At 50.8% G+C, this 67,805-nt stretch overlaps 5 protein-coding genes across 7 annotated transcripts; 3 read left to right on the top strand and 2 right to left on the bottom strand.

Annotated features, from left to right (window-relative positions):
* Nucleotides 1-30,267: 30,267 nt before the first annotated feature.
* On the top strand, nucleotides 30,268-34,536 carry LOC309602749 (dual specificity protein phosphatase 26-like). The gene is made up of 4 exons (XM_082336622.1): nucleotides 30,268-30,327; nucleotides 32,418-32,690; nucleotides 33,078-33,286; nucleotides 33,752-34,536. Exons 2-4 carry the CDS (start codon nucleotides 32,512-32,514, stop codon nucleotides 33,949-33,951), a joined length of 588 nt encoding a protein of 195 aa, XP_082192748.1. The 5' UTR covers nucleotides 30,268-30,327; nucleotides 32,418-32,511; the 3' UTR covers nucleotides 33,952-34,536.
* Nucleotides 34,537-36,698: 2,162 nt separating this feature from the next.
* On the top strand, nucleotides 36,699-44,087 carry LOC309602755 (RING finger protein 122-like). The gene is made up of 6 exons (XM_082336628.1): nucleotides 36,699-36,780; nucleotides 41,971-42,127; nucleotides 43,046-43,091; nucleotides 43,332-43,373; nucleotides 43,710-43,792; nucleotides 43,884-44,087. Exons 1-6 carry the CDS (start codon nucleotides 36,756-36,758, stop codon nucleotides 43,996-43,998), a joined length of 468 nt encoding a protein of 155 aa, XP_082192754.1. The 5' UTR covers nucleotides 36,699-36,755; the 3' UTR covers nucleotides 43,999-44,087.
* A 990-nt stretch (nucleotides 44,088-45,077) lies between these two features.
* LOC309602660 (TELO2-interacting protein 2-like) lies at nucleotides 45,078-49,814 on the top strand. 3 transcript variants are annotated; one of them, XM_082336421.1, is made up of 8 exons: nucleotides 45,078-45,909; nucleotides 46,178-46,364; nucleotides 46,880-46,972; nucleotides 47,358-47,542; nucleotides 47,631-47,774; nucleotides 48,345-48,507; nucleotides 48,788-48,905; nucleotides 49,742-49,814. In XM_082336421.1, the coding sequence occupies exons 1-7, from the start codon at nucleotides 45,275-45,277 to the stop codon at nucleotides 48,866-48,868; spliced, it is 1,488 nt and encodes a 495-aa protein (XP_082192547.1). In that variant the 5' UTR covers nucleotides 45,078-45,274; the 3' UTR covers nucleotides 48,869-48,905; nucleotides 49,742-49,814. The 3 variants fall into 3 exon arrangements, with proteins under 3 accessions (XP_082192547.1, XP_082192548.1, XP_082192549.1); XM_082336422.1 differs by having other exon boundaries at nucleotides 48,788-48,900; nucleotides 49,742-49,762; XM_082336423.1 differs by lacking the exons at nucleotides 48,788-48,905; nucleotides 49,742-49,814 and adding an exon at nucleotides 48,711-48,756.
* On the bottom strand, nucleotides 48,977-52,455 carry LOC309602662 (protein MAK16 homolog). Its single transcript, XM_082336425.1, has 10 exons — nucleotides 52,371-52,455; nucleotides 51,928-51,977; nucleotides 51,582-51,691; nucleotides 51,400-51,464; nucleotides 51,101-51,252; nucleotides 50,742-50,796; nucleotides 50,576-50,650; nucleotides 50,096-50,206; nucleotides 49,812-49,868; nucleotides 48,977-49,530 (listed from the first exon to the last, which is right to left on the bottom strand). Exons 1-10 carry the CDS (start codon nucleotides 52,383-52,385, stop codon nucleotides 49,342-49,344), a joined length of 879 nt encoding a protein of 292 aa, XP_082192551.1. The 5' UTR covers nucleotides 52,386-52,455; the 3' UTR covers nucleotides 48,977-49,341.
* A 1,935-nt stretch (nucleotides 52,456-54,390) lies between these two features.
* On the bottom strand, nucleotides 54,391-62,168 carry LOC309602589 (chromaffin granule amine transporter-like; the record flags this gene model as incomplete). Its single annotated transcript, XM_082336250.1, has 15 exons — nucleotides 54,391-54,947; nucleotides 55,260-55,393; nucleotides 55,601-55,720; nucleotides 55,824-55,887; nucleotides 56,072-56,123; nucleotides 56,248-56,326; nucleotides 58,138-58,233; nucleotides 58,372-58,432; nucleotides 58,579-58,622; nucleotides 59,583-59,672; nucleotides 59,992-60,084; nucleotides 60,364-60,447; nucleotides 60,714-60,772; nucleotides 61,449-61,809; nucleotides 62,045-62,168. 15 exons carry the CDS (start codon nucleotides 62,166-62,168, stop codon nucleotides 54,834-54,836), a joined length of 1,575 nt encoding a protein of 524 aa, XP_082192376.1. The 3' UTR covers nucleotides 54,391-54,833.
* Nucleotides 62,169-67,805: the final 5,637 nt, after the last annotated feature.

Genomic DNA, 67,805 nt, shown 5'->3' with positions numbered 1-67,805 from the left:
TATCATACCATATATACTAATCGGGTTGTGTCTCCTCTTTAAAGCATTCAGTGTTGAAGGCGGTTAGAGACTGCCAGAGCCACAGCCCAGACAGCGGCCTAATCCAGCCTCTGAATTGCAGCGGGTCCTGCATTAGCATGCATCAGACCTGATTTTCCTCTCAGATCACTGTATATCAGAAGTATTTACGACTGTGTATTCCCACCTTGTAACCAGCAAAAGAGTTGTACTTTCTTTTCGTAGCTTCAGTAGCTGAAAGGTTAGAAAGTGAAGAGGATATTTTATTCCTAGAACTCGAAGCGTTGACCATTTTCCTCATTATACAGATGGAGGTGGGGACACATGGAGGGGCTTGACTGCATATATTAAGGATGTCTTATCTGAAGTCAGTGGCAAACCAGGAAAAAGTCTCATAAGTCCCAAGACCAAACAGTATTAGAGAGACCAGAGAAAACACCTTGCAGAAAACTACAAACGCTTCCTTTCCAGGGAGCCAGAATCCCATCTAACTCAAACAGCCACCAGTACTGTTCTTGGCACCATAGTGTCGAGTCTCCCAAAATTGCCCTGCTGCTTAATCCTTCATGCCTAGCATAACATGATGCTTAATTAAATGTACCGTTTCCTCTTCCAAGTAACATTTCAGGAGTAAATGGAACCCTTGGCCTCAATGAACAGGCCATTTTGTGTGTAGTTATTAGAGTCAGTTTGCGAAATGAGCTTGCTGTGCTGCAGAGATGGTTATTATAATACAGCTGTCAAAGGCAGAAGCTGCTCGGATCGCAGAGGGCGAAGGTAAGGCTGCCGACCCAGGGCAGCCTCCCTGCTCTAACGAGGCGCAGCCTGGAAGACCTCCAGCCCCGGGATGCAACACAACATCCCAGTCCAGCCCCAGTTGCTCAGGTTGGAGCATGACAAAGCAGGACTTCGTTCCTAATGAGAGCAGTAACAGGCCGTGTTACGCCAGTGTGCAGGGTTGCGTGAGCCCACCCAGGCTGTGCTGTTATCAGCCTCCTTTAAATTAACTTTTCTTCTTTATGTGGCATAGCATCAAGCTCCTGAACTTATGAGCCTGGTGATACCTGGCTCCTTAGTGCGAGATACCTGTTTTTAGAGCACTGCTAGCATAGGAAAAGTCTGCAGTTGGTGAAACCTAAACCCATATGGAGGAACAACAACAAATTTCTGCATGGCGCAGAGCTATCGGGTTATGTCTACAGCTGTAAGCGTGCTTTGCCCACGCTCGGGGCCAGCTGGATGTCAGCCAGGCCTGAAGTGGAAGCCGTATAGAGGTATTAGTGCAGTGCCAGCACCAGGCTGGTAAACTCTCCTGAGAGACTGGGCATATTACACTGGGCTCAGCATTGCTCTAAAACTGGTCCACCTCTTTTGGACTGGAGCTGGCTCACATCTGCCCATAGCTGACCCTGTAGATATTCCCTTAAATCCATCATTTGCATGCTAGTTCTCTGCATAATGATGAATCTCACCCAATATAATTACTGTCCAACTCCAGTCCCTAAGGTCAGAAGCTGGTTCCAAGGAGGTAAAAGCGTATCCAGGAAACTTTGGGTGATCTAGTATGCACAGGCTTGCGCTATCTGGAATAGTTCAGTTCAGGAGGCTGCACTTAATTAAAACTGCAAAATGGAACAATTAGCTGAGGCTGAAAATTTCCTACAGCCTCAGCTGAGTGTAACGGGTGTTTTCTAATCTCTCTATTTATCTTATTGTTCATCTGTAGCTATCAATTAAAATAATTCTCCAAACTTTGATGGGTCCATTTGGAAACTACTCAGATAACAATAGAATCATTTAACTTTTTGTCTGTGAAGTATAATTTGCCTTCACTTTCTTTTCAGTGCTTGCCATTATTAAAGGGAGTTCGTGCTCTGATCTCAGACCTGGTATGTTACAGAGGATGCAGTTGGGGTACCAACGCTGGCAGAAAGGGCAGAAGTATCATTTGTGGCAGTTTTCAGACGCTGTAGTAACTCCCAGTTGTGCTGATAGTTTTTGTCAGTTGGTGAAAAACATGCAGCAGTCTTGGGCCAGGAAAAAGCAGTTGAGGTATGGAGCCTTTGAAGTCTGAAAATTGATTTTCTTCAAAAGGAAAAAAGCTTCCGATCAGCTCACAGCTACAGTCATGGGCAGCGGTGGCTTTTTCCTGTAGTCACAGTTCAAATCCAGGCTAAGAGTTAAAGAATAAATAGCGTGTAATGCTTCGTCAGTCACAAGGCATTACTTTAGGTCCATTTTCTGCTACTCAGGCTGGGGGCATCTAATTGAATTGGCACTGGTGAGAAACTATTGCCCGTTCAGGGTGTCACAAACTTCTGCTGATGCAAGGAGGCACAGCGCAGTAATTTCGTATGAGCCACACAGCTTCTGCTAACGTGTCACCCTGTCAGTGTGTTCCAGGCCACCTTGCAGGGAGCCTCTCTGGGCTCGGGGAAGATTTAAGTCACGCCATTCTGTCCTGGATCGCTCTGTTTGCATTGTAACAAGGCTGGCAGTTTTGGTGCATGTGCTTTTTTTTTTTTTTTTTCCTTTTTAATCCAATGTAGATGCTGTTCTTTCAGGCCATTTCACACAAGTTGCTGGGCAGGCAGAAATAACCTGTATTGTCTGCTGGCCTCAGGCAGTGCTCAGAGCTGTAGCGCAGGGACAACAGCTCTCCCTCCTTGCCCCCTCTCACCGGAGCCCTCCAGTTCCACCTTAGCATTTGATTCAATAATCATGAATAAACTGTGGGAAGAGCTGACCTTTGCAGTGACCCTTCCCGCACAAAGCTCATGTTCTAGCTGAGAGCTGCATTTTTGTTTTTAGCGTGAGTTTTAAGCACTCTAATTAAATCAGGGACCTGGTTTAATAATCCTGGTTGGCTCAGGCAGCTGAGACAATTCGTTCACAGTTGCTTTATTAATGCAGCAGTAATCTCCAGGTTGGGAGTTCACCTCTTTATTCATTCATCCAATTCTTTGGGAATGGGGAATGATTTTTAAAACAGAACAGGCTCTGGCTGGGAAGGCCCAGCCTGCAGCCCAGTGCACAGAATTAAAGCACTTGCCCAAAGAGGGCAGAGAAGGATGGAGCAAGGAAACCGCACTGACAATTTTCCATCAGGCTTTCACATTATGCCATTTTGTATTTCCACAGCACCTGGCATAGTTCAGGTCCATTAAGTCTCACATCTAAGCTCCTGGGCACCCACTACAATTAATAAATCTGTTGTCACCTGTCCATGGTTTAGAGCAAGCCTAGCAAAACCCTGACCAGGTTTGGAGCTGAAAATGTATTGTTCTGTAAGTTATAAGTATGTGGCTTTGACTGTAGAGCTTCCTGTATGTGACTTGGATTAGAATTTATTCTAGTATCCTCCCTGTAAAACTGATATATTCATCCGATGTCTGATGCTGTTTGCACTCACTAGGGTGTAAACCAGCAGCCGCTCGATTCAAATTGACAGCTACACCATATAAAAATTGGCATGAGCAAGAGGAGAATCAGTCCCCTATGTATTTTCAAGGTGTAGAATGAAATGCCTTTCAAAATGCTGCATAATATACAACCTAGCGAGTATACAGGATGGTTTGATTTTTCTTGGTTCTCCAAAATATATAAGAGGATAGAGATATAAAAAGAAAAAATATGCATTGCTCAATACATGGAAACTATATCACAAAGTGACTCTAAGGCAGATATATTTTCTTAGATGACACCGGTTTCTTAGTAAAATATCTGACATCTCAGCTGTTGTAAATCACAATTGCTGTGTTGACACAAGTGAAGCTGCTTTGATTTACACCAACCAATGATCTGGCCTTTATTCATTATTATGGCCTCAAATTAATCCCTCAGGAGAAAATCAGAGAAGTTTGGAAAGTTGGGCTAGTTTGTTGTGCATGTGTATTCAGTCAAGACAACTTCCAGAAACTCAGATAAAGAAAAACATTCAAATGAATCAAAGATGAGTAATTGACGATCACAACTGTGATTATAAGGTATAATTACAATTAGCTGCACAAGAGTGTTAATCATGAAAATAATTACATGTCAGCTGTTTCCAAAAGAAAAGGGAATGTAATTAAGTGGCCCAAATGGGTGACAAAAACATAGCATAGGAGTGACAGAGATGGTGTTGGCAGAAGGGGAACAGGAGTGTGCTTAGAGGCAAAGTCCACTGGATATTTGCTATTGCCTCAAGACGTTCCGAAGAAAAGCAGGGAGTCAAGCTCTTAGCTCTAATAATGGGCTGTTAAGGTTGATTGAGCCAATTTTAACACCACTAGAAAATGGGGAGAAAAGGAATCTCAGGGATACAGCTACTGGATTTCTAATCTTTGTTAGGTTAGGGCTGTCTTTATTTCTTTTGCAATGGGATTAAGATCAGGCCAGTCCTCAAGCCACCTCTCCTCTACTAGACTCCACTACCAAATGAAGCTTCTTGTTTTGTCCCACAAAATAAGGCTTGAGGCAGCCACCCAATTTTTAGAAGATACTTATACAGCAAGGCTCTTTTATTTCTCATAGCTGGCTGTACTGGGAGCTTGCTTTTGGTCCTTTCTCTCTTTTTGCTTAGACAGCTACTTCTTGTTCCAGCTGGTGTTGGGTGAATCAAATATTGCAGCCTCCAGAGCAGGTCATTGTGCCACAGGATATCTGTCAGAAAACCCAACCGTCCATTCCCTTACACACACATCGTGAATTATAAAAAGCTCTCTTCAGGGAGTGAGGGTGGCAGGGTCCTGTAATTTATCTTGCATGAAATGAGCTTGTTTGAATGGACTGGAAAAGCCAAGCCATTAATTTAGAATAACTTCTGGACTCTGCAGAGCTGCTATTCCATTCTACATATCCACTGCCGTAAAAGATATGGGATTTTAATACCCTTTCCTTTTTTTTTTTTATTTTGCCCTGCTGCAGACTCCACGCTGGCTGCTCCGGTTGCACGGTTCTGCATGCTTCTTCACCTCACCAGTCGCGTGTGAACAACTGAGTAAGTTTGCTCAGTGTAAATCCTCTTCTTTAAACTCATTAAAGTGTGCCAAGCCTCTCCAAGAGCCATTTGACAAACTTCTCTGAGTAGCAAAGTAGTGTTTATTATGATTATTATTACTATTATTATTTTTCTCTCAGCTCCATCTGTAATGTAAACACCATTATGTTTTAATTATCTGTTTGAAAAAGAGATTTAAAAGTGAATCCTGCAGGAACCTGGCCAGCATACACAACAGAAATCCCCTTGAGAGTCACTCCAGGAGGTGAAATCTGACATGGGAGGCATCAAAGATGCGCTGGAAGGAACAGGGATGAATGTCACAGCCATCCCGTACCCACAAAGTCTTTTGTCCCATGGAAGTGGGACTGAAAGCTGATGGATCACCCCCTCCAAGAGGGTGTTTTTCCAGGTCTATTCTCAGCTATGTGTTAGGGGAAGGAGGGTGCTGGCAAAAGGATGTTTCTTTATCTTTGGTGAAGGGATTGTCACCCATTCAGCAGAGAAGGGACTCGGGAACTAAAGGAGCATCATCCTAAAGACGAGGGAATGAAAATGCATTGGTTGCCATGGTGCCTTGTCTCAGGCACGACGATAATAACAAGTATGAGATCACGCAGACAGCGTACCTCTGCAGACCCCGTACAGATCACCAGCTGGAGATCTGGTATTCTTGGCCAGCTTTTCAGATCCCTTTTTTTCTCCCTTGCTCCTAAGCCAGCTCTGTCCTCTCCCCTGTCATGTCCTGCAAAGGGAACTAGGAGTCTCTGCTCTTTGCTGGTTTTCCTCCCCGTTCTCATGCTTAGGACCATGTTTTAATGCGCAGGATTTGGTGGGGAACACTTGGACTCACCCAAGTAAAGGAAATAGGAAAGATAAGTCGTTAGGACAGGTGACCAAAGGGCATGCAAACGCATTCATGAATTAAAAATGCTGCCAAAAGGAAAGGCACACTGAGAGTGCGAAGTCAGATCAAAAACAAGACAGGAATGAATTGTTGCAAAACCTGAAAAACATCTCTCTCTTACTTCTTAAGCTTGAAGTAAACTCAGCTTTGTGACCCCTTTTTCACACCCTTGCATTGGGACAAATCTATCTGCCAGTCCTCCTCCGCAATGTAATCACTCCACTGTTTAATGTTCTGCATTTTCCATTATCGCTAATCTCCTCAAATGAAAGGCAGGAACCCGGGCTGCTCCTCTGCCTGTGCCAGAGCCAGCGTGTTGATCGCAGCCCTCCTGCCTGCCAGGACTGTGGGAGGTGGATTCCCTCCCGCACAGCAATCTCTTCCTGACCATCGCCTGTGCTGACCGCAGTGAAATCACCTGTAGGGTGGATGGACAGCAATGCACAACAGTCTCCTGGACTGCAAAAGTCTTTTTCCCCTTCCTGCGCTCCAGAGAGGTCAGCAGCCCCCCAGGAGAAGGTGCCGTAACATCATGACTTACATGTGACCGTAACACCTTAAAACTAAAAGGTTCCCAAAAACTTGGAAGAGGGCCTCCTGCGTCTTGTGAATCCACAAAGCTTAGAATTCCTCTGGGAGGAATGACACTGTGAAGATGTGAGATGAGAATATTAACACCCCCAGGGTTACCAAGTGTGCTGGTTTTGGCTGGGGTAGAGTTAATTTCCTTCAGAGTAGCTAGTAGGGGGGGCTATGTTTTGGATTTGTGCTGGAAACAGTGTTGATAACACAGGGATGTTTTGGTTGTTGCTCAGCAGTGCTTACACAGAGTCAAGGCCTTTTCTGCTTCTCCCGCCACCCCACCAGCGAGGAGGCTGGGGGCACAAGCAGCTGGGAGGGGGCACAGCCAGGACAGCTGACCCAGACTGGCCAAAGGGCTATTCCGTACCGTATAACATCATGCTCAGCATATAAAGCTGGGGGAAAAAGAAGGAAGGGGGGATGTTCGGAGTGACAGCGTTTGTCTTCCCAAGTCACCGTTACGCACGATGGAGCCCTGCTTTCCTGGAGATGGCTGAACACGTGCCTGCCGACGGGAAGTACTGAATGAATTCCTTGCTTTGCTTGTCTTTATCTCCACCCACGAGTTTTCTCACTTTTACTCTTCCGATTCTCTCCCCCATCCCACCCCGGGGGAGTGAGTGAGTGGCTGCGTGGGGCTTTGTTGCCAGCTGGGGTTAAACCACAACACCACATAAAAAAAATTTATTTTTAATAACTCTAACCATCTCTTCAGCTTTCATTAGTCTCCTCTTTGGCTTTATAGTGCTGGGCATGAAGAATATGAGAATTTGAAGAATTAACTGAATTAATGAGGGCTGATTATTAATGTTCAGAGCTCAATAAAAAAGGGAGAGAGAGAAATAAAATACAAAGAAATGAGCTGAAAATAAGGGTAATCTTTCATTCCCCCAAAATGAGATACATTGAATTATTGCTATACTTAAAATTGAAGCACCAAAGGAATGGAAATAAATACCTCCCATTAGCTATTGGAGGATCTGTGAAATTTGCTGCAAGGAAATGTCCAAGTCAGGGGAAGAGGATGATAATGAGGAAACGGTACCAAAGACTGCTGCTGGGGCTCTGGGCAACTCCTTCTGGGCCAGACTTTGAAAAACACTCAGCCTCTGCATTGCGGCCAGATCACCAAAAACCCAGTGCCACTTCTGCCCTGCCTGAGGATCCTGGAGTCAGGAGAACCTGGTCCATAATCAGGAGTTCTTTAGGGGTTCAACTCCTCTAAAGGTTTTAGCATTCAGTCTCGTAAAAGGCCTGCTCCTTTGCACCTTTGAATATCTGACCGTTAATTCCACATCTCCAACGAGAGTTGTACAGACAGAACCGTTAGTGCTCCCATGCCTTTAGGTTGCAAAATCTTCAGGAGAGGGCTTGTCTGTGGAAGTCTGAACTTAGTCCAGGCCTACAGTCACGACTGTAGCACAGGTATCACTGACAGTAATCCCTGCCTCCCCTCCATCCCAAAGTCCTAACCAGTTTTGCCCTTACAAGAAAAGCAAAGCACTTAATTATCTGCATAGAAAGAAATACAGAATTGACTGCCATTGCTCCTTCTCCACGGGTGGGATCGTCCAGGATTGTCAGGGCTAATGGTAATTGATGTTTCCTTTCACACCTGCTCTCTTTCCTGCTTTATTAAGCCTCTGCAAACACTGCTGTCTCTGGGGAAACAGTGGGAGTGGAGGAGGAAGCCTGTGGAAGAGAACAATTCCGGTTGTTCAGCACAGCGCTTTGCTAAATTGCATTCGGCCTCTTTTGCAGAGTAATAAAGTGTTGTCTGAAAGGCAGCATGGAGTTTTAATTTTCTCATTGTCAATGGATGCTGTAATCACGTAATTAACAAAGTGCGGGAGATAGTCATTTAAAGCAAGCCGAGAAAGCCAGGACATGAAGCAGATGCTTGGGGGAGTGGAACAACTTTTATTTCAGCTCTTCTAGACCCAAAGACCTTTTTAGTACTTGAAAGATGGAGGAATATCGTTTGGATAACAGGAGTAGTTAAAAGAAGGAATGCGCTTTGGTTTGCTATTTTATCCCTGTACTAACTTAAAAATTCAAGGGTTCAGTTTTCCCCTGCACTGCCCCAATCTGAGAGTCTGGGTGCTCAATGAGGGGTAAATCCGAGCATCCCATCCACTGGCTTCAGGGGACACGGATCTCTATGGTCTTACGGCCTCAAATCTCACACTGCTTTTTTCTCCTGCAACTTTAAGATTTCTCCCTACCCCAGCAGTCTTCACTATATCTATTTTTCACAGCCACTGCACTTCTACCAAAGTTTATTACTGGTTGGACAGAGCCCTGACTGCTTTCTATTACAATGACACCAGCGTTCCTTCTGCTATGGTTTTGTGTTTTTCGCAGAAGCCGGCAAAGGGCTTTTTGGACCAAACAGCAGCAGTGCCTCCCCCTCCTGATGGAGCTGTGAGGGTGTTGGGGTTGTCATGGCAGCCGCACAGCCATAGCCTACGTGTGTCATATCGGAGTAATCAGCAATCTTGGGAGAGACAGCAGGCGGTGATACGTAACCAATAACTTCTCATACTCTGCGATCAGCAATGGGCAGCTGATGACTTTTTCAAACTAACTCTAATAACCCAGCGCACGGACCGTAGGCACAAACGCAGCAGCTGCGCCCAGGCCCCGAAGCCCGTTTTACTGAGAGGGCAATGGCCCCTGTGCCTTAGCCCTGGCCTGGAGTCGGATTTGGTTGACAGCCACCTGAACATGAGCCAGCAATGTGCTCAGGTGGCCAAGAGGGCCAATGGCATCCTGGCTTGTATCAGGAATAGTGTGGCCAGCAGGAGCAGGGAGGTGATAGTGCCCCTGTGCTGGGCACTGGTGAGGCCACACCTCGAGTCCTGTGTTCAGTTTTGGGCTCCTCACTACAAGAAGGACATGGAGGTGCTGGAGCGTGGCCAGAGAAGGGCAACGAAGCTGGTGAAGGGTCTGGAGCACAAGTCTTATGAGGAGCAGCTGAGGGAGCTGGGGTGGTTTAGTTTGGGGAAGAGGAGGCTGAGGGGAGACCTTATCGCTCTCTACAGCTGCCTGAAAGGAGGTTGTAGCGAGGTGGGGGTCGGTCTCTTCTCCCCAGTAACAAGTGATAGGATGAGAGGGAACGGCCTCAAGCTGCGCCAGGGCAGGTTTAGGTTGGATATTGGGAAAAACTTCTTCACCGAAAGGGCTGTCAGGCCCTGGCACAGGCTGCCCAGGGCAGTGGTTGAGTCTCCATCCCTGGAGGTATTTAAAAGATGGGTAGACGTGGTGCTTGAGGACGTGGTTTAGTGGTGGACTTGGCAGTGCTGGGTTAACGATTCTATGATTCTAAAGCTGAAGAGACTAGTGAGCGCGGTGGTCTCTCCTCCATTCTGCACCAGCTCACCTCATGGCTTTGGCAAGTGCCGAGACCACTTGAATATTTCACCGCAAATGCTGCCTGCCTGCTACATAAACACCCTTGGGCTACTCCAGCGCTGTGGGGATGCTGAGTGTGGACCAGGTCTTGCAGCTGCTGAGAACAAGACCAGATCTGTTACTGCATCTCTTCTCCGCAGTGCCTTTCCTCAGTGTGGGCCGAGAGCTGGAGAAGGTCAGACCACGGTGTGCCCAGCAGCCTCCATAAAGCATCCTTTTCTTACCCTCCTTCTTTCTATTCATTTGTAGATATTTTAGGGTGAGGAAATGTAATCTATCTGCAGGGAAAACTTTCTTCCTCAGTGGCTATTGACCAAAGAAAGGGACTGTCTGAAGGAAGGAGAAGAGAGGTACTATTTTTTATGCAGGAAATGCCTCCCTAAGTCTGAGAACCCAGTAAACAATTACAGCAGTGGAAGGATCCTGGAGATTTAGAGATGCAAGAGTGCTGACAAAGGCTAAGCTTGACCCATTTATCTCTCAGCCCCTCTCAGCATATTTAGCAGCAGCTAAGAAGCACCTTGCAAAATTGAAACCAGTGAATTTAAATGATAGCCTCTTCTGTTCTGGCTTTTTAATTTCACATCCCTTGGATACTCCCCTCCTCACTTTGAAACGTGGAGTCCTCTTCGCCTCCAGTGATATATGGCGTGTCTGACCCCACCTCCACACCGCTGAACTGCAAATTGTTTACCAAATGGACATTACAGGTCTGCTGACTTTAATTAGGAGGAGATACCAGCTTACAGGTTGCCGGCAGGGAGTGCAGACTTTGGGAGGAGGTGGGGCTTGAGGGGTTGGTTTGTGGACCAAAATGAGCTCAAGGAAATGTTGCAGATAATCCAAGGTCACAGTGTTCCTCCAGATGTTTGCTGCTGTGAAGCTCCTTTAACTATCCGACCCCTTTTAAAGTACTTGTTTACTCTATACCTCATTAACTGAGAAAGAAATCACCCAACAGAGCCCATAATTTTGTGCGCCTGACCTGTGGATGCTCTGTACTTATATGGCTTTGAAGAAACCATCAAGATTTGTAGTAGTATTTATAGTATGACAGTGTTTACAGGTCCCAGCTGAGAACAAGACCTACGGTATGAGTTCTCATACGTACATAGTGAAAAATGTGTGAGGTACGAGCTTATGGGCTTAAAAGCTGAGGGAGCAAGCGGGCTGCAGGGTTGTGCAGGAGGGCAATGCTGGAGGAGGGTTGAGGTTTGACACCCTGCTAACAGAGGGCCATGTGTGTGACTGTCCATAAGCATCAAAGTAGAACTGAATGGAGCTGTGCTGAAATTCAGTATCTTATCAAGGCCTCAATACGTACTGGGATTTAATGGGGAACAGCATCCAGATTATATAAAGGTTTGAGCTAATTATATATAATTATATAAAGGTTTGAGCTAATGGAACTGTCCCTACAGTCAGTGGGGGGAAGTAGTTGCAATTCTTGCACAAATCGTCTCTAGGAGACAACGTTACTACTTGATCTTGCACCGCTAAATGGTGTGTGATGTGCATCCCTCACTGCTGTTTTGAACTTAGGCATCAGTTGGTGGTTTACCTCTCGGTGCCTCATTTAGCGTTTTGGGTGTAGGGCCAGGAACCAGACAAAGACCTCCAACATCTCATTTTTACCCATAACGTCACCGCATCTGTGCAAAATTGATGCCAGATTTATACATAAGCACAAATACACTGACTCGGTGGAGTGACTCCCAGTTTGCATGGGAGTAAATAAAAGGAACGTTATTTTTCTGCGTGCTGCATGCTGTCCCTGTTAAGATTTCCTCTGGGACTGTCACTGTCTGCAGTCACCCTTCCAGACGGGAGAAGAGGAAACCTCGCTGGTAGCTACAGTGCTAGCAGCAGTGCAGAGCTTGTCTCATCTGCAGGTCACTGCTTGCACAGCCCGCAGCCACCCACAACAGTAATTATTCACAGCTCTTTAAATTCCTTTTGTACTGCTCCACTGCAATTTTAAATCATTCCATCAGTTGTGACAGTTTATGAGAGTTGATGTGGCTCATCCTCTGCAACAGACAAGCAGGCATAGGAGCGATTATTCCATAAACTCCATTTTCTTTTTCACCCTGTGTCTTCCCTGATCCTTCAGCCATTAAATATCAACTGCTTTCCCTTTTTTTTTTTTTTTCCCTTGAGCAACTCTTGTCAGCAGGGCTGGAGCCCAAGTTATTTTTTTCATAGCGCCCCACCGTGTTCACAGCTCCACCACTCGCCCACAAATGACAGGCTCCATATTGTGCCAGGGAAAGGTAAATTGTTAAGTGCATTTACTTCTGTTAACACAATAGTCGACACGGTGCAGTCTCCTGTTTGAGCTGCCAAGCATCTGTATGATTTTTAGGCAGCTGTCACTGAGGTACCTTGGAAGGATAAACTGCACTCTGAAAACTCAAAGATGCGGGGAAAGGTATTTGCTTACGTAGCTCCTGTAAAATGATGAGCCCTATTAATTAATCACTCCCTTTCCAGAATAGGTGTCAGAATCAGACAAGAGCCAATCAGTAAACATGGGATCACGAGTATCGTGCAGAAGCGGTGTTGGCAGCAGCAGCAGGAAACGGGACGAGGCGAAGAAGGAGCCGTGCCAGGGGATGACAGCATGACCTCCGCTGGTGTGTTAGACCACAGGATAAGCTGTCCCAGAGCTGACCAAGGCCTTACAGGTAAACTATTAATGACTCTGCTTAGCTTACCCACAGCAACGTATAACAGGAATAGCCCTACTGAAAGTTAACAGGCTACGCCAATGTAAAAATCACTGAAGCCTAGAATTTTAAAATTCGTTTAGGTGCCTAACAGCCATTGAAATCAATGCCAGTTAGATACTTAAAATCCTTTAAATACAGCAAATCTTACTGAAAGCCAGTGAAGTCAGTGGAAAGATTCCTGTTGATTGCAGCAGATATTTGTCTGAGATGGCAACGTAAGACAGAATCAGGGAATGGTTTGATGTGGCCTTGTTGGTGTCTTCTAATGTTACCCTACAGGTGGTCCCAGTCTCACTGCACGTCTGCACTAGCCAGGGTTCTTCTTCAGACAAAGGGGCATGTTCAGATGTAAAACTCAAGCAATAAATTGTTCCCAAATGCACAGCTAGGTCAAGGGAAGGAGTCAGCAATCCCTGGGCAGTTTTATGATCTAATTTAATTTCTCAAGTGTATCAGTCTGTGGTTCATATAGTCCCTGACATATATACTTGGCCAAAACCTAGGAATAGGAGTATGTGGGTGGCAGAATAACTCTGGACGAGACAGGAATATAGACTCTTATCAGCAGAATGAAATCATCAACCCTTTAGTGGTTTGAATTGCTTACCTTCACTCTCCTACAGAGTCAGATCTCAAGCTGATATATAGCAGCTGAGGATCTTCCTCATGGCAGGATTATCAACAGAGAATGAAGTCCTTAGAAATGTGCATTAATCATCTAGGAGGAAGCATTTGCATCTACGCACACAGTTGAATTTTGCCTTGAGCTGTGTCAGTTTTGTCTCCATTTAAAATGGTAGCTGTATCAGCACAGACAAAGGCAGGATTCCTGCCAGCGTGGTTTGGAGCAGCAAACCCGACCAAGGTGTAAATGTGGCCAGGACGTTCCCTTCTCACATTCATTTACAAAACTGGCCAAGGTGAGCCTGCATTTTGTTTGATATCCTCACTGCATTCAGAAGCATAGAGAATTATTTCAGGCTTTGTGTTGAGGGTTATAGTCCCCTTCTACTCCAGAAAACAGCTGTATGAGGCCACCCAAGTGTCTGAGGAGAGGCATTAAGCTGCAAGATGGCTGGTGAGGTCATGTAACGCCATGAAAGCTGTAATTTTCCTGCAATTGATTTCCTAAAGACAACTTGTGGTCTGTGTGCAGTGAAAGCTAATTTAAACAAGAAAGATGAGTCTTTCCAACACACCTTGATTGGCAATTGTGATAAATTCCTATAATTACTATTGACTCCGCAGAGTGTTTTCGTTTGTTAAAGATGTTGCTGAAATGACAGCCCAGCAATGGAATAAAACAGGCGAAGGGAAAAGTTGCATGAAATGCCTGTCTTTGCAGAGTTCCCTGAGTAGATCTGTGATGAACCACCAGTTTTCCTTCTCTCTCCCACCAGCATCTCACTTCTCATAGTCAGATAATGCACACTGAAGTTGTTTTGTTCTGTTTTCTGGCCAGGTAGTTTCCAACATGGTCATTTATTATTCAGTCCTTGTACTAGAACATGGAGCAATGTGTGCTTGAATCACATGGGTTTTAGTCATAGGAATAAAATATTTACAAATGTGAACTATTTCACAAGTCTCTATGGTCTCTACCAAGCATTGAGAAATTAGCAGTATCATCCAGAAATATTTTGATCTCTTTTTAAGAAGTCACAAGTTTAACAATGCTATAATACATGTGGCATCTTCGTCTTCTGATTTCTGATTCTTCAAGTTGCTCTTGCTTCATGTTTTCAAGCTTTTGCCATTCCCCCTCTCCTTTTTTAAGAAAAATGGAAATTGTGATGTTTTTGCCATGATTCAGCCGCTGGAATTGTAAGAAAAAATCAGAGCCAAGACCCATGATAAAATAGCAAAAACAGGCAACATTACTACACCCCCCCAAAATTAATCAGGCGGTTTGCAAAGCCCTAATGTCTAAGGAGTCTTTCCAGATCTGTTTGAAAGTTGTTCTTGCCTCAAAGCTTCCAGAACAAGAAGAACAAGGAAAAATGAAAACTGCAGATGGACTCTGTGTTAAATCAGAAGTGGCTGTGAGGAGTCCTGGGCTCTGATGCGTTGACTTCAGCAGGATTTGGAAGGAGCTCCAGAGCTGTTTTGCTTCCATTAAGGAACGAAAGCATGAGGCCAGGTCACTCAAGAGCTCATGTTGGATACTGAGCTCTTTTAACAAGCAGACCACACATCTGCTAAGTTCATTATTCCCTTCCCTGCTCTTTGGAGACAGCCCATGCTGTTTTGTAACCTCACAGATTAAGAAACACAGGCCTGGAGTTGCAAAGAATGCCAGTCTGCATGACCAAACTCAAAAGGGGTCAGACATTTTCCCTCTGAAAAGAAAACTACATGTTTACATCTGCTATTTGTTTCCAAAAGAAAAACAGTTTTTGAGTGACAGACATACAGAGACCGCGTCTTCTATGTGAAACACTCAAAAGCAAGCGGGAATCGTATTGGCCACACATGAACCTCACTCTCTGCATTATAAATTTTCATACCTTAAATTTGGCCAATTGTGTGGGTGTGGAAAGCTCAGCCAGAAGCCGTGTTTCTTGCAGTGAAGAAGAGAGTGAACACAAAGCAGCAGAAAGGGAAAAGAACAGCAGGTGAAATGAGTGCCTTGTAGGAGTCCTCCGCTCATTACTGCAATGATGATTTGACTCGTGCACTTTTGCTTTTGGACTTTTTCCCTCCTTGGAGACAGAACACTTAATGATAAAATACCACCTTTGTTAAAGCAGAACTAATATTTAACAGCTGCAAAACAACCAGTTCACACTGGAGTCAGCTTCGTCAGCGGAGAAGGAAGGGGGAAATGTCAAGGGCACAGCAGGTGCTGCAGTTTCCTCCCAGCCTGCTTGCGTCTGTGTTTAAAGCGGGTTTATAGATTGCTCACGCCCAGGTCCATAGGCAAACTGCAGATCCAGCGCTATGCACGTGTGCATGGATCTGTGACGTGCAAGTCATGGCTGTGAACACGCTTGGCCGCCTGCAAGATACGGTGTTACCTTACCTCTCTCTTCACCTAGCAGTGCTGGAACTGGAGTGGACATGCCCCCATGGCCCTCTGTATATGTAAGTGCCACCAGATACAGGTACTAACATAGTCACACCTTATTACACACATCGATATGGCACTACACAAACTCACACATGACTGCAGCCACCTCAGGAGTACATGGCTCTGCTCACAGCTGCAGAAAGGTCTGAGCTTTGCTTCCAATCCTGAAGAAGCTGAGAGCTGTGAACAGCTAAAACCATACCAGCTGCAGTCTGTCCAGCCTCTCCAAGACCTTGCATAAGAAGCTGACAGAGACCACTCACAGGCAAACTTCTTTGTGGGCAATGAACACCGAGGTCCTGGCTTAGTCCTGTGTACAAATTGCCGTCCTTGGGACATTTGCACTGGAGGAGGAGGAGAGAGCAAGCTGCATGCACACACAGAGCAGATTGCTGAGCCAACAGAGGAAAGGAAAATGCAAATACTTCCTACAGAAATATGTGACGACACTGGAAAAATTTTGGGCAGAAAAGTCACTGTAGTTTTGTGTTCTGTAAGAACTTTGTGGGCAGAGAAAGAGTGAACTTCTGGCACTAATGGACATTTCTGAATTGGCTTTTCCAGCAATTGCTGAGACTGTGCTGGAAAGCTCAGCACGGGAATTTCACAGACTGAGCCTTTCCAGTGACTGGGTTACTATCCTCAGTAAGGGTCTGCATTCAACTCTAAGACCTCTCTGCTGAAAAGGAAGGAGAAACTTCCTTTATGTCCCCAAATCTACGCTTGAAGGCCAGTTGTCTCCTTTAGATTCTCACTGGTTTTAGTGGGAATCTGGCACACACAAGGGAAGTTAGGGCAGCATCAGGACTTGGAACTTGCTTTGTCCACTGACAAGGGAAGAGGCAGGCTGTGTTCCCTACCCCACCTTTTAGAAAGGCATCTTGACTACATCTTGCCAAATCAGGACCTTTTTTCCACTGGGGAAGCTGCTGTGGACTTGGTCCCACCAGAATGTCTCGGCAATAACCCCACAGAAAGCTCACGGATACAGATCTGTGTTACAATGCAAGAGGAGTAAGTGGGAAACTGGGTCCTGTGTCTGCGATGGGGAAAGACAGATCTCAAAAGATTAGTTTCCTCACCTGTAGTTTGCCATTGTTTCCCGTTAACTGCATCATCTGAAATCAGTCCCTTTCCACTTCTTTCTTAACCACCTCCATGCCAACATAGCCCTACGATTCCCAGTGGAGTTACTTTGTAGGTATGCTGTTCTAGTGAATGGCAGAATTTGAGCTGTCTTCTTGTTGACACAATACTTTCCTATCATTCCCACTGTTCCTAAGTAATTACAATAGCACAGTGTTATTGCAAGACATATATTATTGGCTTAATTCTCCTCCTTCTCTGGAATTCCAGGAGTATGTACTTGTATTCCAGATATATTCTGCATTCTAGCCAAAGCTTGGCGAGTGCAATATGTGTATCACACCAGTTACAGCTATAGCATGAGTAATCTGGGGGAGGAGGGAGGTGAGGGAGCAGAAGAAGAAAGAGCTTCTCCAAATCCTTCAGCTCTTCACTTGGACACCGTGAATGAGATATTTAAATACGTTGCCGTGGAAACAATCAAAGAGGGGGTCTTTGTGTGTGTGTGAGTGTGTGTGTTTTAGTAATCCCAAAGGGGGTATTTAATTGGAATCAACCACAGCTTTTTAACTGTGTTTTAAATTGGAGAGAAATAAAAAGAAGAAGCTGCCAGAAAAGGAACATTAAATAAAAGGGGGGGAAAAAAAAGCCCACATGAAACAAGATGGGGGGAGAAAGGGAAATCAAAAGAATAAATTTACTGTAACCGGCAAAGGATTCATTAGGCTTACAACAAAGCTCAGTTCAATTTCCCTCCTATTGACATTAACGAGTTTGATGTAGGTCCAGCCTGAAAGGCAGCAGGAACGTCTTTCTCTCCCCCCCTCCGCCTGGTCCCAGGGGACCAAGCAGCTGTCTGTAAATTGCTCCACACAGGGGAATAAGGTTTCTTTTCTTTCCTCTTTGCATTTTCTTTGTCCGACCGCACCCGCATTGAGCAGTGCCCTAGGAGCCTGCCTCACCACTTTCCACTTATTGCAGCATCTCTCCTCCCTCCTGGACTCTCTGACTGGGACAAGCCATTTTATTGCCGATGAACCTGAGATGTTATTTATTGCTATCCTGCAGCTTGAATACATTGGGCTTCCCAGGGTTATTTTTGGTCCCAGCAGCAGCCCCTCTAGGCTCGTAATTAACTATTATTATTGGTAATGTTGGTATTGAAGTTGCTATTTAAGCTAAAGGACACTGTTAGTATAAGAGCAACCTCACTGTGAGTAAACTTATGCTGGAAATTAGAGAGATTTCTATGCATTGGAAAGACTGATCCTGGACTGAGGGCTGCAAGAGAGGAAGCCTATCAGTTTTAAGATGAAATTTGATAGGGTATGAATGAGATTTTATCTCAGAGAGATGAAGTTCATGGTCCAGAAGGTCTTTTCCAATCTCTTGCTCCTATGTTTTACTGTTTTTGTATTAAAATGAGATGTCAAAGGGTCTGAATTACAATGCAGTGTGTGTTCAGTCACGCACACACAGAGTAGGAGCCAGTTCCTGACCCCTGTGTAAAAAGACAAGATTACGTTTGAGATTAATTCTGCATGGACAGAGGTGCCAGTACTTGCACATTAAGGAAGGGGCATTGATCGCAGATGCCAGGATCAGGCTCTGATGTTCTGCTGCAGAGCCAGCACAAAATTAGCACACAAAATAGACAGTAGCTGGGAGGAGTCCAGAGGCGCAGCGAAAGGAAGGGACTTGTTCAAGGTCCAGTTTTAGTGTTATTTTTAGATACAGCACATTTTCACCATCCTCTGGAGAGGAAATGGGAGAACGATGCTACTGCCTTTCTGAAGGTCTTGGAGCTCAGGTGACAGAAGAAGTTAGGCGTTTTTGTCATTATTAATAATCACCTATTGGACTCATAAGTGCAATTGTTAGAAACTGGGAATGCCCAGGGAGGTGAAGAAATCGGAGCCTGAGCAGGACCAAGCTAACAGCCTCAGCCGTGTGTAACCTTGCAGACTGGCTCAGTTACATTGAGAGATCTGTGTGAAGAGGCCGTGACTGTGATGGAAGTGTTCTGCGCTTGGTACTGTCCCAACGCACAAGAAAAGCAGTCTGTCAGAGGTAAGCCTCAGAGACCCTGGCACGCTGTCGGGAGCAGCTTTACCTCACGGACCAGAAATTAGGACATGCTGAGCTCCCATCAGTTGAAATCGTTATGTTTTGGCAATATTCTCCCTTCCCACTTGACCATTCCTTGACTGGATCTTCCAATTTTCAACCACGACAGCTCCAAGCCTAGCTCAGGTGCAGAAACCTCCACTTGCTTCTCCCTCCTTTTTACCATAAACCAAACTCTTCCTGCTAGCCTTTCCCCCTCACTCCCCCCACTCTTTGAAACTGGCACCTTCCTTGAAGAAGAATAGCAAGAAAGAAAATGTATAGCTGTAATAGATTTTCCCCACTGGAGTGTACATTAAATTTAAGGCTTTGCTCTGGACACTGAATGGTTGGTCATTAACGCACCTCGAACCAGCAGCATAAAACAATCCTCATAAGTGCTACCGTGAAAAATGGTGGCAGAGATCAGAAGTGATCAGAATGCAGACGGGAGCTGCAGCTCTCGGCGTAAAAATGATTAATGAAAAATCCCCAGCATCCTTTCTTCTCTTTGCAAGGGAGGAAGCGAGCGAGCTTGACAAGAACAACGGCTCCTCATGTGAGGAGGATAATAGCAGGAATGATATGTCTCCAGGAGATTCCCAAGGCCTTGTGCGCACATAATAAATTGCCCTTGTCACTTTTGGGAAACTTATGAAGAAAGATCGCCAAAGCCAGCAGAAGCAGTGAGGGAAAAGAACAAAAGATTCAATCCAGAAGAGCCCAGCCTTGCGTGGGAGATGCACCGGCTCTGCTCACCCCTTTCCTCCGTTTGCTCAGCAAAGTGATTTTGAAGTGAACAGAAGGAGTTGGGTCCCCAGGCTCATAAAGTATCTGTCTAAAGTGTACACATCACATCTAAAGTGTATGATGGCAGTAAAGCCAAGAAAGGGACTGCAAGATGCAGAGCTGCAGATCTTAAACCCTGTGTTAGAGAGAGCAGAGGATGCCACCGAAATGCTGGCCTGTGCTGCCATGGCGGGTGCTTGCAGTCAGGTGTTCCGGTGACTGACAAAGATGTCATGGTAGGTAAGCGCTTTGGCTTCGGAGAGCTTGCTTTCTTCCTGAATTGAGTCAAATTTCTTACGTGAATGGTGCAAATCAGCTAATCTCTTCCTGCCTCAGTTCCCTACTTGTAGAACAGAAATGTTTCCTTTCTATGCTTCCTTGGCTACTCGTATGCAAATTCTTTGGGGCAGGCACTATCTCCCACTGTAGATGGGTATCACGCAGCTCAAGAATGCGATCCTGCAAATACAAGATCCCGCAATACAAGAGCCAATTGTCACACAAATACAGCCAAGCCTTTTGATACTGCTGTGGTTCTCCTTTCGGCATGCGGTGCCATGCAAGCCGTGCCACACAGCCTGAGCTTTATCCCTAAGAGTTTGCATAAGCCCACGGGTGAGGTGAGGAGGGATTCAAAGAAGGGGGTCACACTGGGAAATCTGCTTTAATTTCCTGCTCTGCCTCGAGCTTCCGTGTGACATTGTAAATCACTGAAAGCAAGAAACATGAAAATAGATGGACTTTGCAATGCTCGACTGGTACTGCCCAAAGCACACAGGGACCATCTAACAGAGTGCAATCACCACAGCTCCGGGCAGCTATTTGTGCATATGCAGGAAAGGCAATTTAACAGAGCAGGGGTCCTTCAGGCAGTGACTCAGGAGTGAGATAGTTTCCCTTTGTGAGTCATCTGGTAAGACTTAGGACCTTGCAAATGATCTTTGTGGACTTTTCCTTTAGTGTCTCTGTGTCACACTCTCTGTATTTTAGTGATGGGGATGGCAGCACTTGCTGTTATCCCTCCTTCCTGTGGGCATTCGTTTGAACACCTGCTGCAGGTGGTTCATCCTCCCTTCCTAAAGCACCATCAGCTGCAGCTGTGAGAATATTTCCCTGAATACCTGCCAGGTGTGTGGAGAAGATAAAGGCAGGTCCTGCATTGATGGCTGCTCTTTGGATTTCTGCCATAGCTCCAGGACTGGTTGTGAAAGGAGGGCTGGACAGCGGTAGGTAAAAGTACCCCTTGGCAGAATGGGGATGACCACGGTGAAACAGATACCGCTAATTCTGCATTGTTATTCCACTGAGGATAATAGAGAGGAATGGCTTTTGCTCAAGCTCTCCCAGGTCTGTGCGGGGAGATAACAGCTCATTGAGGCCAGGTTAGCACTGTTGTTAGTGAGAAACCTGTTGTGGAGTTGGAGGAGAAGCTTCATTCCACCGTCTACCTTTGGGCAGTATAAATCATCCAAGAGCTGCTGCAGAGCAGTGACTCCCCTCACCGGGATGGCCTCACCTGGACACACTTGTTTACCTACCGTCATATCCTATTAGTCCCAGTGCTTTTATGCAAGGCAGGCTCTGGCCTCCCAGGCTCAGCCAGGTTCTTTCAAGGTATTTGCCTTCCTCTGTGCAGTGCTGGAATAATAGCGGCCAGTGGCAGGGTCATTTATTTGGCCTTTCATCCTGCAGCATGATGGATGAGGATACTGATAAATAGCTGCCTCTATGAGAAAGTCTATTTTTGGTCCTTAGCTCTCATATGTGGCTGTATGAATTGTCTTCCTGCTCACCTGCCTCATGAACAACTGTTAAAGACTTCTGGGTCTTTGAATGCTGTGCCCAGGGTTAAAGCTGGGCCTTATGAAAAGGGCTGGGGATTTTCTGCCCCCTTACTGTAAATAAAAGCGAGTTTCTTCCCTGCTTACCGTCATATCCTTCCCGTGAGGCGGTGTCTCCAAGGAAGCCCCACAGACGCCCCTGGGGCTCCATCAAATCTTCATGGATTTCACAGCCTGTTTAAGTGTCCGATCCCTTGGCATTTCCCAGCTCTGAAGGCGCTCTGTTCCTGAGGGACTGATAGCTGCTGTAACTTCCAGGCCAAGGAAGCACAGCTGCATATCCTTCAGGAGAAAGGCAGAGGGGGAAACATCCTCCTCAGTTACAGAAAAGTTAGGAAGAGGAAAGCTATGGCATGGGAGTGGTGTGCAGGAGGCTTAGGTTCGGGGCTGGTTTTGCTTCAGCTCCCTGCATGACTTTGCAGCAGTCACTGTGCAGAAGTATGTGCTTTAATTTTCTCTCCTGTTTCTGAGCATATTTTCCATTATTTTCTGTCTTGTCTATGTGAGACAGAACTCAGGATAGATTTAGATACCTGCATTCTGTGACTGTACATTTCCCAGTGCCATGGGACACTGATTTCATTTGGATTTCTAATTTATTTCACAATACTGTGGAATAATTAGAATTATTAAAGCCAAAATGTTCTTTGCTGCCTGTTTCTATTAGGCAAAGCAGCTCAGACTGTCAGGTCTTTGGGGAGGGAGGAGGAGGTTTGTTTTTCACCCCCTTCCAATCTTTTGTCCTTCATGACCTTTACTACTTTTGCTAAAATTAACATCCATGCAAAAAAACAGAGGTGGAAAATTGGTCCCTCTTCCCATTGCACCAAACATTCCTGCAGAGGAAAGGTTATTCTTTTCAGAGCTGTGCTATAGGGCATATTGGATGATATGATCTGCCCTTTCTTAGGCTAAATCATCGGCTCTAATATGTTTTCCTTCTTTCATTATTACTGTCCTCTCCTTGGAACATGAGTACTTTCCGTGTTGACTGTAACATTACTGTCTCTGCTGGTAGCAGATGGAAAGCCAAGCTGGAGGTACAAGTCATGTTACCATTAAGAGCCAGCAGCAAAATGTAATGGTTTCTAATGTAACCCTTCAAGTCAATGACAGAGCTGTTTCTCAAAAAAAAAACCAACACAAAGAAAAAAAACCCAACCCTGAGGCACAGCTAAGTGTACTGGTAAAATCCCGTCTTTAAGATGTTGGGAGTTTTACAACTGGCTTTGATGGAACTGGGAATTTTTAGCTTTTTATTGGAATAAATCAATCAATCAATCGAGAGCTTTCCTGGGCATAAGCAAGAAAGAATTCCCATACTATGAAATCAAGCAGCCACATTTTCAAAAGGAGGACTATTCCTGACAATCTAATTTGAAACATCAGTTTGGGGTCTAATCAGCTGAAGCAAATCAGGCCCACATAATCTTGAGTGCATGCAATGAAAATCAGAATTTCTGTCTGCTGGGGAGAGCCAACATGCCTGCATTTGTTCTAAGAAAATGAACAATTTGGAAATGGCAAAACATTTTGTTGCAGTTTGTTAACTTAAATTGTTCATTTTGGGCTGACCCAGTGTAATTATTCCCCCCTGCTGACATTTTTCATTTCATAATGAGCTAAAGGTTCCTATGCAGATATGAAGTTCGCATACGGATTCTGGTCTCAGTTGGGCTGGCTTCATGCTGGTGCTGAGACATTGGCTTCAGGGGCATCCTGCTTGTTAACTTGCACAAGCAATGCGAAGGTCGTAGCTGGATCATTCTGCTGTAGCCGAGGCAGGAGGGTGGTTAAGGTATCCTGCTGGAGATCCAGGCTGTCTGGGTCCCCGCTTTGTTCAGAACGGGCACTAGAAGCACCTCTCCCTTGCGACGGCTGTATAAGGCGGCTGGCCGTCTGGGTTAGGGAGTGCTGGAAAGGCTGAATGTGAACTCAAACCATGCCGCTCTCCTGGATCTTTGGATATGAAAGTTAATATCCCTTAACTGTTGACTTGCCGAGGCCTCTAGAAGCTTTCTAGAACACCATTGCTGGGATCGTTCTTGCCCAGTTTAGAGAACCTTTCCTCCATTGCTTCCCAATCCTGTACAGCCAGCTGCCATTAGAGAGCAAACCCTGAACTCAGAAGGAAAGAGAGAAACTGATTTTGATTCATTTCACTTGCAAATTTAGTGCCTTGCCATTGTTACATCTTTAGGAGCCCTATAGCCAGTATGGGGTTTTAAAAGCTCTCTGTATTAGCTGTCTCTCCCTTGTCCCGTTCCGGCTCCCCCCTGAGCCTCCTCATTCCCTATTCAAGGAGCCACGGTGAGCCTTTGTGCTCCGAACGCCCAGCAGCAGTCACCGTTCAGTCTCCGTTCATCATTCATCAACAAAGAGAAACCTTATCTTCTGATGGACACATACAGCACATTCTCTGTGACGTTTAAATCTCCCTTTGTAGCCAACTCAGATATTTTTGCTGTTAAAAGAAGACCGTACAGCCGGGTGATTTCATTACTGCAAATGTTATTACAGTGAAAGCCTGTTTAAGACATAATGTCACTGAAGGGAAAATAGGATCTAGCAGCAAGTGTGGCCTGATGGAGAGCGCTGGGATTCATCACAGGCTGAAAGAAGCCTCTCAAACATCAGACCTGCTAATGGAGCAGCTTTTTTCTTCATCAAATCAAACCAGCCACTTCCTCAAAGCCCTAAGGCTAGGAATTAGAAAGAAGATTGAAAGGAATTAGGCACCCAACTCTCACTGACTTTATATTTGAGCTCCTAAGCTGTTCTTGCTGCTTTAGAAATTATAGCTGGGCTGCTAGGGTTCTTAGTACCATAGACACAGTGAGTAGAAATGCATTGTGTTAACAGCAGCCACAGGCCTCAAAAAGACACTGCTGCAGTGTGTCCATGTTCATAATGATTAGTTCTTGGTCGAAGAACACTCAAGAAGAGAAATAATCAGAGAGAGGTCCCAGCCTCCCTGAAGTCAGTGTGAATTTGCTAGGGACCTGGCCCCAATTTCCACCCTGACGCAGATATAATTCCTTTTTTCTCCAAAGCAGATTTCCCTAAGGATTTTGGATTTGCAAGAGTAAAATTTGAGCTTCTAGAGTCAGAGGTGTCGCGCAGACCGATCAGCACTCAGCTCTGGGAGCATGCGGCTTTGCACGCGTGGGTTTGAGCCGCCCTGTGCAGATGCGGTGGTTAGTTACAGAGCAGAGCCATCCAAACGGGCCTACAGCATGCTCCCAACCCTCTGCCTTTGAGGTACTGGTTTTTAGTGTTGATTGGCTGTTTTGAAGATCGTTTTGCTATGCAAGATAGATGTGACCTTCATCTTAGCCTTTAAAAGGTAGCTCAGACTCCTTGCTAATGGGGATCATGAATGTCTCAGCTGTGCTCCCTTCCGGGGGAGGGTGGGTAGTTCTCTTCCATTTGACGTCTTTCCAAGCATTGAAACACAATGAGTATCAGGTCAACAGCAAACCTCCCACCAGCTTCAAGAAGGTTTGGACTGTGCCCCAGTCTGCTTTGCTAACAAGATGTGACAAGCTGAAGTGAACAGTTAGACAGAAAGCATCAGGATTTCACAGCATATTTTGCCAGCAACTTATTGTTTTTTCAGCTGTTTTTTTATTTTATTTTATTTTATTTTTTCCTCCTTGCGCTGTAGCAACTCAAATCTATCCCAGGCTGCTTCTGACATTAACAAGACAGTGGATGACAGGCAAAATGCGTCCACGAGCAATTCAGAGTCTCCCCGCTAAGTAATCATAAACACTGCAAGTTTGCAACAAAGCAAGCAGCTGTCTTTCTCCCTCTGGACAAGGACTGCTTCCTCACAAATTGAAGCTCTGCAGGTTTTACAGCTGTCGGACAATGAGTCTGGTGCCTGTTATTTCCTCCTCCTTTTTTTTTTCCTTTTTCTTTCTTTTAATGGAAAATATCTCAGCATTGCCAGAGCTCAAGTGGCCCCCTCCAGCAGAGAATCAATACAGTCAAGTGACGAGGCTTTAACTTTCTGGCTGACGCTACTGGAATGGGCACAAAGGGGTTGTGTTACTTGCACATCCTCTCTTCCAAGGGTTTATTACCTTCGATCACGTTTCTTACAGGCAAGCAGATAGGTATTTGGGGGCTGGGAGAGGATTTAACAGCACACAACTTCTGTCCCGGAGGTGCTGGGGGTGAGGAGGCTGGGGAGGGTGGGCTGGACTGGGGAGAGGCCCCGAGAGTGTGGTCACCTTAAGCTTTGCCATTTCCTTCCAGACTGCTAGACCATGTATGGAGCCCCAAAAGAGATCTCTATCCCTGACCTAAATGTAGGCAAGTAGAGAGAGAAGGTTACTCTTTGCACTTCATTACTTTGATAGAGAGTTAATCCTACCTTGGGTTGACTAGCCACATGACCTTAGCCTTTTCAGACAAATTTTCTGTGAAATATTCTGGACCCCACCTTTACAGTGCTTCATCCGTGGTGCGGTTAGAGAAGAGCCTGTGCCACAGTGCGAGTGGTGGATTTACCTCCCCCAGCTGGTAGTTATTGCCCCCTCAGCTGAGCACGCAATTCCTCCTGGGCAGTTTCAGTGCCAGGTAAATCCCATTTGTTCAAACCCCTTTCGGTATGTGGCTGTAATGCTGCTCTGTCATCCTGCACTACCCTTTTCAGCAATGCCACCTTCTTGCTCTGATTGTTAACTTACAGTAGGTTTAATTTTATCTTGTTATGCTACAGCTATCTGTGCCCTCTGCACTCCCTCCGTCTGCCACCCTCTTCTGCAGTGGGTCTATCAAATAGCACATGCTGGATGAAATGCATGTATTCTTTCTGTTTATGATTGAGTCTAATAAAGTCTGGCTCCTGTGCCTTCCAGGTGGCTTTTGGACATGCAGCATTTAGTTGTGTGAAGTGATTGATCTCTGATCTTTAAAATAGAGCTGTGAAGACCACGGTGAATTTGCATGCATGGGCAGTATAAAGCCAGGAAACAGCAGCTCTGAAACTCTCTGACCCCTGCCCTTTATTTCCTTGTGTTGAGTTTTCCATGTCTGACAATGTGCACAGTGGTGATTTATGTATAACCAGAGCAGCCTCCAGTGGTTGGATCTGTGAACTTTTCCAAGCAGCCCTTTATCTTAGCTCACTTGTGGGTTTTGCAGACTCCAACCCCGATTCCTCCCTGCTCCAAGCTCAGCATAGGAGAAGGGGGGAGAGCTGGGAGCAGCGGGTGCCCCACTTATTCTGCTGGGAGTCGATTCCGTCCCTAATTGTGCTGAAAACAGCTGCTCCATCCTCGCTGCCGCAGGCCTGCTGTGCACAGCAGTTTTTGACAATAACTGAGATATAGGGATATCATAGCTGCCTGTGCCAGCATCCCCCCCGTTGTAACAGCAACACCCCCACAGCAGGCAAGTCTGTCAGTCAGGGGACATAGGAGATCTCTGCCAGTGCTATCCTTAAACTACCTGGCCCTATAGCTACTCTCTGCGGTGGTGCCCATGACTGGGGGAAGCCAGACCTTCCCTCTCTGTGTGTCCGTAGCTGTGCTCCCACGTTATCTTTAACCAGATGGTCCTTCTCAGTTAGTGGGCTCAGGCATCGTGGGGTGATAAAGCTCACAGGGAAGTGAGGTTGCAGGACACCTTTGTGTCCTGTCCTGCAGCGGGATGCTTCCCAGGGGGAACAGCTTTGAGAGAATCGCTGCCAGGAGGAGAGGGAGTTTGGGGGTTTGTCTTTTAAATTCTCTCCCTGTGCCTCGGTGATTTGTTCTCAGAGTGGTTTTTGCTTCTCAGAGCCCTTCAGGGTAAAACAGGTGAGAGACAGGACTCTGACCTGGGGGTGATTAGAAGGAGGTGGGGAAACTGAGCAAGATACATGTGAACATCACAACAAACCCCAAACGGGTGTTTGTTCCCCCACTGAGCCTGCAGACCAGTTCCAGTGCTCTGAGTGGCCTCTCGTCTTCCAGGACAGGAGCTTCAGAAGCAATGTACTGAGCTGATAAATCCTACCAGGGTGCAAGGAGCAACTTGGTCTCTGCTACATCACTGATGTTTACGGAAAACAAGGAGAAGCAGTGAGGCAAAGAGGTCTGGTTTGTGTCTAAGAAACTTCCCTTATAAAAAGATAGATTGCTGACACTTTTCCTTGATGCAGCTGCCCAGGCATTTCAAAGCATCTGAGATTTCATTATCTAAGAAGCAGTCACTGGCTTTGTTGGGGACTTCTGGCTGCTTTACAAAGCAATTCCAGTATTATTATTGGAATAAAAACATAACAACTACTAATCCTCTGTTTAAATGACCAGTAAGTTCCCTGCAGGCAATGCTCTGCCAAAACATTTATCCACCTAATTTTATTTCATGTAGTGTTTTTAAATTCAGATTTAACCTTTTGTGATGGGGGTTGCAGGCGCTTCTGTTTAGAAGCACATTTTACAGACTACTGGGAATGTAATTGCAGGGTGCAGGGGAGGGAGAGGGGCTCTGCTTGTCCACGTTAAAGGTGTCTCACAGAGCTGTGAAAGTACAAATTTCTTTTTAGGTCACTTAACCCTTGTTTTTTGGAGGAGCGCTGCCAGGCAGAAGTGAAAAGCTCAACCTTTCTGCAGGTAAGTGGCATCAAACCCCTTGTTCAGGGTACAGGACAGGCTTTTCCCAAGCTGGCAGCATCAGAGAGCAGTGAAATACTGTTAGCTCAGTGAGGACAGCGAAGCCAGCCCTCGCCCAGGACCTCCTGGGGTCCGTCCCTTGCTGTTGCCTCTGCGCCCCTGGGAGTCTGGGCATGGAGGAGCTGGAGCAAACCATGGAGGGAAGGGGATAAATCAGGTCTCTGGGTTCTTCTCATGTGTTGCACAGGAACCAAAGGGTGGGACCAGCAACCGCTCCTCGCTGCCTGTTGCCTGGGAGCAGAGGCAGCTGGCAGCAAGGCAGCATTTCTTGAGGGCAGGAGCTTTTGGAGGCCATGCCAGGAGCGGCGGAGGCTGCTCCTGGCCAGCCCGCAGGGCTGTACCTGGTAGCTCTGCCTCTCTGTGCCTGCAGCTGGTGGCAATGTAGCTACCTGACATGTCACATCTGCTGCCCCAGCGTGGCTGATGGACATGGAGCCAGTCAGGGCTGGGCACAGTCACCCTGGGCGTCTTCGCACAGCGGAGCTGTTTGATAAGGAGCATTTGGGATGGAGGGAGCTGGAGCCTGTGTTCCCTGAAGATCAGGGGAGTGTAGCTGTCAGGAGGGCTTATGGGGACCCCTTGGATCTGCAGCTCTGAGGGCTTTGTTAGTCTTGCATGTGGGTCTCTCCTGGGACTTGTTGGCACCGGGTAAATATTTCTGCAGGTGCAAAGGAACTGGAGCAGACAAAGTCCATCACCCCTGGTACCCAGCTCCTACAGCGGCCAGCAGTTACTGCTTGGGGAAAGCAGTTAAGATCAGGGCATATCCCAAATGCCTTCCTGAGCATATCCTCCAGCTTCTAGGGTGTTATCAACTTCCAAGGCTGAAGCTGTATCCAGAACTTCATGGGGAAGGCTGAGAGATCTGAAATTCAGGTGTGTCCAGAGTCTTTTTGAACCCATGTATGCTGTTAACCTCCAGGACAGCTCCTGACAACCCTGTCATTTAGCTATGCACGATGCAGGGAAAAAAACAGGCCTGTGATATACTGAAACATGTGTGCTGTTTTGAGGCTGCACTCCTGGGACCTGTGCAGTCCGTGATGGATGTTGAAAAAGCCCAGCTAAACCTTGTTGCCCGTACATACTGCGGTGCAGGTGGGACAGGATGGGTATCTGGTGATGCTGAGTTCATCCTTGAAGCTTCTGAGGTTGCATCCTGGGATAACCACAAGTTCAGCTGAAAACCAAACAGGAAATTTTCCTGGTTTTTAATCAAATAGGAGTGGGAGAGGGAATGCCATAAATCTTCTTAGGATATGTTGTTTGGCCTGGAACAGCATGTTTCGATTCTTTCTCAGGTTGTTTTTCCCACCACACTCCTACTTTCTGATTTGAGTCAAACTTTTAAATTGAAAGCCAGCACTTCAAAGGGAAGAGGAGAATATTCTGCCTGGAAAATGTTTAACTGAAATATTGCAGCACTTCTGAAATGAATGGTGTCATTTAGAAAATGTCAAAACAAATAGCTTCAATCTTTTGAGTTTCCTCTTTTTTTCTTTTTTTTTCCCCCAGAAAAAAGTATTCCCTGACTTTGACATGAATTTGTAAATAGTCTGTCATATCAACACATACATGCCCCTCCCAGGCTTATTTTCTTAGCAAATGAAGAAAATGTCACCAAGCCCTGGCTCTGCCAAAGAGACCCTGGAGGGGGTGCGGGGGGAGGACAAGGTCAACTGTAAAAAAAAAACTATGAAGAAGCATCCTCTAGAGACGGCTGCAGATTTATGATATGGGTAATCATGTCATCAGCACCACTTTATCGGCTTTTTCTTCTCTCCTTCTCTGCGTGCCTGTGGCTTTTGGTTTGCTGGAGGAGGAGGGAGAGAAAAGCTGGCAGGAGAATTTTGATATGTTATTGTTGCTGTTGTTTTTGTCTGCGTAGTAACGGGCACTTATGTGTATGTCTGTGCATGCTTGTATGCGATTTCTGTGTCCGGCTCCCTCATTCCTCCCTTATCCATCCATGCACAGCATGATATAAACAAACCTGCCTCTGGACATGTCATGGCTTAAAATAGATGTTCATACATCAGCCTTTCTACAGCAGCAGCGGCAGCAGCAGGAAGACATGGCCGACTGGATCTGACTACAACACTCACTTTGAGCCGAGAAATCACAGCCCTCGCAAAGGTAGAGTAACGGGGTGGGCGTCTCCTTCTTCCTGTGTGTCTGTCTGTCTGTCTCTGCGGAGTGTGCGGGGCTAAGCAGCCTGCGCTCGTTCAGCGATGCCTCTTCAGAGCTCGCTGTGTGTCTAGGCAGGCTCTGGCTGTTTCTCCCCTCCCTCCGAGCATGGCACAACTGGCAAAGGGGCTCCAGAGGCAGCCATGAGCGTGCTCGGGGGAGCAGGGTCCGAGCCCCCAGGCTTGGCTGCCAAAAGGGGGGGGTACAGCCGATGCCTGTGAGGGTTTGGGGTGCCAGGAGTGCTTTGGGTTCTGTTCTGAGGTCTTGGATGTGGGGCAGTTTCTCTCCCCCAGCAGCACTTTCGGGGGGCTGGCATGGTGGTGTGTTGGGGGTGGGATGTTGGAAGCCAGCTTTGGGCCTGAGGTTTCTAGAGCTACATCCCAGGATAGGTGTGGATTGCTAGTTTTCCAGCCAGCTGTAGCAATAAGAGGGTCTGCTATTTGGCTAGTTACAGCCTTATACTGATGATTTAGTTGCTTTTTTTCAGACCCTTCTGCTGTTTGTTTCTTAATGCTGCCCGGGGCTGGTGGCATATGGCTGTGCTGCAGCCAAGGTCACACAAGGTTTAAGGGCCCCGGCACACGGCCATGCCGAATGCCTTTTCCAGGTGGGGTTTGCCAAGTCTGAATTCCCAGCATGAAGGAGTCCAGAATTCATCAGGGCAGGGGAGATGTGTCAGGGTGAGATCTGGCCCATACCCCATGCTGGGGGAGTGTGGTGTGCTCGGTGCCAGGGATGAGCAGTGCGGGCAGGGCTGACCTCTCCTGTGCAGCACCCCAGGATGCCAGGCAGCGTCTGAACTGCCACCCTGGAACAGGGAGTGGGGAAGGAGACATCCATGAGTCTCTCTGGACTCCCTCTGAGCTCCCCTCTGCCCTTGCAATGTTTTCCTCCTCTGCACATTGCCAAGAAATGGCTGGAGGCTTCTTCCTTCTGCACCGTTGGCTGCTGGCTGGTGCCTTAGGCAAAATGTCAAAGCAGACAGACGTGCTCTGATCCAGCCTGGCCAGCCCAAGGTCGCTGCGTTTCCTCCCCCAGGTCCCAGAGACAACTGGCCAGTGCTGAGCTGCTGCTGGGGGAACTGTGATGGGACGCTCTTTGGGCACCTTCCAGGGCAGCTCAGGGCAGCAGCGTGATGGTGGGAGAGAGAATTGTATTCTCATGGGGGGGGAGGGGGTCTGTCAGTGGGGCAGCAGCAAACGAGCAAAAAAAGGCAGCTCTGACGAACATCTGGCTGCAGGGACTGGTAACTGCTCCGCGTGGGTAAGGCTGTCCAGGGAGGTTTCTTGCAGATGTGTGACAAGTATCGGCATGATCTAAAGGTTTGAGAGCAGAGCTGTGTCCTAGAGGATCTGCTCTGTAAAAATGAGCTTTCTCATCCCCTGAAATTAACTCTTCCCACCCCAAACCAGTCCTAGATGTTCAAATGCAGCTGCAGGACTGCTGTACTTGGAGGGGTTAATCCTGCCTCTCCCTTCCCAAAGGCTTTTGTGCCTGCTCTGTAGGAGTCTGGGTCCTGGCCAGGCTCTGTGTGGTGCCATATGGAATCCTCCACCTGTTTGGGGGTTTTTCCTCCCCAATCCTGGTGGCTTGCCCAGACCTGGCCGCCTTTCATTGCTTCTGATCACAGGTTGGCAGCATCAGTTCTCGAGCTGGCATTGTCCCGCTGGCAGGCAAAGCCCCAGAGCCAGCTCAGAAGGAAGGTGGTCCTGTGTAGAACATCTCTTGCCAATGTGGCCTCAACCCAAAGTCGTGGGGCTGGAGCAAAACCTCAGCCTGTGGAGACTCAGCAATCTGGCTGCCTCTCTGGCTTCCCTTACCAGCCTTGGCATCATAAACTTCTCCCCAGCAGTATTGCTTCTTGGAAGGGAGCGTAGGTGATACTCTGTCTCACGCTGGGAACCACTGGGTAGCTGACTTGACACAGCCCTCTCATCAGGAAGGTGAGAATTGGCTGCTTTGGGCCAGTATTTCTGCAAAAGGGATGGAGTGAGAGGTCCCCAGTTCTTCTAATGGCATCTCCACTGCTTCCATGACAGGACCGTGGGTGGCACCAGCAGCAGAAGTGACCTCCAGGCCACTCTCCGGCCTTCACGAACCCACAGGTATGCCTTGTGGGTCTCGGCAGCTCCAATGGCTTTCCTGTCCAGGTTCTCCAGGAATGGCACCAGGTCACCAAGCCGGGGCTCACGGGACGAGCGCAACAACCACCCCATCCTCAGTGTCTTCGAGCTTGAAAGGTTGCTGTACACGGGAAAGACAGCCTGTAATCATGCTGATGAGGTCTGGCCAGGACTCTACCTGGGCGATCAGTATGTATCAGAAGGGGACAAGAACTGGGGGGGGGGGTGTCAGGGCTATTTTTGTGAAATGGGGAAATCTGGGAGGGGGAGGTTGGGAAATGTGAGGGAGAGGAGGACACAATGGGTGTGGTGCATTGGGGCAAAGGAGGAGGAAGAAGGACATAAGCATGGCTGTGGAGAGAGTTCAGAGCACTGCTGTGGTGGGGTGGAGTGTCCATGGGGTCAGGGACTGCAAGATTGACTTAAAATTCAAGAATCTTAAGAGTCTGGCATTTTTCCTTTGCATCCAACTTTCTCAGACATAAATGTTTGTCCAGGACAGCCCTTACCCTGTCCTTGGTCACTTTTAACTAGTCTAAACTTATGCATCTCTGCACTGTCTCTTGTTCTCTGCAGAGATATAGCGGCCAACCGGCGCGAGCTGGCTCACCTGCGCATCACCCACATCCTCAACGCCTCGCACAGCAAGTGGAGGGGGGGTGCTGAGTACTACGAGGGCACGGGCATCCGCTACCTGGGCATCGAGGCCCATGACTCACCTTCCTTCGACATGAGCCCCTACTTTTATCCTGCAGCTGACTTCATCCACCAAGCGCTGAATGAAGGTCAGTGGTAAAGATTTCTGGGAGAGAAGTGGGGAGCAGGGATGGGAAGAAACTCCCCTGGGCAGGTGAGAAGCTAGATTGACATCCTAATGCTAAGCATCCTAGAAAAGAAAGGTATTTCCAGCCTGGGATGGTGTCTCCCGCACTGGATCACCTCCTCCAAAGAGGGAACAGGCTAGATGAGAGCACTGGCCCTCCAGGTCACAGCCCCAGCCTGTGTCCTGAGCTGTGGCTGGTCCTGTTCAGTCTGTTTTGGGAGATCACGATACACTGATTCCTTTTGCCAAGAGGGGGACCTCAGTGCATCGCAGTCACACTGTAACTGGGGCCCTACATCTCACCCCAGAGGCTGCACACCTGAGCCACAGCTCCAGGATGCACTGTGGCAAACAGTTGGGTCCTCAAGTATTTTTTTAATTGGGATATTTGGTCTGCTGTGACACAGCCCCTGTGTTTCACCCCCAGGAAGGATCCTTGTGCACTGTGCTGTCGGGGTGAGCAGGTCGGCCACCTTGGTCCTCGCCTACCTCATGATCCGTCACCACATGCCCCTTGTAGAAGCCATAAAGACGGTCAAGGACCACCGCGGTATCATCCCCAACCGGGGTTTCTTGCGCCAGCTGGTCGCCCTGGACAATGCCCTGAGGCTGAAGAGGAGTGCGTGAAGGAGGACGAGAGGGGTTGTGCGGTGGGAGCGTTGTGTGTGCGGTGCTCACCTGACCCCGATGCCCGCTGAGTGGCAGAGATAGGGCTTTCCTCACAGTGCGGACGCTTGGCAGCTAATGGGTTACATGCAACTGGCCCCAGGGCCTCCCCCTCAGCTAAGGGGGTCCCCAGACATGCGAGCTATTCCTAGTGGTAAAGCATAGGCCCTCAACCTGCAATCTTGCCACCTAGGTAGGCCTAACGCATAGCCTCCTTCCCAGCCCGCTCGCTCCAAGATGCCTCCGGAGGGACTCAGCCCCACGTTTCAGGTTACTCTATCCCTCTTGGCTCCAGGAAGCTTTCAAGGCTTCATTCTCCCACGTGGCAGATGTGTTTGCCAAGCCAGTCCTGTCCCTCCCTCCCAGGAGACTGAAGCTCTGTGTGTTCCTTGTCTTGTTTCCCATTCGTTTTTGGTCTGTGTAGCAATGTGAATTAGGTCTGGTGTGTGGGCTCAGGCAAACAGGCCTTTTGTCGTAGTCTTTGCCTAGTGTTAACCTGTACAAATAACCTAACACATGCCTAGTGTTAACCTGTACAAATAAAGACAGTGCTAAGGAAAAAGTTTGGCCATCCCTTGTGTGCTTTGGGATAGACTTTATGTGTTCAGGCTGGGATCCATCACAGGAGGCAGTGGGAGAGCATCACCCTGACTGCTCTGGGTTGAGATGGACCCGAGTCCTCCCAGATCCTCGGTCCAGGGGCTGAACCTGTCAGACTGCACTGGTGGCCAGTGCCTATGCTGGGCCTCCCCGCTCTTTTTTTCCCAGCAGTGGGGACAGAAAGGGGGGCTCCTGGTGGAAAGCAGAGCCGGGCTGATGGTCACCAGGGTCGCCATCCATCACGAGGTGGCGATGTGGCGATGTCGGTCTCCCAGAGGCAGGCAGGCAGGCACCAAGCTATCCACCCAGGCTTGCAGAAGGGCCGGCTGTCCGCTGGCGCCTGCGACAAACACCTTTGCTGCTTGCGGAGGGGCTGGGCGAGCCGAACCCCAGGAGGGTGGCCAGGGACAGAAGCAAGTGTCCGTGGTGGCACCGGCCACATGGGTGCTGGGTGGCCCCACGGGTGCTGGGCTGCCCCTGCACACTGCCAGCACTCATTGTCCACTCGCTCTTATTATAGCCCCATTCTTCCTCCGCTTCCTGAGAACACAGGCAGCACCGCTCGGCTGCCGGCTATGTGTTGTGCTGAGATCGTGTAAACACGTAGCGAGAGGAGCCCAAAGGGTGAGCCGCCGGGCTTGGGGCACGCCGAGGCCCATGCTGTAGCACCCCATCACTGCTAACGGGTGGCCCCAAGCAACCCTGCTCCGGGGAGGGCCTGCCTTTAGCTCGAGCACAATAGGGAGAGCAAACTTTAGTTTGCGGCAGCTGGGGTGTCCTGTGTGTGTGTTGCCCAGCTCCTGGGCTGGGGGCTCTGCTCTTTCAGGCCCCTGAAGTGCCCCGGGGTGCTCAGGGCATGGCACCATCCCAGAAATCGCTGGCAGAGAGAACAGAGCGACTGCTGGCAGCACGGCCGAGGTCACCCCGAGCAAGGGCTGCAGACACTGAGGCAAGGAGGAACTGGCGTTGGGCAATGAGCAGGGGCTGGTCGCGTTCTGTGGCGGCGCTGGGTGCTGCTGGGACTGTTGGACATGCCAGAAGCTTCGGCGGGGGGAATTGCAGCTTGGCAAGGTCCTGGCGGGGTGTAAAATGCCTCTTGTCTGATTTTGCAATTCTGCTTTGTGCTCCTTGCTGCCGCGAAGCTCCCTTTGTGCAGCCTGCTGCTGATCGGCTCCCGAATGCAGAGCGTGGCTGTTGTTTGACAAAGCTGGGATCAGGGAGGCTCTGAGCACGAGGGGAGATTGTGTTTGGAGGATCAGCAAACTAATCCAGAGAGCAAAACCACTGACAGAGCCCGTGGTTTGCTGTACCTTACTGTGTGTTTGCAGCAGCTGGGCACCTGTGTTGGGAGGTCAAATTATAGCATGGGAAAGTACCCTGATTTCAGGAGGGCTGTCAGAAACTGGCCGCAGAAACCTCCCTGATCTCTGGAGCTATTGGTGGAGGAGGATACGCGGAGCCCACGATACTGCCATCCCTGACACGGGGCACGTGGGGGCACACGGAACCATTTCACAGCCCCAGGCTGCCAGTCCCGCTGCCCTCGTGGTCACCAGTCACCTGCAGGATCCACAGTTTGGACGGAGCTGCTGACCGTGTCCAAAACCATCCCCTGCGCAAGACTGAGAGCCACCAGGAGCTCGGCGCGCTCCGGGAAGTCCCCCCAAAGGGCTGGTGCGTACGCAAGGACGGGCGGGCTCCAGCCGGGTGGCGTGTGAGGCAGGTAATCCGAACCTGGGTCATGTGCAGAGCATTTCTGCTGGACCATGGGGCCGTATTTCAGCAGAGCCCCTTGCCTGTCCGCGTTCCGTGGGAAGGCGCGCGGCAGAAAGGCGCCTCGTGGGTGCAGGTACCACGGGATGTGCGTGGCAGGAACGAGGATGAGGAAGATGTGCCTGCTAGGGACGTACATCACGGGAGCAGCCGGAGCCCGGGGTTCCTCGCCGCTCACGGCCCGGGGAAGCCGTGCCCGGAGCTCCGGGGCCCGCCGGGGTGCTCGGCGCTGCGCCCGCCGCGGGGAGGGCTCCGGCTGGCGGGGCCGGGGCTGCCGGGGCGGGGTTTGCGGGCAGGGCCGCTCCCGGCCCGGCCCAGCCCAGCCCCGCCGCCGGCCATGGCCCGGCACCGCGCACGGCGGAGCCGCCCCGGCCCCGCGGAGCGGCTGCCGGATGCCCCCGTTCCAGTGGTGCCACGGTGAGAGCGGGGGGCGACCGGGGGGGGGTGGGGGGCTGCGGGGCGTGAGTGTGGGGGGAGCGGGCATCCCCCCCTTCCCCAGCCCCTCGGGGCGGCTCCGGGACGGTTTCGTGCCGCCGCGCCCTTCCCTCGCCTCCCGCCCCCGGAGCGGGGCCCTGCGGGGTCCCGCGGCCCCCGGCTGCCCGGCGCCGGGAGCCCCGCTCCCGCCGCCCTGGGGCTGTGCGGGGCGGGGATGAGCCGGGGAAGCAGTTTTACTTCCAGAGCAGCGAGTCCGGCTCAGCTCCCAGGAATAAAGCCAGTTACTAAATGAGTTTGCCGTGCTTTCGCTTCGTGTGCTGGTTGCGACGAAAAAAAGCCCTCTTTTTTGTGTCCGCAGAAGTGGAATAAACTTATTTTTCAAGGGCCCCAGACAAGGCCCTGGCTCCTCGCTCTCGTGTTCGCTGTAAGAAATTCTCAGGGACGTGGAACTGAGTTTGCACATGTGAGGGGGTTTTGGTTTAACTGAGAAGTGGTTTATTTTCATGACTAAGTAGTTGAGAAGCTGCGCTGGGAATTCCACCATCAAAGCCCTGCCTGAGCAACAAAGGCTGGGTTATTTTAATTTATGAACGGGTTACAGCCTTTGAAGCTAAATATAACGCAACCAGTGGCTTCCTCTCCTGTAACGCGTACCTTGTGTGTGCCCGTGCAACTTGGGGGATAAGAAACCACTGGTCCTGCAGGCGGTTAGCCCTGGACATGTGGTGAGTGCATGGGTTTCCATTAAACAAGGGACATGGAAACGCTCCACAGCAGAAAATGCAAACTTGGCTATGTTAAAGAAACATCCTAAATAAGAGAGGCTTTGCTTTTAGAGGCGCTGAGCAGCCACAGCTCTCCTCGGCTTCCCAAGGCACGGGCTTTGGGAAACACCGCGAACAGAGCCCACCCTTGTTCAAAGGCCAAGGCGTGGGTTTAGGAGACCGGCTGCGGGCATCTGGCTTGTACCTTTTGGCTTTAAGCCCTGAGCTCGCAAATACTGAAATCAGCATAGTCCAGCAAAATTGCTTCTCTGTGCGCTGCTAAGGACCTGTGCAGAATCGGGGCCATTGGTGTAAATAAGTCCGCGAGCCAGTAAAGAAATCACATTTTCAACCTAAGTAGGTATATTCAAGATATCTTAACAGACAGCGTATACTGTGCCGCCGTGGCATTTCAGCTCTTCTTCTGCATCACCGTTTTTCCTCCTGTTGCTCAGCTGTAGCTCAGGGGACTTTGCAGTCACCGGGCACGAGCCAGGTAACTTTATTTGGAGGGGAGCTGGTTTTCCCCTGTGGAGAACTGCTTGGCTTAGGGGCAACTTTTGCAGGAAGCCTATTCCAGCATCACAGCAAAAATTATATGGAAGCTGCATTCAGTTTTCTGATGCAAAGCCCACAGCTTTTGTGTGGGAGTAGAAAGAATGGTTTTATTTAATGACCTGCTGAGTTTTCCATTTGTTTTATTGAACAAGAATTGGGGTGAGGGAGAAGCTCCGCTCAGCAAAAACCCCGTGCCTGCGCAGTATGGGCAGAAACTTGGGTCCGTCCTGACTTGAAATACTGCAAACTGTTGTGTCCGGAGGCCAAACCACGCGGCATCGCTGGAGCACGAGGGTCTGTGTTTGCAGAGGTGTTGGCCAGGCTGTTCAGTGGGTTGTGATGGTTAAGTCACGCTGTTGGTTTTGGGGGGGGTGGGGAGCAGGGCTGGGGTCACCCCATTAACCAACTCAAGCGGAGGCACCGCGTGTCCTCACCGCAGCTTGCGGCAGGGGTATTTAGGCCAGCTCAGCGCTTAAGTCCGCCAGGGAGCCGTGTGGGTCGGAGGAGGTGAAACCCACAGCCCCGACGGGTCACACCGTACCCTTGCTGCTTCTGCTTACAAAGGGGAGGTTTTGCAGTTTGCATGAAAAAACACTTTGCTGGCAAGATGAAACGCCTTTCTGAGCACCCTTCTTGTAAAGAGAAGGGCCCAGAAAGCCAGTGCGTGTCTGTAGGTACTTTCACAGATGCCTACTGACGCCTCTCTTCTCATTTTTCAACTAAATAATTGTTCTAGCACTCTACCTGCAGGGATTCTGGTTTCAGGTACAAAACTGGTAGACTTGAGCTGGTGAAATGGGTTATTTCGGTTTGGGTTTGGTGCCCATCAGTTCTTCATTTCACGTTGTTGAAAACCAGATTTGATCCGTTCCCCTTGAACTAAAAATACGGACGCCTTTGTCAGGCGAAGGGGTTTGCGCTAATCAAAACCATCGCTCAGCCAGCGCCCACCATGTCGATGAGCCCTCGTGGGGAGGAGCGGGAGGGGAAGGGGCTGGCCAGGCTTGGGAGGACCTCGCTTTTCGCATTCCCTCGCTGAGACCCGCTGCTCGAGGGCTTGTCCTGGCAGGACCTTCTCATCTCAGCCGAGCCGATGGCTGCTCCCCGACCAGGAAAGGGCACTTCCCCGGAGCCGTGCTCGCTTTTTGGCACCGCAGCCTGGAGCTCGTGAATTCTTGAGAGTCTATTTAACAGGAATGAGCCTTGCTAAGCTGGTGAGTCTAAAATTAGCCTTGCCAGCTGTGTTGCAGCTGGCAGGGACATGTTAGACCGGCTCCTTTCTGCTTCCTTCGGTACAGGGCTGCAAGTTACAGCATTTCTTGTTCCACCTCAGTTTTTTCCCCGCTGCTGCTGCTGGTTTGACTGCCCCTCTCTCGGCAGCCATGTGGCTTTTACATGCGGTTATTGCCACCTGTGGGGAATTTGGGCATCTGACGTGGAGCAGTGCTCAGGAAGCAGCGTGCGGGGTCAGGGAATACAATCTGCGCCCTGCGGGATGGGGCGCAGCCGGGCAGAACACAGGGATTGTAGGGACAGCCCCGTGCGGAAGAGAGGTGTCTGGGTGTGATGTTCAGGAGTTCGTACGCTGGGTTTTGAGCCCCTTAAGATGAGCACAGAGGGATGCGCTGGGGAGGTCAGCATGGGATTGGCAGGGTTTGTCTCTCTCAGGGCTCTCCTTCCCAGCCCGCCTGGTGCTTCTGGAAAACCTCTGGGACGCACATCCCAGCCTTTCCCTGCTCTCCGCAGAGCTGATTCTCCTGCTATCCCCAGACAAGGGCTTTGCCGTCTCGTCACGGATGGCCACGGAGCTGCCCACGGAGCAGGTCCAGGCCGTCCCTCGCCGGCTGGCGGTGAGCTGCGGCACGCGCAGAGCCAGCGCTCGCCGTGGCCAGCAGCAGCCCCTCGGGCCCCTCTCCCCTCAAGCTGTAACTCGGGTTTGGGCTGTTTCTGTCACCACGGCTCTTGTGGCACTGTTCGGCTGGTGCTTTTCAGCAGATTCTTGGAATAGCTCTCAGTTTGAAATACACGTAGGAAGCGTTATTGTTTCACTTGTGACCCGTTATTGTTACCGCAACCCACCGCGCTGTTTGGCCAGCTTCGAATGAGGCTTCCTCCGTCCATCAACAGCTGCGCTGCAGCCCGTGTCCCACCGCCACGTGCACCAGCATGACCTCATGTAGTTGCTCAGTGTTTTTTTTTCAGAGCTGATATACTTTTCTTTCTTTTTGGAGCATTTCTCAATCATTTCCAGCAGGGAAATGGAAAAAAAAAAACAAACAAACCTTTCCTATTGTCTTTTCCTGCACCTGGTGGTCTCAACAGCAGAAGACTGAGAGAGGAGGACCTGAAAAACAAATCCTCCCTTTCTCGCTCTGTAGATGAGGTGGCTGGTGAATTGTCTCCGGCGACTACAAGAGGCAAAGATCAGCAAGCGGCTCTGCCCTCTGTAGCAGGAAAACCGCATTTCCTATGGTCCAGCCTCTCGTCTGGTGCCTGCTCCCGCTGCTCAGCAGCAAACCGCGGTCCCCAGAGCCGAGTGCCTCTCTGGCCACGGTGGCTTTGGCCATTGCATCAATGGGGCACGTAAATTCAAAGCAGATACCCGGGAGGAGCTGGGAATTGAGTGTCCCAGGGCAGGAGCTCACCCCAGGGGTGCCGCCTGCCCGTCCCGCTCGGGCTCCCCGTGCTATGCAGATGTCCTGGGCCTCTCTCGAGCACACGCTGCTGCCTTCTCTCTCCATCGCAGCGGGGAGGAAACCAGACAGACCAAACCTGGGATCTTGCCGCTTCTGCAGACGTTTCTGCTGCCCGCTCCCTTCCTATCTCTGCTCTCCATGGTGGAGAGCAAATTTCATCCTCTCGTGAGAAACAGGCAGAGGATTTTAGTGGGCTGTAATTAAACCCAGAAGTGTTTGTGTCGGAGCTTTTTGATGAGATTGCGCAGCGCGGGAACAGAGGGTGCTGAGCGGAAGGGGCTCGGGGGCTGCTCTCCTTTAAAGTCCTGTCGGAGTGAGATCTGATGAGAAATCAAAGCTTCAGCTCTTGTGGGGTCAGCATGATTTCGAGACATAAAAAGCGATGCTTATTTAGTGCCAGAGCCTGACTTTGCATCAGCTCCCAGCAGAGGCAGCTGCAGTGGGTCTGGTATTTCCGTGCCGTTCCCCCTTGGTTAGGTGGGGACCCTCCCGGGGTGGCCGCGCCGCCACCGGCTCTGCGTGACGCCCTTCTCCGCATTTCCCCCGTCGTGTCAGACTTGCAGCGAGACGTGGTGGCCCAGGCAGCCGCGTGTGGCCGGTGTGTGCGGGCACCCACGGTTTTGCTCGGAAAGGGGATTCGGTCACTGTGGTGCTGAACGTGCTCCTGCACAGCCCCGGCGCCTCTCCCGGCACCAAGGACGAACCAGCCACTTGCTCTTCCTGGCTCCCACGGAGCAATGACAGACGCCAACTGTTCTTGTTTTTCAAGCTCTTTTTTTGCTCTGTCCTTCCCTAAATCCCCTTCCAGCCTCCATGTATTTCTCTGGAGATGAAAGCATGGGGCCTCCTTTTCTCCCAGATGCCTGGATTCTGCCTGGGGTACGTTTGTGCTGCTGGAGAAGGGTTTCGTGACTGTAGAGATGCGGCGGTGGCTGCTGCCTGCGCCGCACGGAGCTGCTTTAGGGGCTGCCGCTCTTCCTGGGGAGATCACCAATCTCCACAGCCCACGAGACGTCTTGGCGTTGGTTTCTGCCCACTTTGCAAACTCCAGAGGGGACGGAGTCAGCCCAGGCTCTCTCCGCTCTCACAGCGCATCTTCTTCACCTCCTTTTTCCCTTCTTCCATCCTAAACGCTTTTCTCTTCCCCCCCAAAGGGTGCTCCTGCAGTCTGGGGCTGATTTATACCAGTAAACCCTGCACGATGCCTCCCATCACGTTCCAGGATCTGCCACTGAACATCTACATGGTCATTTTTGGCACCGGCATCTTTGTCTTCGTGCTCAGCCTCATCTTCTGCTGCTACTTCATCAGGTGAGCCGGGGGCCGTGGCGGTGGGTTGGCACCCCCGGGGCACCCCCTGCCCTTCCCAGCACCCCCTTGTTTTGTCCCATAACGCGGGAGCGGCTCGCCACGAGGATCTGCCCCGAGGAGCGGGGCCGGCCGCCCGCCGTGCTCGAGCCAGGCGCGATCGTGGTCCCCTGCGGCCGGAGCAGGGCAGGAAACGCAGGAAGGGGCTCTTGTTTTCCAGGGGACCACGCGAAGGGACGCATTGTGTCGGGCAGGGAAGGAGCGGCGCTGCACGGGAGAGGATGTGTCTTTACGTTACACTCCCTGTTCAGGGAGGGCTATTTTTAAACCCAAAGCCAAGGCAGCAGCTGGCGTTTCTGCAGGGCCCGGGTGGCTCAGTCCTTCCCTGCGGGATGCCCCTGCTCCGCCGCTGTCCCGTGCATATCTCGGTCATTTTGGGGACCGCAGAAGCGCGTCTCAGTGCCTCGGCTGGAGGACGAGCGAAGGCTGCGAGCAGTCCCCTTCTCCCCGTGTCTTGCTGGGTTTCTCTGCCAGGCGGTTTTCCCCGGCGCCCTTGCCCCGGCCAAGGTCACAGCAGGGCTGGGAGCTGCCGGCGGGCAAGCACTGGAAATACAGCGTTTCCTCTGCCACGAACGACTTCCTAAGGCAAACAATCGGGGCTGCCGGCTGCCGGCTCTTATCGCTCCCTGCCGCCGATTCCTGCCGGCGCTGGAGGCGGCACAGGGCCCCGCAGTGCGGCTCTACCCCGGGCACGGCCTTGGGCTGGTCCTGGCCACGCTGCTCCGACGGCACAAGTGCAGCCTCGGAGCTGTTTATCCCAAATATTATTATTATCCTCCCAAATATTTTTGGCCGCGCTGTTCAGATGTGACCCTTGAGGATGCTGTAAAACTGACGGTGCCTTTTTCTCCCTCTCTGCAGCAAACTGCGGCACCAGGCTCAGAGCGAGAGGTTCGGGTACAAGGAGGTAAAGTCGATGCTTGTTGCCTGCACGTACCCACAGCGATTCGGGGCCCAGCGGGAGGTGGACGCAGCGGGGACCGGGGCTGCTCATCCCGGCCGGGCGCATTCGAAAGCGGTGTGACGGGACGCACTGCCCGCTGCGCCCGGGCTCGATCTTCCCTTGCCCGGCTCGGGTCAGCTCCCATTGCGGCTCCTGGCAAAATCCCTCCTGGTATTAAATCCTCTGCCTCCTTTTCTCCCTCAGGTGGTTTTGAAGGGCGATGCCCGGAGGCTGAACGTGCACGGGGTGAGTGGTCCCACCTCTGGGCTTTGGGGTAACGGGGACGATGCTCCGGGGCGCATCCCCTCTGCTCCATGGGGTCGAAGGCGGCTCACAGGCAGAGCGAGGCAGGGATGGGGATGTGCCAGCACCACGTGGCTGGGAATTGGGAGGAAAACCCCCTCCCTGGGGGCGCTTTGGGAACCGGGCTGAACTCCCAGCTGGAAATATCCAGGAAGAGGCGCCGCAGCAGTGGGATTCCCCCGGCCACAGCATTTCTGGTGGGAGCGGGGCCACGCGTGGGCGTCGCGCTGGGTCCCACGTGTTCGCAGCCACCCTCACCCTCCGTCTCGCCTCCCGCAGCAGACCTGTGCCGTCTGCCTGGAAGATTTTAAGGTGAAGGAGGAGCTGGGGGTGCTGCCGTGCCAGCACGCCTTCCACAGAAAGTAAGTACGGCCGCGGCGGCCGGCGGAGGGCTGCGGGGAGCGGGGACTTCCCCGGCGGGGATTTGCATCCCGCCGTCTTTCTGCCCCGCAGGTGCCTGGTGAAGTGGCTGGAGGTGCGCTGCGTTTGCCCCATGTGCAACAAGCCCATGGCGGGTCCGGCACAGCCCCGCGCCGGCATTGGCACCCTCCTGGACGAGCTGGTGTGAGCAGCCCCGCTCCTCGCCGGCCAGATCCTGCCAGGGCCGTCGCGGGACCGCGGCTCCCCGCACACGGCGTCCCCCGGCCCCGCGCGTGCCGGCGGATCCAACAGTTCGTCTCGAAGGATTCGGGATTTCCGAGTTGGGATTTTTAACTCGCAGGTCGTTGCTTTGGTTTGGGGGGTGGGGGGTCCGTTCGGTTTTTGACGTCGCCCCGGTTGCGCTCCGCGGGGGCCGCCTGGGGTGGCCGCTGGAAAGCTGAGCCCCCCGGCGCGGGCGGGGGCTGCGTCCCCCCCCTCCCCCTTTGCTGCCCAGATTAATTTGTATTTTTGTACCTGATCCCCCCGGGCTCTCAGGCTCCGGGGGGGGGGGGGGGGGGCGCGTGTACGGTTTTGTGTATAAACCACGATTAAACGGACAATTTCTCAGCCCGCCTGAGCTGCGAGCGCCGGCGGGGCCGGTTGCGGTGCCGGGAGCCGGGGGAGGCCGAGGCCCCCACGCCCCGGGGAGGGGACAGCGTCGGCCGCGCCCCTGCGCGCGTGACAGCCGCCTTCTTCCGCGGGGAAACGTCACCGACAGCGCCCGAAACGGCACCCGACGGGGCCCCCCCCACCGAGGAGCCATGGCCGTTACCCCAAGTCCCCGCTGCTCTCTGACTCTCGACACTCTAAAGAGAAAAATGACGCCAGCGCTGACGGCGCTGACCCCCCCGGCGCTCAGAAGGGATTGTGCCACGTCGTAACGCAAGGGCGCACACGTCACGCAGCCGCGTGCCACTCCCATTCATCATCTGCTATGAACCGGAAGGATCGGAGTGTTTTTCCCGCGCCTGACCCCAACGCCGCGCCCCTCACCCTAAGGTCGGGGCGAGGCGAGCGCGCCCCGAGGCTGCCGCGGCCCCCGGTGCAGCCCCCTCTGCACCATGCGGCCCCGCGCCCACAGCCGCCTTCTGCCCTCCCCCGGGCCGCAGGGCCGCCCCTTCCCCGCGTTACCGTGAGACATTACCCATGCTAATTTATTCACACATAGCCACGCCCCCGCCACCGCCTTTACGGCAAGGATGGGATTTTGCGACAGCGGCGCGGTTTGCGGCGGCTGCTGAGGGAGACGGTAGGCTTTTGCTCTGAGGGCGTTCCGGGGCGCTCTCCTCGCAGAGCGCTGCTGCCCGCGGCCAGCACCGGGAATGGTGTTTAAAGGTGTGTGGGGGGGATGTGTTTAAAGGCGTTTTAGAGCGGGGGAGGTCGCACCGCAGGGCGGGAAGTGGCCCTGGGCCGTGGGTCGGGCCATGGAGCTCAGCGGCCTAGTGCGAGCCCTGAGGCTGGAGGAGCCGCCCCCCGCCGTCCCGCCGGCCCAGCAAGTCCTCCTCCAGATCGGGCTGCTCTTCTCCGAGGGGACGGGCGGTGCCCCCAAGGCCGGCGTGGTCAGAGACCTGGCTGCGCTGGTCGAGGCTGCAGACTGCCGGTGGCTTTTTGGAGGCCTGAGCCCTGCGACGCTGGGGGAGTTGGTGGCTGCGCTGAATGGCTACGCAGCACCCCCAACGCAGGAGCAAGACGCTGCAGATCTCCCCAGTAAGGACAGCGCGTACGCTGCCGCAGCTGAGAGAGCGGCAGATGTCGGCTCCGTGTTTCTACACCTCCTTGCGAAGCTGGAAGCTGCCAAGACCCAGGAGTCTCTGGGCGTCCCCGTGGTGGGTCCAATCCTATGTCGTGTGATGGGACCCATCTACATCTTTGCTGCAACGCATATTGCGGAGAGGCCCTGGACAAACGCGAGGTCTCAGTCGGTGGCACAGGAGCTGCTGGCGCTGCTGGTTCAGGCCGCAGGCTGCGGGTCGGTGGCTGAATTCCTTCGGGGAAAGAATGAAGATGAGGAAGGAAGATTTGCAGCAGTGATGGGGCTCCTGAAACCGGAGTTAACCAAGTGAGTAGGAAGGGGAGGGCAGCGATGGAGAGGGTGGTGTGTTTGGCTGGTCTCTGTGGGAAGCACTGGAAACCTTTGGGAAACGGTGTGAGCTCAGGCGTTACAAGACACTCAACGATAAATATGGGGCCAAAAGCTTTACAAATACCCCGGTAATGGAAGCGGGAGGGAATCAATCACAGCTTATGGTCAGCCGAGAGGCCCAGATGCGTACAAAATGAGCATTCATTAGTTCCAGTGTTCACTGAGCTTATGTTTGTATTTCCAGAGACACTTGGAAGCGTAACCCTGCCACAAAGTTCGTGTTTTCCTGGACACTGCCTCACGTCACCCGGCCCTGGCTTAGCCATTACCTGGAGCGTGTCCTCCCGCCGTCGCTGCTCATCTCGGACGACTACCGGGAGGAGAATAAAATCCTGGGTGTGCGCTGCCTGCATCATATCGTTCTCAACGTGGTAAGGGATTTGAGAAATTAGATCCCTTTCTGGGTGCTGTTTGAAGGAAGGGTGGGTTGGACGCCTGTTAGGATTCCTAACTTGTAATCCTGGTTCTGCTGTTAACCTAGCAATTCTGCTTCATCCTCCATACGGTCCCTGTGTGTTTAAATATGTGTAGTTCTTATATCTATTACGCTAAGCAAAGAATCACTTTCCCACCTTTTGAACTCGGCTGATTCACATATCAGCCTGACAACAGTTTGCAGAGCAGGGTATTAAAGTAATGCCAGCGGAACTGCAAAACAGCAGCTGGGGAAGCAAAGGAAAGTGGCCGCTCCTGCGCGTGGCAGAGTTTAACCTGCATTTATTACAGCACCTGCTCACGCTTTCTTGTAAGCAGTGTTCCTAACGCGCAGTATGTGCGAGGGTTGTTTTTATAAGACCTGGGTTTGTGAAGGCTGTTCTCTTTGATTAGGTTAAGCGGGTGCTGAATGTGATGCACAGGAATAACGTTCCGTTCTCTGTTCTTGCAGCCAGCTGCTGATCTGTGCCAGTTCAACAGAGCTCAGGTGGTGCACCACGCCCTTTACAACCATCTCTATTCACGAGAGGCCCCTCTCATCCAGGTAGGACAGCAGAACTTCATTTTAATCTGCCTTGCGGTATTGCGTATCAGCCCCGTGAGGGACAGCCAGCATAGGGCACGAGGAGGCAGAACCTGTTTCCTCGCAGACAGTGCAGTCAGGCTGTTAGTAGCTGATGCTTGTGGCCAAGAGACAAAGTAACTCGATAGATTTCAGGAAAACCTCAAAGTGGAGGGAAGATCTCTTGCCTCCTGTCCCCTTGCAGCTGGCAGCCTTGCCGAAGGTGGCCGGTAACAGGTAGTAGTAGTAGTTGGGTCTGTCAGGTGAACTGCAGCAGCTGTGGGCGGTCAGCGGGGTTGGAAGTTACTGGTGTTTTGGCAAGAACATCAGCAGGATTGCCCAGATTTACTGTCTCGCACCGAACCAGGCAGTCCTGCTGTGCCTGCTGGACTTGCTGCCGATCCTGGAGAGAGCCCAGCGGCAGCAGAAGCAGGCCAGACCAACCGCCCCCTGCGATGAGGTGCTGCAGCTGGTTCTGACCCACATGGAGGCAGAGCATCGCCTCGCGCTGCGGCGGGTGTACGCCAGGACCCTGCCTGCCTTTGTGCAGAGGTGAGAGCAGCCGCCGCAGCCCTGCAGCGACTTGCTTTGGCCTTGGTCTATATCTCCCTTCTCAGTGTGTGTTTCTTCGTCTCGGCAGGCTTGGCATCCTGATAGTTCGGCACTTGAAGAGGCTGGAGCGAGTTATCCTGGGGTATCTGGAAATCTGTGATGGCCCTGAGGAAGAAGCCCGACTGGGAATACTGGAGACACTGCAGTGCACCATAGAGCATGCTTGGCCCAGGTACTGGTCTGTGGGTCAAAGACACTGTAGAAAGCATATCCTGAATGCTGTCCCTCTTTCAGAGCCAAAGTTACTGTTCTTTGAGGAAAGGGCCCTGAAATCTTAAGGGAGAAATCCGTCACAGAGAGGAATCACTGGCATTACTGCTTTGCTGAAAAACCTGGCCCCAAAATTAAGCTGGGTCCTCATGTTGATCTGACTTCTGCCTGTTCTAGAAGCATCAGCTTGGCTAGAAACGAAATCTGTGTTCTCTGCACGGCAGAACTGTGGAGTAAGGCCTGCGCTGTGAATTAGGCTGCCCCGCGAGAGGCGTTCCTGGTACCCCATCCTCGGGTTACCTCTGTGTTCAGGGCCTGTCCTCCCTCTGGTGGGCATACTGAACGAGGCAGCTTCTTCAGCCTCATCGCTGAAGCAGTTGCTCATCTTAGGCCAGCTACATTCCTGCTCCACACATAAATGGCAACTAGCAGCTCCTGCCTGAAGTGTCTAGGAACTGCTGAACAGGGCTGTGCTTCCCCCTGGCTTGCGAAGAGGATTTAGAATAAGGCGCAGTTGCCGTTTCCTTTGCAGAATGCCGTGCAGAGTCCCTGTGCTCCTCAAAGCCCTGCTGAAGATGATCTGGGACGTACACACTGACCAAGGGTCAACCGCAGAGCCGGTAAAAGCCGCCTTGCTCCAGGGGGCCACGGACTGCCTCATCCTGCTGGATCGCTGCTCTGAAGGGCAAGTGAAGGTGAGCTGGGGACCCAGCACTGCTTCACCTCTGATCCCTTCCCTCTTAGACGGGGCAGCATGGTGCGTGCAAGAGCCCGCTTGCTTCCTCAGTCCAACGGTATTTTGAAAGCATCCACCTCAACGTTAGTACTTGACTTGATAAGTGACTTGATACGTATCAACGGGTACCTATATATGCTTTGTATCATTCTCTTCCAACAGATAGCCAGGGGAGGGCTGATAACACCATAAACCTGAGCGTGCCGAGCCACTGGAAAATGATGCTTTTCTTGTTTCAGATCCTGCTGGAGGGCGTGTACAGCAGCTGTGAGGAGAACCGCGTACGGGAATGCATCAGAAAAGTGCAAGAGAACACGTGAGGCGTGGCTGATCAATGCTCACCCCGCGTTTTGTACAGTAAATTTTTTTTATTTATTAAAAGTTACTGTCTTTCTCATCCCACCCCTGTTAACCCCATACCTCCCCCGAACAAGATAGACTTGTGTGCTCGCCTAGCCCCACGCGGGCTTCTCCAGCTTTAGACCAAAGCAGCAGTGCCCCCCAGTCCAGGTTCCTTCCCGGAGCACAGTCCGAGCTGAGCCGTGTGTGGTTGTAGAGAGGGTGGGGTGTCTTCTTCCTTAAACCTGTGCTTCAAGCAGGAGTTGTACAAACTTGCAGCAATTGCCTGGGGTCAGGACAGAAACCCTTCTTTTCTTAAAGAAAATGATTAATTAGAATATTGAAAAAGGAGTAATTTTTGAGGGTCCTGCACAGAGCGGCAAAAGCTGGAAGGAGTTCTGCTGACAGATCTGGAGTCCTGTCATTGAGTACAAAACGCGGGTTCAGGAAGGAGTCAGGCTGCTTTTGTTTTAGTGGTTGGCTCCGTTTCTTCCTCATACTCTATTTCAATGTAGGGACGTTTTCTTCTGGCTGGTCCTTTTAGGGGAGTTTTCCCCTTAGATTTGGAGTGAGAGGCTTTCTTCTCTACTTCTTCCTCTTTTTCCTGCTCCTCTTCACTACTTGTCTCCAACTTATCCATGTCCTGAAAAAGACAGGCAAGAGTGAGGTCAAAGCACGCTGTGTAACTAAACCTCCTCTTTCTGCAAAATTATCTCGTGTATCCGATTCCATTTTATAATTCCTGGCCCCCAGCTGTCTAGCCAGAGGAGCTGGGGTGTAGTGGATACAGCGCAGTCTGATTGTACCATTAGGTGCCACAAATCTGATTTTGCTGGCTCTTATCCCATCACCAGAGACACCCAGAGGGCGGAGGTTACTTTCAAGCAGCTCAGCCTGACAGTTTATACCTGGTGCTTCACCTACCTCAAAGTCACTGAGGTCGCTGTCATCTGCTTCCACAAACTCTCTGTTATCCGTGTCCTGTAAGAAATAAAGTCAGCAGCTCGTACACGCACGCTGAGCACAAAACAGTGTCACGACCTGCAATGGAAGAGCCACCAAGGCCACCACTGGCACACACGTGTTTTTTTTGAGTTCACCTCTCCTCATCTGTTCTCACCCTGACACTCACACTACGGTGCCCAGCACGTAGGTGCTGCGCCAGGCCAGGGGAGGATTAACGGCGGTGCTGTGGCTGAAAGCATTACCTCGTCGTCGTCGTCTTCCTTCTCTGCATCGGACTCGCTCTCGCTTTCTGCATCTTGCTGTTGTAGAGCTTTGTCAAAGGCGTGAATGGGGAAGTTGTAAATGTCTCCATACTGAAAAGGAAAATGGGGATTTTCTGTAAGTCACAGGAGGAAGACAGCCGTTGGTGGTGGGGTCACCCAAAGCCTGCGGCCTGCACAGACGCAGTATCAGACTAGGCTGAACTTGTGGCTCGGCCCCTTCCCTAATTCTGAAGTATGCACCCCTGCACAGAAAACGAGGGGCTCTGCGTTTTGGGGAAGCACGTCCTCCAGCCTGTTGTAAAACCACCCAAGAAGGGCAGCGTGCACTCATCCCCTACCCCTCCTACGCGAGCAGTGCCTCTCTTTCGTACCAACGCCCGTGTCCCTCCCAGAGAACCGGCAGGACAGAGGGCAGTAGGAGGAATTTTACTGCCGTGCTCTGAAGGCAGCGATCCTTACCGTATCCTGTTTCAGCCTTTCCAGTAATTCCTTCTCGATGGCGTTATCCAGCTGAGCGGCAATCAGGGCTTTCTCCTAATGGAGCAAAGAGGAGCTGTGTCAGTTGTTTGAAAGACGTGCGGAACAGAAGCGATCGACAGGAGATTACGCGAGAGAGTGGAATTACCTCTCGTCTCTTCTCTCGCCTTTCAATCTTTCTGCGTAAAGGAACGAGCTTCCTCCTACAGGGAACAACAAGAGCTAGTTAGCGAATCCGTCAGCCTCTTGTGTAGCACGTGAGCAAATGCTCCTTCAGGGCAACAACCAGCAGTTACAGCAGTAGAAATGTGGCTGCAACTAGTTCAAGTGCGTTTCTACACGCAGACGCCGCCGCAGTTAAATCCATTTCAGCCAGGTTCATTTGCAAGCCTGCCAAAGCCTCAGGAAGGCAGCTGGGCGCGCTGGGGCTCTGCGTGCAGCCAGCGGCAGCGGCTCTGTGGACGAGCAGCAGCTCGCTAAGTGATCGCTCTTAACTGTGTCACTCACTGTCGCTTGAGCGTCAGCTTCCGGATGCGGATGAGGTACTGCGTGATCTTAGTGAATCGCTGCTTGCACTTGTGTCGGATGAACCGCGGCCAGTAGATGAGGTTCTCGTCTATCTCTTCCAGTGCCTTCTCGTAGTTCTTGCTTAGCAGGACCTGGAGGGGGGAAAGGGAAAGGGTTGAGCTACGGAGCAGCAACAACGCGGGGACGCATCTGCTCTTGGGAGGAGTCCCATCGCTCCCGGCCCTCTGCCGCCGTTGGTAAATGACGTTAGAGCACGCCGTCTGCTCTCGTTAACTCACCCGTTCCCACAGTCGACGGGGAAAAGCTGCCCGCTCTATCGTCTTCATGTACAGGTAACACCGGCCTAAAGAAGAGAGGAAGGTGATGCCGGGAGAGAGCCGGAGCGTGTCCTGACAGCGGGGGCGTGCGCAGAGCAGGCGGTATTCGCCCCCTCCCCACCCAAGGGGTCGTCCGCTCTCACCTTTCTCCTCCCTGATGGTGGCGTACTGGCTGTTGGCCAGCGGGCAGGAGGAGCGGTTGCACAGGCCCGTCAGGTTGTACTCATTGCGGCAGAAATTCTGGGTTTTTGTCCTGGAAAGAAGAGAGGTGAGAGAAAGGGGAAGGGCGGGGGTACCCCGCTGCACGCCCTGGCCCTCGCAGCCGCCCGCACCACCCTCTGCCACTGTCACGGGTGGCCGTGGTGGCACAGGGATGGGGGGCACCCACGTTTATCCCCCCCCCCGACTCCTCTCCTGGCTGGAGCACCCTGCAGCCCCCCCCCCCCCCGCCGGGAGAGCTCAGCCCATCCCGTCTCCCCAAAAACTCACGTTATCTTGTAGGAGCAGAACTGCCTGTTTCCCAGCGTGTCCCAGACAACCTGCGAGGACAAACAGCGGGTGACACGCACCGCCACCGCCCACCCGGCCCCCTGTGCACCCCCCCGTGAGGCTCTGACGGGGGGGGGGGGGGGGGGGGCACCCCGCAAAGATGGGGGTCCCCTCTGTGCACCCCACTGGTGCAAGAGGAGGCAGGGACAGCCCATCTGCTGCCACGTTCCCCGTTACAGCCCCCCCCCCCGGTCTGTGCCCCCCCCAGCGCCCCTCGGGCTGGGGACAGGGGACCGCCGCCACGTGGTGGCTGGGGAAAGGGGGGGGGGGGGGCACCCCCCAGCCGGACGCAACCGACTCAAGCGGCGGGGCGGGCGCCGATTGGCTGCGGCGCGGCTGCCTGGGGGGGGCGCGGACGGAACCGGATCAACCGGCGGACTCACATCGTCCGAGTGCATGGTGGTGGCGGTGCCGCCGGCCTAGCGCGCCGCCATCGCCGGAAGGGGCGGGGCGCCGCGGGATCTCGCGAGAGCGGAGGAGGCGGAGGGGAGGGGCGGGGCCGGGCCGTCATGGCGGCGGTCCCCCGGGTGGGCCCGCGGCCGGGCCCGCCGCTCTGGGCGGGGAAGTCAGCCTGAGAGGAGCCCTCTCAAGTGCGCCGTCCCTGGGCAGCCCCGTCCGGGTGCTGGTCCAGCCCTGCGTCTTGCTTGAGGCACCAGGGTGGTGGCGGAGGGAGCGTCCGGCCTCAGGCCGCGTTTGCTGTGTCGGTGCTTTGGCAGTGGGAGATGGCAGCTGCCTCAGGGACGGAGGGGACAACCACGATGCAGACCCACGGTGTTTAATTTTACACTGCAGAAGCCGTGAGGGAAACGTTTGTCTGCAGATTCTTCTCCCCAAGGAGGGGGAAACGCTTCCCTCCACAGCTCCCAAGACCCGCCTTGGCTCCCTCTGCCTCCCCAAGCCGCAGGGGTGGCGGCACCTCTTTGTATCGCTGTTAATGCACTCAAGAATCACGAATTTTTTCAGCAGGGTGGGTTAAAAAAAAAAATCGTGTCGTTTGATGCAAAGATTGCAACCTAGTTCCTCACTCAGAGCGGAGAAACTCCATCATTATCATTGGCGCTGCAACTAATTTATTAATTAAGAAGTCAGAGCTGCCAGTGCCGGAGGAAAGAGTCTGACGTGCGGGAGTCGGAGGCTCGTCTGCTCTGCTGGTCCTCGCAGGGGGGATGTTTCCAGAGCAACCCAGCACACAGAGGGGTTTAGTGTTAATATTTAACTGGGAGGTGTGAACAGATCCCCAAATAGAACAGCTCGCATTTTTTTCCTTCCATCACAGAAAGCAAACGCGTTTTTCCTTTTATTCTTGGCAAAGCAGGGGAACAGGTGGAAGACAAAAATAACCAGTTTTTGAGAACAGGCTTAGCATTAGTCATTTCCAGTCAGCCTAAGAAATATAATTTCATCTTATATGTGCAAAGCGAGGGGCAATGGGCCCGCCGTGGCTGTGGGATTGCCTGACAATAGCCATTTATGACCTTTGGTAATGAGTCATAAGGTACCAAATCTTGACGAATTGTTATTATCCTCCTGTTTCCCTGCTGGCAAGTGCATCTGCATTGTGCTGCTTGGGCTCCAGAGCAGTGAATCATCTGTTCGTTCTGGCAAGTGAAATGGCTCTGCGTTACACAACTGCTCATTCAAGACAGAAATGAGTTTATATAAACTGCCGACAGTGGAGCCAGAGAAGTTGTAAGTTTGAAGTTTCACTGGAAAAAATGAGATCACGGGAATTTCTCTGATACTTAGGAGATGAATTTGGTACCTCTGTTACTTCACTCTCTCTCTCTCTTGCTTAACTGTAACATACTTTTACAGACCATTATACTCAATAATTATTGTTAAGAGTGCAGCTGCTCTCTTTCTAAACTTGTGGCCAGGAAATTGCAAAAGGGCAATTAAATCAATCTATTGTGCTTCTCCTTGCAGTGGGTTAGGATCACAAGCACAGCCCATTACCCCACCTCAGCTGAGGGGCAGGGATTTTTAAAAATGCGCTGTTAGTCGCTTAGAATCACAAGGGATCTGACTGGCTTTGTCGGCTGAGTCGAAGAGTCTAAAACTGCTTTCAGCCTTATTTCTACCTGAATTTCTTGGAGTTCTTCAAACAAATTAATTAATTTAATGGATGGTGGAGGAGACGCACAAGCAGCCATAAGTAGCACATAAATAGCACAGCACGTAAAGCTATACCGAGACAGCAATAAAGGTTGTGGATTTTTTTAACTGTCTTCAGAGGAGCACGGAGCACATCAGCAGTACAGCGACATCTTTATTGACGGACTGGCAGTGACACAGATGGATAATGCCCTGTTGTTGCAGAAAGGTTTCATGCTGGGGATTATAGCAGAATTCTGAAGAAAGAAATCTCCCAAAGCTGATGCTGCTGATTTCATTTGCATTCTCTCCAGTACTTTTCTTTCAAGAACAGTAAGCGCTTTAAAGACGTTAACAAATGCCACTGGACTCATCTGGGAGAGGTGTTGATATTATCCCCTACTGCATGAGCAGGCTGTGCCCGAGACAGTGTTGTTCTGCAGGACAGGATGATACGGTTCTCCTCATCTTTGTAACTTTTTTTTTACAGATGAGATGTAGTGAGTTTGGGTAACTTGCCTAGAAGTCACACAGCAAAGGGGTGGCTTAACTAAATGGGCAGAGCCTCCAAATCCCAGGTCTCTACTCCCTGCTGTGGATTGCGTGGCCAAGAGAACAGGGCAACGGTACAGCCTGTGTCCGTCCTGTGTCCACAAGCCTTGGGGGAGGCTGGGTTATTCTTGGCTGCTAATACATCCATGTTCTGTAAACGTAATATTAGCTTCAAAACAGGGCACGCGTCCTTGCACTGGCTATTCCGCGTTTTCTGCCTCCACATCGCTGTCATCTGTGAGAGGGAAATCGCGCAGGGTTTTCTGAGTGGTGTAGCTTTTGGTTTGCATGGGGCATTCCTGGCTTAAGATTGCCTGGGTAAAGGAGAGAAGAAATCGTGCTTTAGTAAAAATAGTGATTAATTTGAATAGTTAACAGGAGCGTTACCACTTTTAGAGAAAGCCAAAGCAGCCAACTTCTGCCCAGGGAATACAAGCTGTGAGTTAGGGAAAGGACCATAGCTCTAAACTTTTCTGGGTTTATTGTCTGAGGTTTTTATCCCTTTTTTGAGGGCAGAGTAGAGCTCAAAAGGGAAGACACAATCCCTGGCAAATTTATTCTAATCCCCTCTCCCAAATCTCTCTGTTATCAATCCCCTGTACTTTAAGGGAATAAAGTATACTCACAATCTTCTCCTCTTTAGCGGGAGGGTTGCGCAGGTACCAACAGAGAGGAGCGTAAGCAATATTGATAACTCCAATGATGATCATCAGCCAGGGAAACCCGATAGCTCGTACAATCGCCCCGCCTGTGGAGGGACCTGCAAATTTGAAAATTAAAAAAGGTTAAGATGACAGAGAGCGAAAGGTGCCTTTCCAGTTTGGAGGGGGCCTATCGATCTATGGTGACTGGGTTGCAGACGCAGTGCCGGTTGCTTGCGATGAACACTGGGTGGAGGAGAGGGAGCGATAAACCGAGGGAGAGACACACCGAGTGCGTCGTCCCGTGGGTAAGAGTTCATCCATACCGATCGCAAAGCCCATGCAGAAGGCGACATCAGCTATGGCGTAGACATTGCCGTAGACGGAGGTGTGGCGAAGGTCCACGAGGTAACCCATGATGGGCATCATCGAGGAGTCCACCATTCCTGCCCAAAGCAAGAAGGACCTGATCAGTCATCGCCTTCTCCCAGGGCAGTGGTGAGAGCTGCGTGTGAGCTGTGTTGCGCAGCCTGAACGCTGACAGCTTACCTATGGCAAAGCCGAGCCCACTGTTGGGGCCAATCAGCCCGTAAATATTTTTGGCCAGAGGTACCTTTGAGCGGAGAGAGGTGTGTGAGGTGTGAAGGTGTAACATAGATCTGCGAAACCGATACACACGTGCGACTGCTGAACATCTACCGACTGCTGGGCACGTAACCCTGTTTCAGTACTATCGCCCACGCTGCCCCTGCTGATTCTTCTGCAGAAAGGTCTCGAAATCGTCTTGCGCTACTTACACAAAGGAGACTAATTCCCACCACAGCCATCCCGATCAGGGAGCAGAGCCACCTGCAACGAAGCCACAGTTAGGAGAGGGCAGATGTTCTCAGCGTGCACACCACCATGATTACAATTCATGCTGAAAGCGCAGGGCTGGGCTGGCTTGAGCTGAAATCTCTTACGTTCCACTTACCGGCCCATTTTGTTAGCCAGAATCCCGAAGAGATTGGTGCCGATGAGGTAGGATATACTGGCAGGGAGGAACGCCATCCCTGAGAGAGAGAGAATAATAAAGCCTGCGTCATCCCCAAGCAAATAGAGCGGAATTGCAAAAATATTCACTTCGCTAACTGCCTCTCTCATTTGGAGAATATCGCGAGCCGGGCAAGGCAAGCTGGCGTCCGGCACCCGCTCTGGGGGTGCCTGGCCACGCAGTGGTGCTTCTCCGTGTCCTCCACCGCCGCTGCTCGGCGTCACCGCTGCGCTGCCTGCCCCGTTGCTCCGTGCCCTGTAGAAGGGTGGGGATCCCTCTATGAAGATAGAGGGAGGCATAGAAAATGTGTTTGCTTTTGATGGGGGGGGAACTGAGGCACGCAGAGGTGCAGTGATTCACCCACAAAATCTGTGAGACAACCAGAAGCTAAATGCAGAACGTTTTTGTCCCCGCTGCTTTAATAAGCCCGTCCTTCTCTCCTGTCATAGTTTCTCCCTCTTCCACCTTTCTCCCCTTGCCTTCTGCTTTTCAGTTACTAAATAAAGAGGAATAAAATAACTGCTGAAGTAAAAAGCTTGGAGATCATTATGTAGTCAAAATTAAATATTTGCACTGTTTGCTGATTTACCAGTTGTTTATTTTTAATATACTCTCCCGCCAACTAAAATAAAACTGATCAGCTCCGTTTCACTAAGACAACTTCCTTATTGAAACGCACTGATTTATGTTTAATTTTCTCTCCTCTCTTTAACAGCTACAGAACACAGTTAATCCTGCAGGTTTAGGCCAAGCTCTTCTGGGTTTTTTCCCCAGGATTATGGGAGTGGGCAGACCAAAGCATACAAATAAAGAAGCCCCGTGAGCTGATAACAGCTTGTGCGATGGGTGGCTTGCGGTTGAACCGTGTCTACATCCAAACTGCCCTCAAATCTCAGGTACCTGAAAATCTAGTGAATATATTTGGGATTTTCTTCGATGTCTGCTGACCCCTGGGTCCTGCTCAGTCACCTCAAAGGTTCCCCTTGAGTTCAGCGGTGACGGGAGCAGCCCTGAGAGCTTTTCTCAGCCTGTGACATTTGTGGTTACCAGGCAGCTACGCTGTCCCTTCTCCCCACTGCCAGAATCCTTGGGACGCTGCTTCACCCTCGCCCATCCTTGCTCAATCACTTGCTCATGAGAAGCACTGTAGGCTCTTACCGGGATGGATGCTCCTGCCTGGCCAGAGGATAACTCGATTAGGAGCTCTCTCAGCTCTCCTGCTCCCAGGCTGCAATTCAATTTGGGATCTAAGTGTAGCCCGGGGCACCCCCCAGGTCATTCCTCAGCCAATTGAGTTTTATAACAATTAGTTTTTATTTTTGTAGCAAACACAGACAATGTTATCTCCATATCACATTTTCTAGGCAGCTGGTAATTAGCACGGACCATCCTGTCCTGCCTGGAACTCTCTAAATGGCCTTGTTTTACTCAGAGCTGCCTCTGCAAAACCCATCTGGCTGCCACGATTTCAGCCCAGCACGATACCATTATCTGCCCTGCAGAAGACGGGATTCGACAGGCTTCCCGTGCACGAAACAGCCTTTCTTCCACCATTATTGCTCTTGTGGGGAGTCTGATTCTATACAATTTTTTCAGTAACAGAGAAAAACACATTGTGTAGCTACCGCTAAGGACATTTCCAGCTGAAATTGGAGAAACACGCAGCCTGGGATCACTCACTCTGTGCGGGCGAGGGTATATGTTTTCTTCTTTTTTAGAATGATATAAGAGATTATTCAATCCGTCTCGCAGTGCCAAAGCAGGACCGGTTCTAGCTAAACCAAATCAAGCAACTGTTTGGGAGGGAAGGCTGCAAAGCACGACACCTACCTAGCTGCCATTTTGGGGAGCACATGGTTTGCATCATCCAGATGGGCAAGGTGGGCTCAAGCATGGCGACCCCCATGTTGGAGAAGCAGAGGGCTCCTGACGGGGAGAAAAGGGAGAAATGCTCTATTTTAGCCACCTTCTGCCGCTGTTTCAAGCAGGCACGAGTGAATCTCTTTAATCAGGAGACGCAGGTGCACAAAGAGGAGCGCGGTGTGTGCTGACGTCCGCCTTTACCTGCAGCGACCAGGATGTAGGGGTCTCGCAGCAGGGTGAACACCGGCGTGCCTTTGGTGCTCTGCGGGGTGGCAAAGCGGGGTTACGCCGGCTGAGAGCCGCCGGTGCGTTCACACCCGCCCTCGGCTCGGTGCCTGCACAGCCCCGCGCCCGCTTCCTTCGCGCCGCCTGGCACCGGCCCACGCGTGCACGCACATCTGTACTCACCTCGGGGGAGATCTTAGAGGGCTGCAGGATGCAGAGCTGCAAAGCTGGGAAGAAAACACTGTTATTAGCTTACTGCTGGAGACAGCATCACTTCAATCCACATTTCCCTCTGGCTTTTCCTTTAGCGCGACCCCTTTCATTGGCAGAGCCCCCGGGGATGCAGTAACTGTGTTTGGGGACGTCGTTCAAGTGGGCAGAGGGAGAGGTGGCTCCCAGCCCTGCTCCCGCGGGAGGGAGCAGCAAAACTCCCTGAAGTGGACTGTGTTAGAAGTGTTTTGCCAGCCCATGAAGCAGTCAGATACGCAAATACTCTCCATCAGGCTGCCAGCTGCCTGCTGGGGAGCCGCAACTAGAGCATGACAGAAATTAGATGTGGAAAAGAATAGGATTAAAAAAGAAAGTTTCATATGTATGGGACCTACGTTTCATTTTCCAAAAGCTCTTACATGCTTCATTAAAGATGTCTTGCATTACATCTAGGCAAAGATGGTAGCTGTGACTGTAATTTAATTAGCTTAATACTTCCCACTAAAAATGCACATTTCTGCTATCTATAACTTTGCCGTTACACTCTGAAGGCTCTCGTGGCCTGCATCTGTAATACAGCTATCAGAGAAAGAACAAGGATCACCATTTATTCTGGCAAAGTCTAATTCCTTCGTGGCACGGCGAAGAGGCAGCAGACAAGTGTGCCTTTTACAAAGAATTCACAGTTCAAAGAGCTTTATTCAATGTGCTAGTCAAGCCATTAAAGCAATCAAGGGGTTTATTAAGTAATGAGGGACTAATTCTTACTTTATTGCTATGTCATGCATCTGGTGGTAGAAAACATATGATTTAGCAATAACGGAATAACCAGTGCTGATGATATCACCCGTGTTGTATTAATCTGCCTCTTCCTTCTCACAAACCCTGTGAGATCCTCCCCTGAACTTCTGCATTTAAATCTTTTCACTTTTTTTTTTTTTTTTTTTTTTGTAGGATTAAACCATTTGGCTTCTCACCTCCATCCAAGAGGGCGAGGAACGCCAGGACCAGGAAGGGAGACGATTTCCCCACGAACTCGTACATCACGCTCCCAAAAGGGGCCCCGACTGCAAGGGAAAGGCTGCGTCACACGGCGGCAGTGCCACCGTCCCCAGCGCCCCCCGGGCAGCAGTGCTCGGCCGCTGCCACCATGGTTTTCTCTGAATCCCCCGGCGGGTGTTTGGTGAAGGTGGTGGGAAGGTGTCGGATCTGGCGGGAAGTGGCCATGGAAAGTGAGCAGAGGGAAGGAGGCGGACAGGCCAGCCATGCCCGCAGGATGCTGCTGGGAAAGGGGCGCAGCCAGGCAGGTGGAAGCTGTAGGTGATGGCCGACAAGGCTCTGGAGATGCCGTTGATTTACACCCCATTGGGAGCAAGGTATCCTTACTCAGCACACCCAAGGCCAAGCCTCCAAGAGCGATCCCCATCGCGTTGCCCCTCTCGAAGTCGTCCGTGTACACGCTGGCCAGCATGCCCAAGCCTGGGAGCAGAGAGAAAGCAGAGGCCACGTGAGGCTGGCTGGTACCGTGGTGGTGGGGCTCCTCTCTGAAAGCAGCCTGGGCTTTGGGGAGGGTTAGCTGCTTGCCAGCTGGGCCGTGTTGGTGCACCGTCTGCACCAGCCAGGCAGGGGCAGTGAGGAGGAGGAGTTCAAAGCTGAGAAAGGCACCCAGCGTGTCCATGCTGCTGATCATTCCTGAGATGCTAATTGAACCCAGACAAGGGGAGCTAATGTGTACTACGGTGTAGCTAAAACATTTACCTGCGACTGATGAGAACGACGACCCGATGCCTTGGAGGGCTCGGGCGATGAACAGCAAGGTGTAGGTGCCTGAGAAAGCAAACACTGTGGAGGAAGGAGAGAGACGGCGTCAGGCAGAACTGCAGACTGAGCGTTAAAACCCCGCAGAGGGTAAGAGCGGCCTCAGCTTGCACCAGTTTGGGTGCTGGAGAGGGCAGGGGACCGCTTGTCCTTTCTTGTCACTGATTTCTGAGTCCGGTTCCTCTGCTCTCACTCCTTTCTCCTGCACAGGGACAGCGGTGCAGGCACAGCCCCAAGTATTTTCTCCTGTGCTGCTGCGTATGAAGGGCAGACAGCAGGGCAATACTCACTGACTGTGGAGACGAACATGATGATGAATCCGATGAACATGGGGATGTGGTATCCTATCCTGGAAAGGGAAAAAAGAGGCACTATCTCAGGGAGGATTCCTCATTCCAGGTTAAGATCTGGTCTTGCTGCCCAGCCTTAACACACACATCCCTGTGGGCTGGTGAGCATCTCCTGAGCGCGTGGATGTGCTCATGAGCGCTGTTCAAGGAAGCATCCAGTGTCTGGGTGCCCCCAGATCATACCGTAAAGCACGCCCGGAGACACCGCTCTGTTTTGCCAGTGCATCTGCCCACCCAGACCATGTGGAGGTGAGCCCAGCGCCCCTCACACGTGTCTGCTAGGGACAAAGGCATATTAAAACTCAGAGGCAGAACATCTGAACAAGAACATTATATCCATAGCAGGGTGGGAATCTTTGTTTGTTTATTTGATGGTTATTGGTATTAAATAGCATCTGTCTGCACCTGAGGAGAGCATTAGTGAGGCTTATGTTGTAATATAAACTTGCAAGCCATTTGTAGGCTTTTAGAAAAGGTAAAATTCACGCTTATTTTGATGCATATATTCTCCCCCTTGCTATTTTACCCACCGGTTCCTGTAATTCTGTGATTGCAGGGGCCGCACATCGGCAGCACAGACCTTTACTGCTCAGCTAATGGTGATTTCATTAGCAGGCAGGAGCTGCCTGTCCCTGAAGGGCTACACCCTGGTACAAAGCCAGGTCTCTGACCTACCTGTTGGTCAGGAGACCCACGGACGGGTTGAACACCAGCTGTACAAGAGCCTTGGAGGCAAACAACAGCCCCACGCGGACGTTTTCCTTGGCGAGGAACTCCTCGCCCTCCGGGCAGCCGCTCGGCAGTGGGGGGCTGCTGGCGGGGGGCTGCGGCGGGCGGCTGCTCTCCGTCCCGTTCACCAGCTCCGTCGCGTTGGCGGAGCCTGAGACGATCACTGTGGTGTTATCAAAATAGGAGAACATGGAGGAGAAAGGAGGAGCCTTCAAGGCTGGAGAAGCAGGCTCAGTCCGGGCTGGGGCAACGGAGCTGTTAGCACCTTCGTATTCTGTTGTATAAAGGAAGGTGGGGACGATCGGTACTGAAAGAAAAGCCAGGGAAGGGATTAGTTAGTGATTTGACTCCATTTTCTGGCTCGGCATGCAGCTGAACTGAATGGTGCTGGCTAGATGTCGGTGTCCTGCAAGCTCCCTGCACCCAGCCCTCCCCAGGGCTCTCCCTGCACAGGGACCCTGCTGGCATTGACCGGAGACCGACCGAGGAGCCGAGACCCTGCAGCGGCGCCCGAAGAGCACAGCGAGAGCCGCACAGCGTACCCACGACCGTCAGCAGCATGTTGTCCAGCAGCAGCGCGACGAACACCACCACCAGCACCAGCCTCCGCGACGCCCTGCCCGCCGCCAGCCATCGCCAGGGCACGCGTTCGGCAGCCGGGGACATGGCTGAGAGCCTGGAGCTCACAGGTTGGGTCCTGCTGGCTCCTGGTCCTCAGGGCTGAAGTTCTCCTACAACCTTTAAAGAAAACACTCTGGGTTACAACCTCCCACAGCTCATGGCTTCTCCCTTGAGAAGGCAACTCCTGAGGTCACTTAGTGTCTGTGTCCTCCAAGAGCTGGGTGCTCTTCCCTAGGAGCTGGGACCACCAGCTTTGCTATCAAAGACCGTGGTTTTACCAAGCTTGCATTTAAAGTTGCAGATGGCGTGCGCTCTAACCCATTTCCATTCTCCTGAGACATCGTGTACCTGCTTCAAGGCATCATTTAAGTCTTCTTCCAAAGACTCAAAGCACAAATCAAGCCAGTAGCTTATCTGTGGTAATCTCTTATTCCATGTTTGTTCTTTGGAGATTAAATTAGGTCTCAAAGGAAATTCATTTACCTCGCATGTCTTTTCATTTGACCTAATTGAAATGTCATGGCAAGATACAGGACTTAAAAGCCTAACATACATGATTAAGATCAGAGCTTCAGAGGGACTGAGAGAAGATCGCTTGCTTGGTCACACTGAAAATATCAATCAGAAATTTGCACTAAACCAACCAAAAAATTAGCCATGTACATTCTTAGAGCTCGTAGGCACTTCAGAGACTAAGTGGCAAAATGGATGGAGCTGAGTCCGAACTATAGCTCTTTCCCATACTCCTGTGGTTTCCTGAAATCCCAGCCAATGATATTTATCAATTTTTAATTTAAAAAAGCAAACCGTCCAAACCCTCTGTCATCGAATATGAGTGCCACACAAGTCAGTTGGGAAACAGGGATGGTTTCTTACTGTACCTCCAAGTAGTAGCGCAGACCAAATAATAGAATTAACGCAAGAGAAGAGAGAGAAAGAGAGAGAGAGATTAAAAAATTAGAGAGCGAGAACAAGTAAGGAAGCATAGACAATAAAGACACATAGACTAATGTAGCCCTTGTGTCTCAAGCCACAAACCCTGTCCCCTTCCCAATGCAAACCTGTTGCGTGGAGCAGAGGAAAATGAACTCTTACCCTGGCGCCCATCTTGGTGCGAGGAGCCGGCTGCTGCTGCGGGAGGCGGTGTGGTCTGCAGCCGCTGCTCCCGGAGGATTTATGATTACCTTTTATCAGAAGAGGATATGAGTGTCCCTCTTCCATGGAGATTTAATTGGAACCTCAAACAAGTTTCATTCAGCCCTGCAGCTCCCTCTGCGTCAGAGCAGGATGGTGGGGTGGGCTGAGGGGGACGAGCGGGAGAGAGGCAGGAGTGTTTATCTGCAGCAGAGGCACCTGCTCTCCAGGCTTTCATCAACGCTTATCTCTCTCCGAGCACCTTAACTCTTGCCTGGGTCTGAGCACTCTGAACACGCCGCCCTGGGTCTGCACAGCCCTCTCCTCCGTGGGGGAAGCCTGCTCTGCCCCGTCGGCAGGTAGTTACGAGTGGCAGTGAACAGATTCATCCCTGGGAGGCAAGGCTGGCGTCGTTAAATGGCCCAGGGAAATGCATTTATAAAATACATAATAGTCTAGGTCTTGGACTACTGTCCAGTGACTGACGGCCATTCTCTTGCTGCCTAGTGCTGCTTGTCCTTGGCATGGCTGCCCTCGTTCCAGCTGTGACTCCGTCTTACACACCCCGGGGTAAAACCAGGCAGATTTCACCCAGAGACCTGCAGCACCCCAGGGATTTTTGGTTAACTCCAAAACTCGGGGAGCACAATTTGACGAAAGAGGGACATCGCATCAGTTGCTCTTCCCCGCTCCCTCTGCACATGTTTGTGTGTCACTGTGGGCCGTACGTGCCTGTTTATCGGGTTGAGCCTGCAGACGTTGGCAGCGGGCGCCGGTGCGTGGGCTGGATGTGTGCGTGTCGCTGCCGCCGCGTGCACCGGGCACACGGTGAAGGAGCTGCATCCGCCAGCGAGCGGGGAAGGACTCGCTGCGTGGGTGGGAGAGGCTTCTGCAGGATACACAGCCGAAAAGGCAGCAGCTGGGGGTTTTGCTAAAGGGTCTGCGGGGAGGCTTTGCAGGGAGATCTGCATTGCGTTACAGCCTGCGAAGGGAGGGAAAGGAGCTGCGTGTCCAACAATCCCCATGCCAGGCAGTACCAGAGCTGCTGCTTCTCCCGCGGGATGTGGTACAAGGAGCTTCCTCCAAAGCATCCCTTCTCAGACAAGTTTTTCCTCTATGTGCTGAATGTTTTTAGCATTAGAAGAACAATAAACCGAAAGAAAGCTCTTCCTCCAAAGGAAAAGAGAAATATTTAGGTCTCTGAGTCTCAGGCTGTGGGCTGGTCCATAGGATGCTGACAAGCCGCCTCTACCTAGTCCACAACGTAGATCGGCTTTTCAGGATTTCCAAAATTATAAGTGTGATGATAAGCGTTCATAGTGGATGGAAATGTCTTTAAGGCCAGAATGCACTGATCTGGCCCATGATTTCTGAGACGTATGGGGGAATCTCACCTCTCCCCTGGCTACCAACAGGTTGTGGTCCCTCCACATCGGAATTCTGCCCTTGCCCCCTCCCCGCAGAAGGATGCTGGCAGTGGGGTGCCTCTCCGCGGCCTTTCCCTACGCTGTTATGCTGCCTGCTTTATCTCCGGGGACAAGGAGATATTTCTCGGACTAACAAGGCTGGTTTCTCATAAGCAAAGCTGGATGGAGAATTCTATCCACGCGTGGTTGAAGTACTGCAAATGCCATTGAAAATGTGGTATCTTTTCTTCCATCTTTTCTGTTTTCTTAAACTTTTGACACTTTGCTCTGTGATTTCTTTTTTAAACCAAAACCGATACCATCATTCATTCAGGATACAGAGATTTACCGCAGAGGAAGAAAATAAATCCTAAACATATTCACCTTTTCTCTGTTGGCGTGTAAATCTGCCATTGAGGCCATTTATCTGGCTTCTGCATGGCCAAAAACTATTGCCAATAACGTGAGATGAGTACATCCTACCAAGGAATTCCCTGGGTGTGCATTAGAGCAGAAGTTGAAGCCTTTAAATATATTTCATGAGCTGAGGATTGAATGCCTAGGCCTGGAAATTACTTTCTAAATATCTGCAAAGTAGACAGCGAATGAGCAGTGCAGCACTACCACCTACTGAGGGAGCTCAGAATTGCTCAGCTGTACCTCGGGCTCTGGATAGAAGATAATTCAGATTCTCCTTCAGGTGAGGAGAGGCGTGGGGAGACAGTTGTGGTGGCTTGGTTTTTTTCTTTTGTAGGCCCCAAGGTCAGGACACAGTCTCATTTGGCAGCCCTAAGCAGCTGAAGGAGGTTGCAGTCGTGCCACTTGTTTTGCAGAGATGATGGGAAAGCTGACTCACATGTGCTTTGGAAGCATTTCCATGTGTCTGTCAGATTTTTCCAGGCAGTTCTGTTTAAGATATTTTTTTTTTTAACCATTATAAATGTTTGCCATGAATTTTTCTTTCTTTAACCCTGTGGAAAAAAAAAAAAATGACTACAATTTTCTTCCTGGCCAGAATGAGGTAGTAAAGTATAGTGAACATTTCTGATGTAATGAAAAGTATAAGAGAATTTATGGGCTGTCTCAAGGCCCAGCATAGGATGTGGGCCTGAAAAATCGCTGATAGCAGACCTCACGCCGGCTCCGCAAGCTGATTGCAATTCTGGTGAATTTAGTCGACAGCAGGCATCGCTCGACAAGATTGCTTTCTGCTGCTGACTCACCTCAAAGGTGCAGTGAAATACATCTGCTGTGCAGCGCGGGCTCCTGCGTACCAGCACAAAGCAGCATTGTACAAAGCAGCGTGAGAAAAATGGCTTATGGATGTAATACCGCCAGCCCGGGGCTGGGTGAACATGACAGCGTAAACACAGATTGGAACAGGCACCCGTAAAACCATACTTTGCTTTAAAGTCACTCTCTGCTAATATTTCCTTTACCAGGTTTCTATTACCCAGCGCCAGAACCGCTGCCCTGGCAGTGGCCGCTGCCTGTTGCCTTCTGCTCTCCTGTGGGTGAATTTGCATCGTCCTCTCAAACGCTAGGAACTGAATAAAAATATTTAGAACACAAAACGGTCTGTTTTGAGCCATTGGAGTTTGCATCCCCGGGCCACCTTTTAGGCAGGCTTTGAATGCAGGTGGAAGCAGTTTGCAAAGCGGTGCCGGTTGAAGTAACCCTTGAGGCTGCCATTTAGCGAGTCCTGCTGGGTTGTATTTTGTTAAGTCCTTTTGGCTATTAACAAACAGGAGAGCTCGGTAATGTGCTCAAGGTCACGTTGCATTAGAAGGAGAGCTGAAACCTGGCCAAAGCCTTCCAGTTTTGTGTTTAATCCACTCGACGGCGTTGTCCCTTTGTCTGGGGATTCTTTATTGTGTTTACTCCCTCCTTAGCAAAACAGTTTCTTGTGCGACTGTTGAGGTTTTTTTCCACCAGTCTCACCACTCCTTGGTACGTTGTTGCTCCTCGAAACAAGCACAGAATTGCCAATATCGCTTTGAAAACATATTCCCCCCAAATATTTCTAGTTTTAACATAGAAGGAGATAGAATATTGTTTTATAACATCAAGTAATTCTATCTCACTGCTAAGCAGGGAGGAGAACAAACAGCAATTATTAAAATTTAGCAGGTATGAGGAGATACATAACCCATAAGGAAACAGAAGGTTGACAGACTAATGGTTTCCTGGAAAAAGGTGTTTACAAATCTTTTTTTATTAAATTAAAGGTTTAGGGGGTAAGGCAGCTCTCATTCTGTCCTTTAAACAATTGTACCAGTCAGCCCTTGATGTTTGAGTATGCGGCATCAGTGCAAGCGGGGCGTTTCCATTGGCAGCCCGGTCTCATTGCCAGTTCGTACTTTATTTCTTATCTCCTATCTCCCCTAAGCAGCTGCCGTTACGCTCTTAGATCAAAGCGCTGTTTGAGATCGAGGCAGAGCCAGGAAAAGACGGCTGAGGTGTAAGGACACCAAACCCCACCGCCGGAGCACAGCTGAGCCGGGGCAGCGGGGCCCAGGGCCCCAAATGTCCCCCGCAGCCCTGGCCCAGGGCTGGGGACAGCTGTGCGGGGCCACCGGGGTGGGAGGCCAGGGCTCCGCTTTCCTTTTACAGCAGAATCACTCCTTTTTTATTGTCTTCTCAGCCATTTAACCCTTCTGTCGATCCATTAATTAATTAGCTTTCCTTCCTTCTCTCTCTTTCTCTTTCTTTCTTTCTTTTTCTTTCTCTTTCATTTGTTCCTTCCTTCCTTCTTTTTCTTTCTTTGTTTTTCTTTCCTTTTTTCCCCTTTTTCTTCCTTTCCCTTTTTATATTTTTCTCTTTTTCTATTTTCTTTCTCTTTTTCTCTTTTTCTTTTTATCTTTTCCTCTTTCCTTCTCTTTAATTCTCTTTCCTTTTCCCTTTTCCCTTCCCCTTTCCCTTCCTCCTTTTCTCTTTTTCCCCTCTTCCTTTTTTCCTTTCCCCTTTTCCTTTTCCCTTTCCTTTTCCTATCCCCTTTTCCTTTTCCTTTCCCCTTTTCCTTTTCAATTTTTCCTTTTTTCCTTTTCCTTATTTTCCTTTCCCTTCTTCCTTTTCCCTTTTCTCTTCCCTTTTCCCTTTTCCCCTTTTCCCCTTTTCCCCTTGTCCCCTTGTCCCCTTCTTC

This window comes from Platalea leucorodia (assembly GCF_965183815.1).
Source record: "Platalea leucorodia genome assembly, chromosome: Z".
NCBI classification, from domain to species: Eukaryota; Metazoa; Chordata; class Aves; order Pelecaniformes; family Threskiornithidae; genus Platalea; species Platalea leucorodia.
This window is presented reverse-complemented; position numbering and strand designations above follow the sequence as displayed.

Bases quoted from the DNA above. Each gene is read 5' to 3' on its own strand.
- LOC309602755 (XM_082336628.1), top strand. From the start codon at position 36,756: ATGCCCCCGTTCCAGTGGTGCCACG. The intron at 36,781-41,970 runs GTGAGAGCGGGG...TCCCCCCCAAAG, and splicing joins CCCGTTCCAGTGGTGCCACG to GGTGCTCCTGCAGTCTGGGG. The intron at 43,793-43,883 runs GTAAGTACGGCC...TCTGCCCCGCAG, and splicing joins CAGCACGCCTTCCACAGAAA to GTGCCTGGTGAAGTGGCTGG.
- LOC309602749 (XM_082336622.1), top strand. From the start codon at position 32,512: ATGGCTTTCCTGTCCAGGTTCTCCAGGAATGGCACCAGGTCACCAAGC. The intron at 32,691-33,077 runs GTATGTATCAGA...TGTTCTCTGCAG, and splicing joins GGACTCTACCTGGGCGATCA to AGATATAGCGGCCAACCGGC. The intron at 33,287-33,751 runs GTCAGTGGTAAA...TTTCACCCCCAG, and splicing joins CCACCAAGCGCTGAATGAAG to GAAGGATCCTTGTGCACTGT.
- LOC309602660 (XM_082336421.1), top strand. From the start codon at position 45,275: ATGGAGCTCAGCGGCCTAGTGCGAGCCCTGAGGCTGGAGGAGCCGCCC. The intron at 47,775-48,344 runs GTACTGGTCTGT...TTTCCTTTGCAG, and splicing joins ATAGAGCATGCTTGGCCCAG to AATGCCGTGCAGAGTCCCTG. The intron at 48,508-48,787 runs GTGAGCTGGGGA...TTCTTGTTTCAG, and splicing joins GCTCTGAAGGGCAAGTGAAG to ATCCTGCTGGAGGGCGTGTA.
- LOC309602662 (XM_082336425.1), bottom strand. The intron at 51,465-51,581 runs GTGAGAGCGGAC...TCTCTTCTTTAG, and splicing joins CACCATCAGGGAGGAGAAAG to GCCGGTGTTACCTGTACATG. The intron at 49,531-49,811 runs GTAGGTGAAGCA...TGTCTTTTTCAG, and splicing joins GCGACCTCAGTGACTTTGAG to GACATGGATAAGTTGGAGAC.